The following is a 72,089-nucleotide window of genomic DNA, read 5'->3' as shown; positions in this document are numbered from 1 at the left end:
CCATGCTATCTAGCCATGTGTTCTTCCTCTACGTTGTTGGCATTGACTCCCTCTCAAGCGCATTGTTTCAGAGCCGCCCCCCCCCCTCCCCCCTTGTACTCCTATAAAGCCACCCTCCCTACGGCTGACAAGACACAGGGCTCGGCCTCACTCCCTCCCTCCATTTCATCCCTCTCATAGCTCTCCCCTTTCACTCGCCAGACGTCTACTCCCTCTACTCACACCCTCTCCTTCGCTTCCACGTACCCCCCCCTTACCACTCATTTATGCCAACCACACCCTCACCATCCCTCTCTTTCACTCCCTTGCTAGCTCTCTCTTTGTTATCACTAACCACACCCTCTCCTTCGCTTCCACGTACCCCCCCCCCTTACCACTCTCACCACCCCTCTCTTTCACTCCCTTGCTAGCTCTCTCTTTGTTATCACTAGCCAGACCCTCACCTCTCTCTCTCTCTCTCTCTCTCTCTCTCTCTCTCTCCCCCCTCACCCTCTCAACCTTGCTCCTTTGCCATCTTGTTGTCTCTCTCTCTCTCTTTCTTGATTTGACTAAAGTACAACTTCTTTCACAACCCCTCCCTCTTGTTAAGTGATCTATCTTCTCGTGATCATTTTCTTGTTGATTTATATCGTTAGCTTGTCATTCACAACCATGACATCTCAACCTCTGTCCCTCTTTGGTTTATCCCTAACTTGTAGTTCTTGCTAATCTTCATCTTCAAGGTTCACGATTTGGCTTCACTTGTTTATCTATTTTACCTTCTTTGTGTCGAGTAATCTCACTTCAAGGGACTCTGTTGCTTTCAATTTCTCATCAGATTCATTAGCACACAATGGATTAGACCACTAGTAGTGATGATACAACAGGAAGGTTACCTACTAAAAGCACCGAAGTGGCATCCTTAAGAAGGCCTTGAGATCTCTGTCCCTTGCGATGCCCAGCTATCCCTCATTATCTTCTCTGACACGAGCAAGCTCATCGAGTTTTCTAGTCCCAAATATGGCAAAGGACGCTCCTTGAATGATCGTAGTTAATGGTGAGAGAGCGTGCAGAATGAGAGGGAAGATTCAACATGAAACCATGAGGATGAAAATCCAATGCCTCTCATGATGAGTTTAAACACCTAATGGTAAGATGTTAGAAGTCAAGCGAGGAGGTAGTCTATGCATAGTCAAATTATTGGCTACTACCGATTGGATTAGGTTAGTCGTTTCCTCTATATATGGACTAGGCACCACAAGTAAGTCAATTAAAACCTCAAATACTTTTCAAAATTAGTTTAATGAATTGGAAGCATAATTTAAGTCAATTTTTATTTTTCAAAAGTAAGTCAAGCGAAACTTTGGAAAAGACCCTTGTTGGTCAAACCTCGATTTAACTAACAAAAAGATGCCAAGTGAAATCCTCACCCAGGTTAACCATCTTTGGTTATGGTGGCCAGAGTTGGGAATGGCTGTCTGTATTTGGTTTAACCCATAGAAAAAGTGAGATTTGTACCTTCTGTGGATTAAATTATCCATGAGCCTATGAGAACTCCCATAGTGTAGGATCTTGCTCGAGGATCACTACTTTCTTCACTGTTTTTCACATGTCGTGTGAGTGCCAACTTAAGATCTTAACTGTTAACCATTTATTAAAATTAGAATTGTTTACTACATATTATAGAGAAGTGACCATTCTTCTTATAGAAAGGAGACTGTCTTATATGGGATTCTTTATCTTGGTTTTATAAAGATGTTGATAAAACATGGTCTCAAAATGTGAATGATAATGATGAGGAATTTGTGAACTAGGGAACTTTCCCTAGGGTAACCATTCCGATGAGATTGGTTTAGGGAAACCATTCCGATATGATCTAGTTAGTATCAGTATGGGGCAACCGGGTACTCCTCACCCGGGGCACTGACTCTAGACATACTTGGAATAGAGATCGGGGCAAATAGAGATCGGGGCAACCGCGATTGTTGGGTAACCCACCACACGGGGCGAGGCAAGGGTTCTTTCTAGTAGTTACAAGCCTGAGCTAGAAAAGTCTTCCATAGCAAGAAGAAGGTGAAGGGGAAACTTCTCATTCTACTATGCGAGTGATTTTTGGCCCCACGACGGTTGTAATCTCTAGACTGTTTTGTGACTTGGAGAGCCGAGGGATTGGAGATGGATAAAACTTGAGATGCCAAGGGTTTGAAATTAAAATTGTTTTTATGATGAATTTCTTTCTTATGTAGGCTAACTTGATTGGAAAAAGAATGTATTTATTAAGGGATAAAGTAACATGTGCACAAGGATAAATAAATGAATCATGTTGTAACTTGCATCAGTGAAACAATGTGCCTAGTAATTTAGGTAAACCTCATAGATGAACAGTTCTAGTCACTGGGAAGCGGGTGGTTGGTTGGACCTGATGAGTCAGATATTTCCTTTTTACAAAGAGACTAGAAACCGAAAAGATATCTTGGACTCCCAACCTTGTGGAGATTGCTTATAAATAGGATTGTTGGAAAGAGAGGCACTAATGAGATAGCTCTCACAATGGGTTGGGATTGATCTTACCAAGTGAGGTTCCTTCTTATCCTTTGTGATAGGATGGGTGGTATCTTACAGGTGGTATCAGAGCTTGTAAGGACTCTTAAACTTATAGTTTTGAATTGAAGAGTATGGCCTTGTACTAGCGTTAGTGTGATGGCATTGGTATAGTCTAAAGGGACCTTTAACCATTTGGTATAGTCTAAAGGGACCTTTAACCATTGGTATACTCTAAAGGGACCTTTAACCATTTGGTAGATAGACCAATTGTCGAACAAAAGACCTAGGAAAAATACTTCTTAGACCATTACCAACCATTGTAAGTAACTAGAATGGAGTTTTTATTGTCACCGTCTACTTCGTAATGTAAGTACAAGTAGGGACCCAAATGTTAAAATATACATGCTCCAAGTAAATAAAAATAGAGTTTTGAAATACTTTATATTTTTTTGAGTCGTCATAGTGGATGAGACCTTAGAGTAATTGAACAATCCAACCCAAGACTACTTTTCACGTGATAGTGTTAGGGGTCTATAATAGTAACCTTAGCATGGATTGCTTAGAAGCGAATAATGCCAACCTCAATTATGAGACAGGAAAGTTTCAAGAAGTAGTACCTCAGGGAGAACTGGTAGACCCAAGATACAGTTAATTTATTTAAAATACATAGAGGTGTTTAGGGCATAGTATATTGGTGTTTTATCCCATTATCAACCATGTATGCATAAAACTCCTTAGATATATACTCCCCTCAGGGTTACATGTAGAAGCATTTTGAACCATAGAAGCAAAGTGTCTAAAGCACATAAAAACCTCTGATTTCTATTTCAATGGATATACCCAGGTATGTCTAGAACAATCATCAATGAATGTGAAAAAATAGAGGTAGCCCCCAATAGATGGTGTCCTCATATGACAACATACATCATTGTGTATAAGCTACAATTTTTGGATAGCTCTAACTAAACCATATTTGGTAAATGATGGTCGTTGCATTTTTCCAAGAATTCATTCCTCACAAACATGTTTGATAGGGGCTTCAAGATGTGGCAACTTAAACACAATGTCATGTTTATGCAAATGTAACAAACTGCCAAAGTTTAAGTGACCATAGCGTGCATGCCATAGAGGATGGCCATTTCACAAGCGAGAGGGAACGACCGAGAGCACGTTCCAAGGAGAGGGGCAACAATTTGTAATGAACATGAAGACACCTATAGTATTTTTCTCGTGAACATATCATCATTGGATCATCTAACCAAAACCATAATTTTTATAGGAAAAATAGGCCCAAACAAGAAACCTCAAACGATGAATCTTAACTTCTATTGAAGAAAAAAGCCCGACGACAACAAAAAACCTTAAACTAGGTAATCCCCAACAATGAATTTTAACATATTGGCCTACAAAAAATAGTATTAAGTAACATGGGATCAAATATAAGCATATTTTACGCAAATAGAGAAAGTGCGACCCCGACCAAAAACCCAAAAATAAAACTCCAACAATTAGTGCTATGCATATTCTCCTCCCAAGACCAAAATACAGGCGACCAAAAACATTTTCCATGCGTTTGTAGATAGCAACCCAAAAATATGTGAATGCATATTTGGACATCCCACAATGCCTCATGGCATTACTACATTTGCATGGTAGCGAACGACTAGACAATGCTTGAAACAGGTCCACTTTTGTCAAAGCCTGTTGGTACATAAACTCGTGCACAACCACATCAAGATTTAGTACTTGAAAAAAAATACAATGTTTGCATGGGTGGTATGTATCATGTTTTTCTTCTCTCTTTTGGAAATCCGGACAAGAGCAGCTTGGGTACTCAAACACATTCACCACATAATTCACTCCAATAGCATGCGACCCCTCTGTGCTCACATAAAACATCTGCAATTAAGTGCTAGCACTTATGTGACACAAGTTGTAGCATCATAGGTGGTACTCTACATCTCAAGATTCTAGACTTTGCTTCACAAAATCCTCGGCACTCGTGCCAATGTTGTCGATAATTTAAAGGGACGACTCTCCTAATGACCATTTCAACATAGTAGTGATTGTTGTCCTCCTTAATATTTGTTGCCAATCGTCTCGGAATAATGATGTTCTCATGACATGCACGCACATGACTTTCTAAATTTCACCTGGAAAAATTACACTACGAACCGGGTTACGTGAGCACGGGTTCTCATGACATGCACATTATAGACGACAATTTCTTCTCAAACAATGCAATCTGAAATTGAATAACCTTTTTGTACCTTCTCTTGGAATTCTTTAGTGAGCCTCTTGTGCCACGGATAACCTTACCAACTCGGTACTTAGGTCTGCATGAGCTTGCAACTATTTGTGAAAGGTCTGACCCTACTGTTGATGTTGGATTCTGTGGGATGGTGCTACTTGTCTCAAATAGAAACCCTACTCTCTCCAGATCGGCCAACTCCTCCACTATAAAGTTTGTACCTTCTTCAACTGGCCAAACATTTGGAGTGGGTCCATGTGGTGCAATCACCGACTTGGTGTCCATGTTTTAAAGGAATTTGAATGGTTATGGGTGCCCGAATGGATACACGACATGCCAAACACCAACCCCACATTTTTGCGAAATTTAAAAAAAACCTTTGTCTAATTTTTCACTAATTTACAAGAGTTTTTTTTGAAATTTTTAATTTACCCCGAACGCATTAGAATACGAACGGTCAAAAAAATTCGAAATCCCAATGGTTTTCCCGAAATACGGAAAGCCAACTGTTTCGGGAAAATGAAAAGACAAAAAAAAATCAGAATGTGAAAGGTCAAAAGTTTTCGAAATCCGAAAGGTCAAAAGATTTTCTTGAATTCGGAAAGCCAAAAGGTTTCTCGGGAATGCGCAAAGCCAAGAGATTCCAAGAAAATAAAATTTTAAAAAATTCCAAAGAATTTTTTACTCTAATCTCATCTTTTCTCATTTTTTTCAGGCTTTTCCAAGCTTTTTTGAAAGGATTTCAAAAGCTCTTTTTTTTGGAATTTTATTTTAAAAAACTCTCTTTTTATATAAATTAAAGCTTGATTAAGCTTTGGGTTTTTTAAACCTTCAATGTTTTTTTAAAAAACAAATAATGGGGGGGGGGCTTTTTTTTCGCCCGCCATCCTACAGCGTCCCCCCGCGGCGCTTTTCGAAAATAGGAGGAGAGGGAGGTGCCCTCTCGTGTCTCGCCTCTCCTCTCTTCCATTCACCTCTCATACTCCATTCTTCTCCACTCCCTCCTTCTCTTTTAACAGAGACAGGAGTTTGCTTAAGGTTTTAATTAATATTTCCTAATCATAATTATCATTTAATTATGATTAAAGATTAATAAAAAAGTGCCTTGTAAGAGGCTGTTCACACACGCCGAAGAAGAAATAGGAGAAAAATTCGGATTTGAGAGACGAAGAGGATCCCACGCACACTGGAGAGCATTCCATGCATCAATTGACTGCCCCACACTGCATTTCAACAGAATTTAGAGAGAAAATCGAAAGAATATCCATGGAAAACCCGTAAAAAATGCATTAAAAATACATTTTTAACCATAAAAATGCTTTAAAATTTTTTAAATAATTAAGAAAAAATTCCTAAAAATTGTAAAAAATCAAGTAATTCATTCTACCAAAAATATCCACAATCACGTATGTTGTATTTTGGTAAAAATTTCCGTTAATGCTTATTTAAATCATAAAAAATTAGAAAAAAATAGTAATAAACTCACGAAATTTTCCAACATCGATTCCTCCATTGAATAGAAGAAACACGCGTTCCAACTGCCATATCGATGATCCACGTGATAATTATCAACACAAATCAACAAAATAATATTTTTATTTACTAAATATTAAAATTTACTTCAAAAAATACCAAAATTTGCAATAAGAAAGAAAAAATAACAACAATTAACTAGAGATTGCTCTGATACCACTGTTAAAACCCTAAGATCTCTCTAAATAATTGTTATTCATAAACATATATAAATCAAGCATAAACTCATCCACCCGACCACCCCCCGAGTCCAAGGGATACACACCATACCTTTACCTTGATGTCCCTTACCATCAAGAGGTATAACTCCAATCCAGTAGCATGTAACTATAGTGTGAAATGGTAGGTGAGTAGATATAGTCCTCTATACACAAGAGAACATCATATCATAACCTAGCCTCGAGATAACTTAACCTTAGTCCTAAGATAACATAGCCTTAGTCCCAAGATAACATAGCCTTAGCCTTCCTTGAGTGTGCTCCATGCCTCTATTATATAGGAGGGCCCTCAAATGACTCTTGACTCTCCATTTCCCATGTGTGACCCTTGGATGCCTGACCCTAACCTTAACTCTTAAGGTTAGTCCTAACCCATGCTCCACTAGAGCTTGTTCCCATGCTCCCATGCTCACAAGCCTAATGTGGGTTAGCCTCCTAGTATATGCACACATAATGTGCATATAACATACTCCCCCTCTCTCAAAACATTGCACTCTTGCAATGAAAAGAAGGAGAACTGCACTAAACTATATCAACCAACTCCCAAGTCGAATCCTCTATTTTCCTATCTTTCCACCTAATTTTAACCTCAAGGATTAGTCAACTACAAAGTTTCCTTTCCCTGAATTTAATTTTAAGTACCTTATCAGGTTCATGTGGAACATATGATAATTCTTCAACTTCAACGAGTTCTTTTTGAGGAGTAACTGTGTTATCCTCACCTCCCAGTTTCCCTTTCAATCTATTGATACGGAAGACTGGATGAACTCTAACATGTGAAGGTAGTTTAAGTTCATACGCAACCGTGCCAATCCGATATATAAATCGAAATGGACCACAATATCTAGGAGATTAATTCGAGCATTTTTCTTTTGACAAAGTTTGAGAATCTTTAGGAACTTTTAAATAAACCAACGCTCTTGGTTTAAAAGACCAAGTTGAGCATCCTCTATCAGCATAGAACCGTGCCCTATCCTGAGCACTCCTGATAGAGTCCCGAGCTACAGTCAACATTTCTTGCATATCACACAAGAAATTCCTCAATGCATCAAGCTCGATGTCCTTAAGACCGACATCAATAGGTGCCTTGGGTTGATACCCATACATAAGCATGAACGGACTAAAACCAATAGCCGTATGCTTAAAATTGTTATAGGCGAATTCCATCATTGGAATATATTTTTTCCAATTTGATGCTTTTCCAGAGACATATGCACGAAGCATATCCTCTACAATCTGATTCATATGCTCTGTTTGTCCATCAGACTGCAGATGATCAGAGGAATTCATACTCAAAGTAGTTTCCTTGTTGTAAACCATTCGGAATAAAGTAGGAAAACATGGCATTATAACAACAGAAACCAGGTATCCACCATCGACGGCCCGATTTACCCCACATTTGCTCATGGAATTATTGGTATCTCGAGTTACCCATATCAACATAGAGAGCCATCAACGTCTCGATGAGTCACATATGTCCATTCGTAAACCATCAGGTTGATTGGATAAATTACCTAAAGTACGTAACTAGAGAAAGAAATGCCAACAAAGGAAAAATCCAAATTTCCTTAATCCAAACACAACAAGATAAACTCGTTGAACTTTAAAGAAAGAGATTTCAACAAGTGAAAATGCCGACAAGATTACACTCATCAATATATGCAGGCTATAGATAAAAGAAGTTTATCAAGAGAATGCCCACACAAGAACTTTAAATGAATTCAGAAAATGAGATTATCTTTGAATGTTGAGGTCAACATGCTAAGTGATGTAAGCAAAGCAACAATCTTGAGCCCAAATTATCCCATAATATAATATATGTGAGGGATCGCTAGCGTCCCATACCACCATGATACCACCCATATATACCTTACCAATTTGAAACTCCCTAGTATGCCGTCTAGGAGATATGAATAAAATCCTTTATAAAAGAAATAAAATGGCCTTATCCCTAACTTTCATATACTAAAACCTGTCTCTATATTCCTGAGACTACATCAAGGAATAACTCTTTTTGAGTACATCATTAGAAAAGAATTTGAATTATTGGCGCCTTTCTAATGATAACTACCCAATAAACACAATAAAGTTGGGATAGAAAAATAAAAATTCACCTAGATACATCAATAACTAGGTATCCAATCTAGAATATGTACAAGAGTACAAGGAATATACTCCAAAATTATGTGCAAAAAAACGAAGGCAAATGCTACCTGCTGCTGCAAAGCACATGATATTATCCAAAAGATCCTTATAAAACCATGGATAAAAGCATAGAAGCTCCTCAAATCCATGAAAACCATAGTTGATCATAAAAATCAATGCATGCCGTCTAATGGACATTAATCATGCCAAAAGAAGCATTAAAATTGGTGGCAAACTCATCAATCCGGAGTATATGAACATGGTGTCATTCAAACAAAACTCCAAAGTAAGCAAGTGAAACACATGTGTGTAGCACTCAATAAAAAACCCCTAGATACAAGTGATCTAGGCAGAACCTAATGAGTCCATATAAAACTTGGAAAACATCCAATAAAATCCACCAAAACAAACCGATCAACTGACCTATGATAGAATTTGTCTTAGGCCGAAGAAATTAAGCATAGACCACACTTAAATAAGTGCAAAATAATTATCATGGAAAAGTGTCAAAGGTGAAACACACTTTGAACGCAGATTATAGCCATCAAAAGTATGGAACATGTTCAAAAAGAATGGCTAAACAATGGTAAAAAATCATGAAAATATCGTTTAGAATTAATCTAAACAAAAATATCTACTAATAAGAGGTATAATCCTATTAATAATATGCGAATAACCCACATCTATCTAATGTCAGTACGAGAAAACATACTTCAACATTAAAAAGTCCTTGAAAATATTAAATTCTCAAGAAAAAGAATTATCATGATTTTTTTTTCATAATTTTTCCTAATTTTATAGGGCCTCAAAATACGATAATTTTGAATTCCACCAAACCTATCTTATGGCATTCCAAACCTATATTTTTCCAAAAAAAATAGCAATTAAATTTTCTAAAATATCATTGATATTTTAAAAATACCAATTTCTAGGATTTTAAAAAATAATTACTAGAATATTCTTAATTTTTCCTGAGAATCCCATCATTTATAAAATTTCTAATTCTTTCTGACAATTCTCAAATCCAATGAAAATTTATAATTTTAATGGATTTCCTAATTTTTTGAGTCAAAAAATATATATTTTAAAGGAAATTGAACGATCACGGGCGCCCGAATGGACACACCACATGCCAAACACCAACCCCACATTTTTCCCAAATTTAAAATAACCTTTGTCTAATTTACAGGAACTTTTTGAAATTTTTAATTTACCCCGAACGCATTCGAATACAAACGATAAAAAAATTTTGGAATCCTAATGGTTTTCCCCGAATACGGAAAGCCAACAGTTTCGGGAAAATGAAAAGACAAAAAAAAATCGAAATGTGAAAAGTCAAAAGTTTCCGGAATCCGAAAGGTCAAAAGATTTTCCGAAATTTGGAAAGCCAAAAGGTTTCCCGAGAATGCGGAAAGCCAAGAGATTCCAAGAAAATAAAATTTCAAAAAATTCCAAAGAATTTCTTTCTCAAATCCCATATTTCCTCATTTTTTCAGGCTTTTCTGGAAAGCTTTTTTGAAAGGATTTCAAAAGCCCTTTTTTGGAATTTTATAAAAAAAAGAGATAAATTAAAGCTTGATTAAGCTTTAGGTTTTTTAAACCTTCAATGTTTAAAAAAAACAAATAATGGGGGGGGGCTTTTTTTTTCGCCTGCCATCCTGCTGCGTCCCCCCCTCCCCCGCGGCGCTTTTCGAAAATAGGAGGGGAGAGAGGAGCCCTCTCCTCTCTCCTCTCTTCCATTTCCCTCATACTCCATTCTTCTCCACTCCCTCCCTCTCTGTTAACAGAGACAAAAGTTTGCTTAAGCTTTTAATTAATATTTCTTAATCATAATTATCATTTAATTATGATTAAATATTAATCAAAAAGTGCCTTGTAAGAGGGTGTTCACACACGTGAAAGAAGAAATAGAAGAAAAATTCGGATTTGAGAGACGAAGAGGATCTCACGCACACACAGGAGAGCATTCCATGCATCAATTGACTACCCCCCACACTGCATTTCAGCAGAAGTTTAACAAAAAATCGAAAGAATATCCGCAGAAAATGCATTAAAAATACATTTTTAACCATAAAAATGCTCTAAAATTTTTTAAATAATTAAGAAAAATTTATAAAAATTATAGAAAATCAAGGAATTAATTCTACCAAAAATATCCATCGTAAATTATGTGGTATTTTGGTAAAAATTTCCATTAATACTTATTTTAAACCATAAAAAATAAGAAAAAGATAGCAATAAACTCACAAAATTTCCTCGCAACGTCGATTCGTCCATTGAATAGAAGAAACAGGCATTCCAATTGCCATATCGACCATCCACGTGTTAATCATCAACACAAATCAACAAAATAATATTTTTATTTAGTAAATATTAAAATTTACTTCAAAAAATACCCAAAATTGCAATAAGAAAGAAAAAATAACAACAATTAACTAGAGATTGCTCGGATACCATTGTTAAAACCCTAAGATCTCTCTAGATAATTGTTATGCATAAACATGCATAAATCACGCATAAACTCATCCACTCCAAGGCCCAAGGGATACACACATGAATTATAATGAAGTACACCATACCTTTACCTTGATGTCCCATACCATCAAGAGGTATAACTCCGATCTAGTAGCATGTAGTTATAGTGTGAAATGGTAGGTGAGTAGATATAATCCTCTATACAAGAGAACATCATATCATAACCTAGCCTCAAGATAACATAGCCTTAGTCCCAAGATAACATAGCCTTAGTCTCCCTTGGGTGTGCCCCATGCCCCTATTATATAGGAGGGCCCTTAAGTGACTCATGACTCTCCATTTCCCATGTGTGACCCTTGGATGCCTGACCCTAACCTTAACCCTTAAGGTTAGTCCTAACGCATGCTCCACTAGAGCTTGTTCCCATGCTCCCATGCTCACAAGCCTAATGTGGGTTAGCCTCCTAGTATATGCACACATGATGTGCATATAACATAGGTCTACATAGGTGTGAATGATGGCTCAGCTAGCAAAGACAGAATGAGTGATAAGGCTCTGATACCATGTTAAAGTTTATGTGGATCAAAGACAAGTATTAACATGGTGGATTAAGCCTAAGAATGCATAGTATTGAGTGATTATCAATAAGTAGAGTAATCAACAAATGACTAGCATAATGATAAAATGCAAGAGATATATTTCCATTAGATCTTGCCTCTTATATAGGCACAAGTACAAGGTCGATTACATCATAGATGAGGTCGGGAATCCACCTCCAAAATCATCTCCACCTTCCCATCATTCTCTCCTTGATTCTCTCACTAAAGTAGGCTCGAATCACTCCTTGGTTAACTCTCGACTAATTGCTCTTGGCTTCTTACATTCTTTTACCATTGACTGGCATTCTTTTACCATTGACTGGCATTTCTACATGCTAGTATTTTATGGCTTTACTCGTCTAGACCTTACCACCCATTCCCATACTATGCTTCATATATTATCTCTCATCCCCATGTATTCATCAATTTTATCCAACAATGGCAGCCTTTTACTAGCCTAAGTAGTTACATATGAAGTCCAAGATTTCCCCTATTTTAAAATAAGCCTATTGTAAGGCTATGCACTCATGAAGTACAGTTACCATCATACAAAATGTTATGTCTTTTGAAATACAAGGACGTCTTTTTAGTGTAAAAATAAAGTGACGACATTATAAGTTGCCAAAATGCCCTAAAAAAATAGGATGGTTAAGGCCATGTTATAGCCGGAGTGGTTAACAGCATACTTGGTTTGCCATGTATGAAAGCTTGTCCCTTCAAATTTATCTATCTTGGTGGCCATTAGGGAAGGTCTTACCTCATAGAGATAGTGTCTAGTCCCCTTACAAGAAATAAATGATTAATGCAACGATTAATCCCAAATCGTTTAAGTAATGAGCCCTCGCAGAATTAAATATGCATGAGAGTAAATGTGGAACACGGGTTGATTCCGATAGTTGACTCCGATAATTGATTCAAACAGCTGATTTCGAGAGCTGACTTAAGCAATTGACTCTGATAGTTGACTCAGGCAACTGACTCCGATATAAAGATTCTAGGATGTTTTGACTTTGAAGGGCTTATTTGATATTAGAAAATGTAAGTGATGTGTTCCCAACAGCCCCTCCTTATCTTAGCTTTAAAGGTATGAAAATCTCTTGGTTTTTCGTGTCGTTAAAAACTTCGAACGAGATTTTTTCATTGGTTGATAACTTGCTTCAAGTTACACTTCTTGGTGGTTTAGAGTTGACGTAGAGGATAAGGAAGCCTTCAAAATAGGGTTTTCTGGGTTCCTCCATGTGATGTGAAAAACCCTTGAGGTGGTGGTTTATAGTTGATGTAGAGGGCTAAGGAAGCCTTTAGAATAGGTCTTGTGGGTTCCTCCATGTGACATGCAAATAGGCTTGAGTTTTTCACGACCGTGAAAAACTTAATGGTTTTTCAGAGTTGGGTTTTAGCAGTCTTCTTTTTGGTTATTTGCCTTTTTGGCAATTGTGTTGTGTTAGTGGTAGGGCATTTAGATCGGATTATACCTAGACTTCCCTATAGAGGTTGATGGTGGCAAGTGCAATTGAAGGGTCTCTAACTCTTACCTTGAATGCTGCATTTTTTTCCCCATCGAGTGTATTAGGATGTCAATTGACATTGTTAATGTGTTATTGTCCCATTCCTTCATCTCTAGAATGGGTGCTTGTGTATCTGCTACTTTTTCTTTTCCTTTGGAGCAGGCATCCACCTATTTTACTCCAGCCTTTGATTTAATATTCTCTTGTTACTATACAAGTTATGGCTTCTTTCTCTATATTCTCTAAGGTTCTTGTGTCTATTCTTGTGGTTCTTGATGGCACGCTTCTTTTCTTCCAAATTAGTTTTAGATGTACCTTCCTCCTTAGTTGGGTTTTTTCTATAGGGAGCCTTAAAACTACTATGTCCCATAGTTATCAAGGTTCTTGTGGATTCTTACAAGCACTCTTCTTTTCTTCTAGATTACTTTAGGTCTACCTTCCTCAATTGGTCTTTTGTTATAGAGAGCCTTAAAACTACTATTTTTCTCATTTGCTTATTGCTTCGGAACACACATCCTGCAATTAGCGAAGTCCATGACACTACATTTCGAACTGGGAGTTTATCAAGGGAGCCACATTTGACATACATATCAACCAAGGAGCTACCAACGAAAACGTCTGTTTCTAGAGCAACCGCTTTCTCTCAATCTTAGCATGTATCTAGCAACCTCTTTCCAGATCCTCCAGCCTAGCACAAGCTTATAGTAAGGCCATGAAAGTATATTGATTAGGATATAGAGAATCATCCTTCTGCATTTTCTAGTACAAGACGAGAGCATGCTGTGACTCCCCTCGTTTAACATATCTTGTGATGAGAGAATTCCACAAAGATGCATCCCAATACATGAGCTTATTGAAAACCTATTGGGCATAGCACATGCTTCCAATTTCCACTATCATGGAGACAAGGTAGTTCCCAAGTGATATATGGGTGTCTAGTCGGTTTTTGCACATGTAGGCATGCAAGTGGAGCCCCTAGGTTAGGTCTCTCTCCTTTTTGCACTTGTGCAAGATGGATGCAAGTGGAGCCCCTGGGTTAGGTCTCTCTCCTTTTTGCACTTGTGCAAGATGGATGCAAGCTCGTCAACAGAAAGGAAGGATGGCACACCTTCTTGCAAAGAAGAGAGTGCCTCCTCTAAGCTACGCATGTCCCAATTGATGTTGTTGTGCTTGATTTCTTCTTTGTGTACTTTGTGGGGCAAAGCTTTTCTACTTTCTAGAGTTTTAGATGTCTTGAACCCAACTTGGGTTATACAAGCCGACCATCCATAGGGACTCTGTGGTGAGACTAAGCTTGTTTTTCAGTATATATTTCATGCAAAGGGGCACTGGGGACTTGCTAGCATCAACGCAAGCTGAGCCCCAATCTAACGTAGAGAGCACTTGACGTATAGGTTTCTTGCTCTGCAAAATTGGCACAACCCACTTCCGTTCCTTCCATAAGTGCTCTTGGTCCTAAAATGCCTGCTACCTTTAGGCAAGAAGCCATCTCCGCTACATTACGTTTGCTCGACCTAGGCCAACCAAAATTTTGGTCCAACGCCTTTAGTTTTATTAATCGTGCTTTATTAAAATTATAGATTAGAATATAAAAACTATAACCACTAAATAAAAAAAATTAAACTTAGGTAGCCACGTGGTTGCTTTTGAGGTAATGACGTTTATTATCGCATTTACTGCCTGGATTTCTCGCTTCCTTTTCATCATTCCATAGATGGGTGCTTGCCGGGAGCTCTCAGATTCCATGGTTTCCGAACGACTGTGAGGTTTGTTTCCTTTACAATAGACTCATTGATCTGCATGCTTGGGAAGAACAGAAAGAAAAACGAAAAATGTCAGAGAGAAGGTTTTCCTACGGTTAAGGAATGCAGTATTGTGTTATACCATGTGATATAAGCATTCTATTTGATGCGACATGACGTTGGCAGACATGGGAAAGGGTTTTGTATGCCCTTCATTTCATCGAACCTTACCTTTGCATTTGATGTGATAGGCATGCTTTGAGACGTTATCTTATGTGGGATATCCATACTTTATCAGATTTGGGATTTTATTTGCCTCTTCATCAGATTTCACATTGGGATTTGAAATTTTGATCTGATAGGTATATTATCTTAAGTTGGACATGCATAATTTGTCATCAGATTCGGGATTTCTTTATACATCAGCATTCGATGCGACAGGCACACTTTGAGACATGATTTTAAGTTGGATATGCACGCATTGTTCACCAGATTTTATGGTGTTTTATATGCCATTTTACACGGGCATGCGATTTGATAGGCATCATATGAGATGCTATCTCAAGTTAGATATGCGTACTTTCTTCATCAGATTAGACCTCATCACATCCATCAGAGTTTGGCACACACCCAAGTTCCCTTGTGACGAAAGAGAGGGGGGTAATTTGTTTTGGCCTTTATTCACCTAATATTTCTCTATACAGGGAGATGTAAGCTTATGTACGGATGGGGAGAGGTTATTGTTCACTTAACCTTGTGTTGGCTTCGAGATGCCAGCTTGCGTTGCACACAGATGGGTAGATATATGTTACTTGTTTTTTTTTCCTGAACCTTGCTCTATACAAAGGGTTTGGGGCTGTGTGAGATGTACCTCGTGTTGGATCATGGATGCGCATGTTTGGAAGAATTGGATCTCATAGGGTGAAATTAGGTTACATGTCTTATCATCACGAAGCCTTGCTTTAAACAGGTGATATGCAGGCCATCAGATGGTAGTCAAGCAGGACATGCATGTTTTTCAAAAGTGGAGTCTTTGGTGTTGTGATGTACCCTCTTCATCATGTAGCCTTTTTTAATTCAATGCATTAGGGCATGCTAACTTAAGCTGGAATGTGTATTTCTGAGTTTTGAGTTCGTCTGTTGGAAATCAGTTTTTCTTTTACAGAAGCACTGGAAGATGAGACGTCTATTGCTCAATTCATGTGTGTGGCATGGATCAACTAAAAGTAGGTCATGGATTTTATGTGTTAGAGGAATAGCTTCAGAACCTGCAGTACAGAATGTTGAATTGTTCGAAAAGAAGTCCACATGTGGGAAGCGTTGGCAGCTACATGAGAACTTGGTGTTGATAGCTGGAAGAGAGAAGCAGGAACTGGAGCTTGAAAAGGTAGGGAAAGATAAAATTGAAAAGACTGGCAAACAGAAATGGGAACAGATAGAGACTTATTGTCATCAGAACGGAATTGATCGGAGTGCAGAACAATGTAGACTCAGATGGCACAGGCTCATGCTTGCTTTCTTAAAGATAAAGAATTGGGAAAGTCATAGACCTCCTGGTAAATCGAGTTTTTGGCTGATGAAAGCAGATGAGAGGAAGGCAGAAGGTTTCTGTTTCAGTCTGGATCGGGAGGCTTTCAATGCATTGGATGGGCTCCACAGCAAGAAGGGAACAACATGTGCCACCAGTCATATTTTGAGTAAAAAACCAGGTATTTGGCTTTGTTTGCCTTTAAGGTGTCAATTTGGTTTTCCTCTTTATGCTAATTTCCCCTACTCAAGTGTGTGTGTGTGTGTGTGTGAGAGAGAGAGAGAGAGAGAGAGAGAGAGAGAGAGAGAGCTAGGAAATAGGTGGTCTTGTCTGTGTGCGTGACACGTGTGTGATGAAGGAGTAGTGTATGCATGGTTGGGGTCTTGTGTACCCGTGCATGGGCATGCATGTCACATGTACCTAGCACTGGGTGCCATGTGGCATATTGATGCCCCCATTGTGAGCCCTAGTCTAGGGACATGTCAGCATGCAGTGTCATGCGTGAACTGGTACTGTTTTGTAACGCACTTGGAGTTGAGGTGTGTGTAGATGTTCTAGTAGCGTATTAGGCCAAGTGCCTGTAGGTCGAAGACCAAGGCAGACAAGGTCAACCAATATATTTTTTGCCTAGGAAGAGTTGACAATTCAAGGTAACTTTAAATGACACATCATACTAAGACCATCAACACGGCACAAGGTGTCATAGATGGGTTAACCCCCCATTCAAGTATTTTATTTACCAGGGGAGTATGAGTTTGCAAGCTTGAGAGTGATCCTTTGGATCACTAGATTGCCTACACAAAAAAATGGCATAAATTCATTGAACAAGCAATACTGGTCTCCTCACACCTTCTAAAGTCTTGATAGAGACTAGTTGCGGTTTTGTCCTTCTCTAAACAGTCCGAAATCAGCCCCCAAACCTTTCCATAGGTCTTGGACAGCTTTGGAGAAACTCGATGAGTCATAAGACATCCTAGGCAGCTTCAAATTAGGCTGTACAGCTGAGCGCGGGTGTAGGCAGCCAAATAAAGCTGGTATGACAGTAGGGCAGCAAGAATAGAGTGATTCCACAAACCCACAAGGGTGAACAAGTTGGCAGTATAGTTTCCAGCAGCAGCCAGGATTTAATGGTCGCACAGCTTGGAGGGGGGTTTTGGAATGCAAAACCATAAAGTTCTTAGCTTGCCCAACAAGGTAGGATCAAAACGTACGTACGGATCCATTCCGTACCGTACATCTGTACCGTACGATCTTCTGTACGTACGGATTGATCCGTACTCCCCCCCTCCTCCTCCCCCTGCGGCGTGCCTGCGTCTCGCGTCTGGACTCTGGAGGCCGTACGACCTCAACCTTCTGGTAAGGGCCAGCTGCCATGCTCTCTCTCCTCTACAGTCGCACTCTCTCTCTCTTCGCTACTGTGGCCGCCGTCTTCTCCTTGAGCCGCTCCCTGCTCACCGCCGCCTCAGTTCGCCTGCCCTCACCGCCCCTGTTCGCTTCGCGCCTCTGTGCGAAGCCGCCCTCTCTGTTCGCCACCACTGGCGCCTAGTACGGCTGGCAATATAACTCACCCACCCTTGCTCAGGCCCCCAAGGCAGCAACATAACTCTCTCTCTCTCTCTCTCTCTCAGAGCCTTAGCCCACCATCTATGGACGACTCACTTGTGACAATGTGACTTGTCTTAAGTAATAAGTATGATTAACTTATTAAGTATGATTGACGACTTGTGATTCTAATTTCTCACTTTTGAATTAGTAGGTTTGTGACCTTGTTGTGTCTCTATTTCGAAAGTTTTATATGTCAATGTGGACATGGACTGAAATTTTATGTAGGTGGCTGAAATTTCTGAGATTTTATGTATTTTTTACCAATGGTACGTATTTTTACGTACCTTAAAATTTTTTTCCGTACCAAACAACGTACAGTACGTACGGATCCGTACAGTACATAACGTTTGGTACCACCTTGTTGCCCAAGCAAAAACGATGAAGAATGGCTTCCTAGGGTTGGTCGTGGCCTTTTTGTTACATGCACTGTTTTAGTGGAAGCGTTAATGCTGATCAAGGCTTGCGTTTAAACTTAATGGTGTTGTAATGCAAAACCGTATACTTCTTAGCTTGCCCAAGCAAAGACGAGGAAGAATGGCCTCCTATGGTTGGTCGTGGCCTGTTTGTTACATGCACTGTTTCGTGGAAGCGTTAATGATGATAAGGCATGCGTTTTAACTTAATTGGAAAGAGATTTAGGTTGGTTATGAATTGGTCCCACTCAAAGCTCGTGACATTGTGCGTGGTGTGGGCTTGGGACAAGTCCTGCCATCAAACAATGGCATCGCCAGAGAGGTGGTAGTTAGCCAATAAAATGAGAGAATTGTTGAAGGCAGCAAGCGGAAGCAGAGGAGATGTAGGCATATGCTCACTTATGGTAGTGCTACGTGTGAAGAAGGCTTAACCAAGGGCACTTTTTCCCATGTGGTTTTTCCCCTTGGATATCAAGTGTGAAAGGACACTCTATCCATATAACGTTTGTACTTCTATATTATATGGATGTGACTCACATGCAAGTGTTGACTTGCATTTTGTGATCACCAGACATTTTGTGTCTAGCTCTCTCTCTCTCTCTCTCTCTCTCTCTCTCTTCTGTGTGAGCTTCTTCTCCCTGCATCTAATAATCTGCAGGAAGCATTGCTGTGTGTGAGTGTGAGTCACCCAACAATTGGTATTAGAGCTCAGCTGCAGCCCTCTGGAGGTTTAGTTTATGTCGCACAGCTTCCGTCGACCTCTAGTTTTCCGTCGTTGTAGGGTTCCGTTCGTCGGTTGTTTTGCTGGTGCAGTTCCGTCATTGTTTTGCCACCGCAGTTCCGTCCGTCGCCCCACTCTCCGGCTCTGTGTTCCTCCGCCCGCTGGCCAACCCTCCGCCCCTTTCCACCTCTTGGAGTGGCGGCGCTAGTGCGTGGGTCTCCGTCTCCGCCCAGCCGTCGGGTGGTGCTGTCACCACAGAAGGCTTATGTGGCACCCGCCCAAAAAATCGATTTTTTTGGGGGTCCACGATTGAGCCTCCTCAGCCCATCGCCGTTGCCTCTAGCTTAAGAGTTGCGACATCTCTCGCCACGTTCTGCCCTCTCGCAACTTCAGGGTTTCGCCACCTCCACACCAGCAATCCCTCCTTCTGCTGCAACAGTAACCCTGCAACTAGCAGTCCCTCCTTCTGGTCATCTCAAGCGGGTCATTTGCAGGTATTTTTATTCCAAAAAAAAATAAAAAAATATTTGTTGCAGACATTCTGGTGTAGGTTCAGAGAATTTTGGGGGTTTGGCAAAATTCCCCTTTGCATGGAAAATTGCAGGAAGCACCATATGTAGACTCTCCATTTGATGTAGAATTGCCAAAAATTGAACATGCTGCCTTGGTTGAAATTTGGGGTTTTTTTAAATTAAGTTCAAAATCAGCAAATTAAGACTCTTCTAGTTGTAGAAATTTGGGGCTTTTGTGAAAATTAGGCAATCGACTGCACATAGAAGTAATTGCAAATTGGGGCTTTTCAGTTTGGAGCATGTAATTGGGGATTACAACAGTGATTTGTCACATATGTATACACATTGTGTGTAATTGGACAATTTGGTGTAGGTCTATACTTGCTTCAGGTTGCAGGCAAAAATTTGCACATGACATTTGGTTGCCTGGCAGTGCACATTGGTGCTTGGTTTGCCTGCAGGTGTATTTTGTCGACATGGCTCAAAATGCTACAAATGTATTTGGTGTGCTCACCCAGGAGGACAAGTTGGATGGATCAAACTACTCCCTTTGGAGTTTCATGATCCGTAATTTGCTCGTAGCCAAAGGGCTTTGGGGCATCGTGTGTGGTGACACGACACACACCCACTTACCATACAGCCAGCAACGCCACAAAGGGGAACTTTCTCCCACACGAGCAGAAGAGATGGGACTCTAGGGATGCACAGGCCATGCCCATGACAGCCCTTTCAGTGAAAAGGTATATTATTCCACACATTCGGTCTTGCAAGACATCGAAGCTTGCATGGGACACATTGGAAGCAATGTATCAGGTACGCAACGAGGCAAGAGTTGCCTACTTGAAGAGGCAATTGGATCTTCTTTCTATGGATGAGGGTGACTCCATGTTAGATCATCTCACCAAAGTGAAAGATTTGCAGGAACAATTGCTCAACATTGATGAGGTTATCCTAGACAGACAGCTAGCTGGTCACCAACACTCTTCATTCTTTACCACCTTCCTACTTGGGCTCTCACACCTCTCTCAACCTCTCTATGAGAGGAGGTGGTGATCCCGTTACTTCTGAAGAGCTGGTGGGTTTACTCTTGCAGGAAGAGCAAACAAGAGCAAACCTATCTAGCAACCGTGCTGGAGACAAGGCATTACAGCTAAGGATAAGGGTAAAGCAAAGAGCTTTAAGCATGGGGGACAACAGTCTAGTAAGGTTGGTCATGGACAGTCCTCTTGTGGTGGTGAAAAGTCGGACAAAGGGGATGCAAACAAGCCTAAAAAGAAGGGAAAATGTCACTGCTGCCATAAGCGTGGCCACTACATTAATGAATGTAGAAAGCGGATTGCAAAAGAGAAAAAGAAAGATGCAGGCAATGCAGTAGCAGACTCTTCTGATGGCAAAGCACAGCAATCGGCTAATGTAACTCAAGAAGAGTACACTTTTTTGGTCACATGCACTAGTGACACACCAAGTGCTTCAGACAATGATATGTCTTGCATTGCATCTGACAGATAGGATGTATCATGGTATTTTGATAGTGGTGCTTCGAGCCACATCACTTCATGCAAAGATGTATTTCAGCACTTGGTTTATGCTTCAAATGGCCGCACTGTATCATGTGCAGATCATACCACATATCCAATAAAGGGAATTGGCAATGTCATACTTGTTGCAGCCAATGGTGCCAATATATATATGACAAATGTGTTGTATGTTCTAGGGATAAAGAAAAAATCTGCTCTCCGTCTCAGCCATAAACGACCAAGGTTTAAAGGTTGAATTTGAAGATGGGAAGTGTTTGGTAAAAGACCTATCAAAGGGTTATGAAATAGTCACTTCCGGAACACGATACAAAGGCTTGTATAAGCTGGACAGCTATGACAAGCGTACTTATGATGCAAATACAGTGGCTGCCCACACTCTTGCTATGCATGATGCAGAGCTATGGCATGCTCGTTTTGGGCATGTAAATTTTCGGAGTTTGATGCTTTTGCAGAAGCATCATATGGTTGGTAATATGCCGCCTCTTGAGTCTCCAACAAGACATGTATGTGGGGTGTATTTTGGGAAAGATGCATCGAAAATCATTCCTGAAGGATGGAGCTGTTAGAGCTGAAAGTAAATTACAGTTCATACACAGTGATGTATGTGGTCCAATGCGGACACCATCCATAGGGGGGCATCTTTATTTTGTCACATTCATTGATGACTACTCCAGGTTTGCTTGGGTTTACCCCTTGAAAGCGAAAGCAGACGTGTTTACATGCTTCCGACACTTTGTAGCAATGGCTGAAAATATGTGTGGATGTAAAGTCCAAACACTTCGCTCAGGTAGAGGTGGAGAATACATGTCAAATGCATTCAAGGATTATATGCTTCAAAAGGGCATCAAACACCAATGTACTGTGCCTTATACACCGCAGCAGAATGGTGTAGCTGAGAGGAAAAACATCTCTCTCATGGAGATGGCAAGATGCACGGTGAAAGCACAAAAATTGCCTCACAATTTTTGGATGGAAGCTATAATGTGTGCAACTCACGTGTTGAACAGGTGTCCAACAAAAGCTTTGAAAACCATAACACCATTTGAGGCTTGGTATAGCCAAAAGCCAAAAGTGGATTATATGCATACATTTGGGTGTTTGGCATATGCACATGTGTCAGAACAACTACGAACAAAGCTAGATGATAAAGCAACGAAATGCATTTTTGTGGGCTACAGCAATGAGAGCAAAGGATACCGTCTTTATAATCCAACAATACGCATGATTTTTGTCAGTAGCTGAAAATTCAGTACAGCCCATGTACAACATGTATAAAAGTCATGATACAAGCATACACGACATGTTTGATGGGCTATTACCCATTGCAATTAGGGGGGATTCAGATCAGCCAGCCCCTACACAAGAAAATCCTCATGTAGAACATGTGGAACAGCCAGCAATTCAGTCCCCTTCTATTATAGACATAGCTAAGTCGGTGCCAAGATGGTTGCTGAAAACTTTGCAAGATAGCAAACTTGCAACTCCATTGACAGGTAGAACAAGGGCTAGTTCCAGCCATGCATTGAATATGCATCATGGGGAGTCTGCATTAGCCATGGGTGGTCTCTTTGATTCAGAAGAGCCTTCTTCTTATGAGGAAGCACATGAGAATGAGCACTGGGTGCAAGCCATGCAGGATGAAATCACTTCTATCATGAAGAACAATACTTGGGATCTTGTGGACTTGCCAAAAGGCAAGAATGTCATTGGAACAAAGTGGGTGTACAAAGTCAAAAGGAAGTCTGATGGTACTATTGACAGGTACAAAGCAAGACTTGTGACTAAAGGCTACTCTCAGAAAAAGGAAATAGATTATGAGGAGACTTTTGCTCCTACTTCGAGAATGACTACAATAAGATCAGTGATTGCATTGGCTGCACATAAGGATGGAAAGTGCATCAATTGGACATCAAAACTGCATTCTTAAATGGGGATTTACAAGAGGAAGTATATGTAAATCAACCCATTGGTTTTGTAGTTCCTGGTGAGGAACATAAAGTATGCTGGTTACACAAAGCATTGTATGGGTTAGAAACCCCAATCGACTCTATCGTATGCCTTCTCAAAATCGAGAAGCATCACGACCAAGTCCTCACCAAGAAATCTAGCTCGGGCCGTCGCCTCCCAGAAGGTGAAAATGTTGTCAAGGATACTACGCTCCTTGACGAATCCTGTCTGGGTAGCATGAATCAACTCCCCCAGGAAGGGCTGGATCCTCAAACTCAAGGCCTTTGCCAAGACCTTGTAGACAGTATTGAGGATCGTAATAGGCCTCCAATGCCGGATATCATCGGATACTCCCTCCCCCTTGGGGATAAGAAAGATCAAGCCCTCTGTAAAGCTCTGTGGCATCACCCCCGACACACCAATGTGCGGCCTCTGGCAATGCATCCGTAACCTGGGTCCAGAACTCTGCTCTGGCACTAGCATGGTTGGGCGCATAGACATTGAGCACGCCAAAGAGCTCATCATGCGTCCTCAGAATGACATACTGTGCTCTACCAGGCACAATGATCCCGCGATCCACAATGGCCTGCTGCCATACATCCGCAATGACCATACATACTCCTCCCTGCCCACCCAAAGGGCCAAATCCTGCAGACCAAAAGGTGTCCCATCTACTAGGCATCACCGAACCATATCTCCGGATCCTGCTCTCACCCAAATGGTGCTCCTGCATCAACAGAATATCAATACTGTCCCCAACTAGGCATCTCTGAAGCTCCTGCCTCAAGCAACCACGATAACGTATATAATGTGTGCCGACAAGGCCCTGTACATTCCATGAGATGATCCTCATGGATGACGTGCTGAGGTGGATGCTGTCTCAGCCGTATGGCGGGCCTTCGCAAGCAGCTTGGATGGAGAATAGTCCCCATCCGAGCGGCTACGAATCTGTCCACCCGGTGTACTGCAAGAATCTCGGATCAGGCGCCAGTGGCTGTGTCCCATGGCGACTGCCTCCCGCTCAGACAGAGCACCCTCGTGTATACATACATATCTAGGGTCGCGTGCTAAGTCTGCCACAATGCGAACGACCAAATGTCGAATCCCTGAGGCATCCACACTCTCGGGATCAATGAAAAAATGAGCCAACTCCCATAGTCGGCCTATCACATCTGTCACCTCCAGATCGCTCACATGGTGAGAAAACTCAACTGCCTGAGTCTTCAAAGTGCTAAGAGCGAGCTCCAGGGTCCACTTCCGGTCGCAAGGGCCACAGAGAGGGAATGAGAAGGCCACCGCTGAATCAAGTGCCTCCTCCCCGCGGGCCGGAGGTATCACTAAATGAACTCGGATGGGTGCTGGCTCATGGGGGCCCTCTGCTCCAAAAAGCCGTGTGAAGGAGTAATCAAAAGCCTCCGAGCGCTGTCTAGTGTCGAGATGACTTAGCCGACTGCGGATAGAGGATATCCGTGAAGCCCGAATCGGCATGGTAAGTCTCCTCTGCGGTGCTCGAGCAAGGTCGGTGCTCAGAGCCCTCTGGACTGCAGGTGAATGCCAGGGGACTGCCAGGGCCTCCTGAGGAGCTGAGGCGGGGGGGGGGGGGGGGGGAGGGGGGTGGGGAAGGAGCCGCTGCCAAAACCGGAACGGGGACGGGAGGAGGCGAAGGAGCGAAGGAGGAGGCGAGGCCGGAGGGGGGGACGGGGGAGGGGGGGTGGGGGCGAAGGAGGGGGTGCTGGCATCTCCTGGTCCTCAGTCGGCGCTGGGGTCTCCTCCTGGAGGGGAGCAAAGCTGTTCCTCACGGGAACCCAGTGATGCTGAGTCTGTGGCTGCTGCTGCATCGGTCTCTGGGCGTGTTGCTGGGGCTGTCTCCCTCGGCGGCGCCCCTGTCCAGGCTGCCACTCCGAGGTCTCTGTGGGCTGAGCAGGTGTCCCGGAGGCTGCCTGTCGAGCCGCATCTGTGGGCGGGCCATCAGGGGCCTGCTGCTGCGGTGCAGGTCGGGGTCTCCTGCGAGGGCAGGCCTTGGCCAGGTGGCCGACCTGTTTGCAAATAAAGCACTGGTTCGGGAGCCCCGAGAACTCCACTCTCTGATCAATCCATCCCCCCCCTATCCTAGGTAGCTGAATGACCTTCGGAAGGGAGGAGATGTCAGGAACCAAGACTCTGACCAAAGGTAGCCCAGCTGCACTAGCCACCACTGAGGCTGCAGTGGGGCCAGTCTCGAGCACGGAGCCCACCAGTGCTCCTAGCCTCGAAAGGAGCGGAAGGTACTCGCGGCGGAGTCCAGGGAAGCAAACAGTAACATGGAAAAGGCGCTCTCCCTGCTCGGCCGCTGCGGGGTCAAAGCCATGCTGCCAAGGTCTGAAGAATGCCCGAGCGCCCCTGATGTCAAGGGGACTCATGGCAAGGACCTGGGCCACACTCTGGGAAGTCTCGAACTCGATCTGGTAGTGTCCACGGCCCAGAAGCTGAACATCCAGGATCTTGCCCACGTCTGCAAGAAGGCGGGCCTGAAGAAGATCCCGGATCTCCCCTCTGCTGGGGCGAGTGCCGACTATACGGCAGATGGTGGAATGTGCTTGGAGGCGTTCCACCTCTGCCGCGAGGTGAAACCGGCCTCTGATAGAAACCAGAGTGCGGTAGACTAGCAGTCACCCGTCCACTTGTAGTCTAGATGTGAAAACAAAACAGATTGGAGCTAGAGGGCCCAAATCTGAAAACAAAGCGACACCCGTTAGCCCCAAAGCTTGGCGCCCCTTGTGGTATTTCTTTATTCAATTTCAAAAGTATGAAAGGCTGAGTACAACAAAATCAGCCATGAGATTACACCTGTATGTCCAATCTGACAGCCCACAACCCCTCTTAGCACAGAGGATTCACGCACACAGATCTGTGTCTCAAAACAACACACTGTGCCTCCCTCTGATCAGCCAAGACCACTAGCAGGGTAGCCATGAGCATACATCTGGCATATCTCAAGCACATGATTCAACATCTCAGCTCATACATACATGTACTGTTCAACCTCTGTCTCCACCCTTTTCAATCTGCCATACCCCTCCTCTCACTCACAAGGGGCCAGATAGCTCTAATCTGCAAAAACAGACTTAAAGCAATAGAGAGAGATAGATGAACAAATGCGGAGCTTACCAAAATCAGCTCGTGGATCTGCACCTGAGGAAGTAGCGGTACCAATCTGTACTTGCAGGCACTTGTTTCCACAACCCGGCTTCACACATGTGAGTGTACTTGTCTGCACCTTCCTCTTTGCATCCACCTCAGTGCTGTACTTGACTGTACAGTTCTGAAAATTCTGCACTGTACCAAGGAGAGCGCCGCCTGCAACTGTACGGCTCTATCTGTACCAGAAAGCACGCCGCCTGCAGCTGTAATGATGCGCCTGCTCTCAGCTGTACCTGACTGAACCTGCTGTACAGCCACCTGTCAGCAGTCGTACAGGTGACTGTACCTGCTGTACGGCTTCTGTCAGAGTGCTTCAGTCCTGTCCGTACAGCTGTACCTGCAACAGAGCCTGCAGCAGCAGTTCTGCACCTGTGCGCAGCCTGTACCAGCAGATATACCCGCAGCAGCTCCTGTGCGCAGCCTGTACCAGAGCGTGTACCCGCAGCAGCCTGTCCGTACAGAGCTGTACGTTTGGTTTGCACAGAGAAAACAGCAACAGCACCCTTCAGCAGTCGACTCCTCCTCCTCTTGCTTTCCACGCATGAGAACTAGCACGTATGCTCCACGTTTCTCCAAAAGCTAGAGAGAGAGAGAGGAGAGAGAGGCATGCACTCCAAAAGTGGAGTTGCCCCCTCCCCATAATAATCCTAGGGCCCCAACTTTAATAAATATTAAAGTTCCCTAGGGGCCACTAAGGCCTAGGGGCAACTTTCAATAAAACATTAGAATTCTAATGTTCTAGTTCCCCCCTTCACACCTAGGGATGTCCACACATCATTAACTCTGTCCGGGCACCCCCCATGTGAATCATTCAATATTTTGACTCAGCAACCACCATGCCCACACTTGTGCTGTTCCATTTTCACAGGGCCATGACATACCCCCCTCTTGAAAAATGGCAAGTGTCCTCGATTGCATTCTGGTGATAGAGCAAAATATCCAAAGTGAAATATACAATATGGCAAGATCAGCGTCCCAATCTCTCTAAGCCATGCACATGTAACATCATTCACTGCAAACCAATGGCGTAGTAATAGTCCAAGTTGTATACCATTGTGAACCATACATATCCACAAAATCTCATGTGACTAGTACACATATATCATAGAAGTCCCATAAACAGATGTATTGTCAGCCTCAGTACCTTCGGGTGAGATAAAAACTGCACCAAGCGACCTCTAGATGTCATCTGAGCCTGTCTGTATCAAGGGAGGGGAGGTGCTACCCCCCTCTTGAGCATCAGGTAATGCTCCAGACCCATGCTCTGCTGAACCTGAATGAGCCACAACAAGAGTCGGCTCTAACTCAAAGGCATCGAGATAAAGCTGCAAAACCTGAGGTGAATCTGTTAAGTCACCTTCCTCCATCCACTTCGCATCCATCGGTGAATAGTTCTTGAACTTCACAAGATAGCGACGGGAAACTTTACCTCGTACCTTCCTTTCTTTATGTGCCAGTATCTGCTCTGGAATCAGAACCTCATGAAGTTCCTCAACGTCCGGCTGAGCCTCATCTGATACATCCTCAGGCACATCCCCACGGAAAGGTCTAAGAAGACTCACGTGAAAAGCATTGTGAATCCTCTAGTGATCTGGTAGCTTCAAGCGATAGGCTACCTCACCAATCTTTTCCAATACTTGAAAAGGCCCATAATAACGCATGCTCAATTTAGGGAATAAGCGCTCTTTACCCTTCATCTTCTTGAGTCTAGCCTTTTCAAAGCGCAAAAGAACCCAATCACCCAAATCACGTCTGTGACGGTCTGCGGCTTTCTTTTGCTTCTGCTGAGTTTTCTGGAGTGCCAACTTAACCCTCCGATAAGCTTCATCCAAACTCTCCACATACTGATCAGCCTCAAAGATCTCATCCTTTGTATGCAAAATGGGTGGTACCTTCTTCCCTCCTCCTACAATCTCAAAAGGCGCCTTGCCTGTCGAGGTATGGACAGTGTTGTTATATGCAAACTCCACCAAAGGAAGATACTTTTCCCATTGTTGCTTGTGCTCTGACACATAACACTTGAGAAGATCCAACACTGTAGAGTTAGCCTCTTCTGTCTGACCATCTGTCTGTGGATGAAATGACGATGAAAACTTGAGAGTTGTACGCATGTTGTCAAACAACCCTCTCCAGAACAAACTCGTCATCCGTGGATCACGGTCACTAATGATAGACGTAGGCAAGCCATGATACTTGAAGATGTTCGCCATGAACAACTTCACCATATGATCCACTTTGATCGTCTTACGCACGGGAATGAAATGAGCCTGCTTACTGAACCTGCATATGATAGTCCAGATGCCATCATTTCCCGTTTGTGTCCGTGGAAGATCAAATATAAAATCCATGGCAATGCTCTCCCAAGGTCTATCTGGAATAGGTAAAGGCTGTAATAACCCTGGTGTCTTTTGACGGTCAAACTTTACCTTCTGACATACGATGCATTGCCTCACAAAGGCATCAACATCTCTTCTCATGGTTGGCCAATAAAAGAAAGTCTCCACTGCTTTTACCGTGGCGTCAATACCTCTATGACCTGCATACGGTGGAGCATGACTTTCAATCATAACCTTGAGTCGCAATGGCCTGGTAACACACAGTCTGCCATGCATCAATAAAAACCCATCTCTGAGAGTATAGTGCTCATGCCGCTAACCCTCAGACATCTGATCATACAACCTTTCAAAGTCCTCATCATGGGCATACTGCTCTTTCATTTCATCAAGCTCATGATGATAAGCAAGTGAAACTGCAGAGACCTGTGGCTTGCGTGACAAAGCATCTGCCACTACATTCTTTTTGCCTTCCACATGCACAATCTGGAAGTGAAACATTGACAAAAAGTTTGCCCAACGCATATGCTTCTCTGAAAGCTTAGTTTGTGTGAGGAAATAACGCAAGGTCTGATGATCTGTCTGTACAGTGAAATCAGCCCCAAGCAAGTAGTGTTTCCATGTAGAAAGAGCGTGAATTACAGCCAACATCTCTTTCTTATAAACCTGTAAATGCTTCTCAGCATCTTGCAATATTCTACTCTCATAGGCTATCACATGTCCCTCTTGCATGAGAACTGCACCAATGCTACTTCCACATGCATCACACTGGACAACAAAAGCCTTTCGGAGGTCCGGTAACACCAATACTGGATCCGAAGTAAGCTTTTCTTTGAGCTTTTTGAATGCTGTAATTTCCCGATCAGCCCATCTAAACGGAGTTGTCTTCTTTGTCAAGGCATGAAGAGGCGAAGCAATTTCAGCAAAGTACCGTATGTATCGCCTGTAATAGGAACACAATCCTAGAAAACTGTGTACATCATGCACGGTCCTCAAAGCTAGCCAATTAAGAATCGCTTCCACCTTTGCTGGATCCATACGAACTCCATGCTTAGACACAATATGCCCCAAGAAATGTATCTCCTGCAAAAAGAACTCACTCTTCTTGCCATTAACAACCAGCCTATGGTTTCTGAGTTCTGCAAACACAATGGCCAAATGCCTTCTATGCTCTTCCTCAGTTTGTGAATGCACAATCATATCATCAAAGAATGTGCCCACAAACTCTCTATGAGGCTTGAAAATCCTGTCCATCATTCTGTTAAATGTGGCAGGCGCATTTGTCAAACCAAAGGGCATAACCAAGAACTCATACAACCCAAACGTGGTTCGGAATGCTGTCTTATGCACATCCTCGGGTCTAATGCGTATCTGATGATACCCGCTTTTCAAGTCAATACGACTAAAGACTGTGGAGCCCTGTAAGCGGTCCAAAATGTCATCGATCCTCGGTATGGGGAATCGATTCTTGATGGTATTCTTGTTCAGCGCCCTGTAATCAATACACATTCGCCAAGAACCATCCTTCTTCTGCACTAAGAGCACAGGTGAGCAAAAGGATGATGAGCTAGGCTGTATCAACCCTTTATTCAAAAGCTCCTGCACCTGACTCATAATTTCTTCCTGTTGGGCTGCACTAACACGGTACGGCGGTCTATTCAGTGGAGTACTACCAGGAATCAGATCAATGGCATGATCTTCTGGCCTCTCAGGAGGAAGTTCTCCTGGCAATGACTTGGAAAAACAGTATTGAAACCCACATAAGAAATCAGTCCTGTCCTTATCTAACATAGACAAATTAGACTTAGACTCATCATCTTGTGCATCCTTTACATAAATCAAGTACGCGGAAAGATGCTTTTTCATTACTGATGAAATCGCCGAAGCGGATACAATAGGAACAGATTCCCCTTTAAGTTTCACATCCAATACATGTTCTTTCCCTCTGAGTCAGAGTGATTTTCCTATTGTATGTATCCACCACCGCATGTACTCTGTGGCACCATGGCATCCCCAACAAAACATCACAGCCATCCAAAGGCATGATGAAGAACTCTTCACTGTCCACATAACCCTGCAAATGAAGCCGAAGCTTCCCAATGATAGGAGTAACGGGTTCTGCATACCCTGGACAAGCCATGTTAGCCTCATGTAATGGCCCCATCTCCTCTGCGCGAATCCCCAATCGGCCAGCAAATCTGGTGAAATGAAGTTGGCTCTAGCACCTGTGTCAAAGAAGATCAAGGCATTCTGATCTCTCACTTTGCCCCATGCCCTGCACAACTCTGTTGCTTCACCACCCGGCTGTTCCCCCACAATATCAGGAACTAATCCCGCAGAAGGCTTTGGTTTCTTTGACTTGGGCTCTCCTTTATTGTCAGAGTCCTTTTGGGACTTTCTCTTGGGACAATTAAATGACATATGTCCCTCTTCTGTGCAGTAAAAACATTTCCGAGCATCTCTCAAAGCCTGTCTTTCCTCAGAAGTCCTCTTGGGCATTGGCAACTTCTTATACTTCGTCTCTGAAGACGCTTTAGCATCACGAGAAGCATGCCCAGATTTTTTAGCTTTCTTGCTCATGTTCTTACTGCCTTTAAACCCAGATGAACCTCCAGTGAGTAACGCATTAGCTGTCATAGCATTTTCAATCATCTGTGACATGTTTGTTACTCTTGTCTTGATACAATAATCTCGCACCTCTTTGGGCAGCCCACAACAATACTTCTCTACCTGCTCAGACAATGGCACTGCACGGTAAGAAGTCACTGGGAGTAAAGCTTCCCAAAACTTCTTGTTATAATCTTCCAAATTTTCACATTTTGAAGCATCCAACTTGTGCCATGCGGTCATAACATCCACCTCAAATGTAGATGTGAGCCATACGGAAGAGAAAACCTGTTTGAATTGTACCCAAGTGGTGGGTGCTATGCCCTGCAAAAGAAGAGTAGACCACCACTGCAAAGCATTGCCCTTGAGAAAAGTGGTGGTAGACCACCACTGCAAAGCATTGCCCTTGAGAAAAGTGGCAGCTTTCCTCACCTTAGAGGACTCTGTGTAATTCCCACCAGAAAAAGCAGCATCAAACTGCTGTAAAAAGGTAAGTGCTTTAAGTTTATCTTTGGCCCCACTGAATGTATCAAACTTCATTGCAGCTCCCCCTTCCTTGTAATCCTTCGCCTTTCCCATAGGCGTTAGATTATCATATGGAAGTGGCTTCGCAAGATTGCTATTGGGTCAACATTTCCCATTCCCACACCTGGCATACCATATATCCCAGCCATGTTTCCAAACATTCCGTTATGCATACCTGGCTGCATACCACCAAACATATTGCCTTGCATTCCAAGTTGCATGCCTCCAAACATATTTCCTTGCATACCGGACTGCATACCACCATACATATTCCCCTGCATACCAGGCTAAAAATTAGCTCCAAAAGGCCCATGCATACCCATGCCTCCCTGAGGATAACCCCCAGTCATAGATTGGAACACCGAGCCACCACCAAAATAACCTGGATGCATATTCTGCTGAGGAATTGATGGCTGTCCAAAGAAGGAACTCTGTGAGTTTGCTCCATAAGCATGCTGCATGTTCGGAAACTGGCCAAGAGATGGTTCCTGTGGGATGGCACCACTATGACCCTGTGGAAGGTTCTTAGAACGAACCTTCTTCTTTTTCTCGGGCTCTGTGCGGGATCTCATAAATTCAGCAAATCTCTCACTCTGAGTGAGCTGCATAAATACATCCATAACACTAGCCAAACGATCTTTGAACCGAGCATCATCATCCTCTTTACCAAGCACATCTTCTGGCTGTGTTACATCCTCATAAGGCTCAGCAGCCTGTTCTCCTGCATGAATATCCTCAGATACATCTCTCTCAGGAGAAGTCTCTTGCTCTTCCTCTTCATGATAGAAGTACTCATCCTCTGTATCAAACATTTTTTGCTGAATTTTTCAGCGATGGCTTTCTTCGAGGCAACCACGAGCTCACCCCCTTCAGAAAGTTGATGATTGGTCTCGGCAACGGAACCTTGAAACCGGCTTCTGATAGAAACCAGAGTGCGGTAGACTAGCAGTCACCCGTCCACTTGTAGTCTAGATGTGAAAACAAAACAGATTGGAGCTAGAGTGCCCAAATTTGAAAACAAAGCGACACCTGTTGGCCCCAAAGCTTGGCGCCCCTTGCGGTATTTCTTTATTCAATTTCAAAAGTATGAAAGGCTGAGTACAACAAAATCAGCCATGAGATTACACCTGTATGTCCAATCTGACAGCCCACAACCCCTCTTAGCACAGAGGATTCACGCACACAGTTCTGTGTCTCAAAACAACACACTGTGCCTCCCTTTGATCAGCCAAGACCACTAGCAGGGCAGCCATGAGCATACATCTGGCATATCTCAAGCACATGATTCAACATCTCAGCTCATACATACATGTACTGTTCAACCTCTGTCTCCACCCTTTTCAATCTGCCATACCCCTCCTCTCACAAGGGGCCAGATAGCTCTAATCTGCAAAAACAGACTTAAAGCAATAGAGAGAGATAGATGAACAAATGCGGAGCTTACCAAAATCAGCTCGTGGATCTGCACCTGAGGAAGTAGCGGTACCAATCTGTACTTGCAGGCACTTGTTTCCACAACCCGGCTTCACACATGTGAGTGTACTTGTCTGTACCTTCCTCTTTGCATCCACCTCAGTGCTGTACTTGACTGTACAGTTCTGAAAATTCTGCACTGTACCAAGGAGAGCGCCGCCTGCAACTGTACGGCTCTATCTGTACCAGAAAGCACGCCGCCTGCAGCTGTAATGATGTGCCTGCTCTTAGCTGTACCTGACTGAACCTGCTGTACAGCCACCTGTCAGCAGTCGTACAGGTGACTGTACCTGCTGTACGGCTTCTGTCAGAGTGCTTCAGTCCTGTCCGTACAGCTGTCCGTACAGCTGTACCTGCAACAGAGCCTGCAGCAGCAGTTCTGCACCTGTGCGCAGCCTGTACCAGCAGATATACCCGTAGCAGCTCCTGTGCGCAGCCTGTACCAGAGCGTGTACCCGCAGCAGCCTGTCCGTACAGAGCTGTACGTTTGGTTTGCACAGAGAAAACAGCAACAGCACCCTTCAGCAGTCGACTCCTCCTCCTCTTGCTTTCCACGCATGAGAACTAGCACGTATGCTCCACGTTTCTCCAAAAGCTAGAGAGAGAGAGAGGAGAGAGAGGCATGCACTCCAAAAGTGGAGTTGCCCCCTCCCCATAATAATCCTAGGGCCCCAACTTTAATAAATATTAAAGTTCCCTAGGGGCCACTAAGGCCTAGGGGCAACTTTCAATAAAACATTAGAATTCTAATGTTCTAGTTCCCCCCTTCACACCTAGGGATGTCCACACATCATTAACTCTGTCCGGGCACCCCCCATGTGAATCATTCAATATTTTGACTCAGCAACCACCATGCCCACACTTGTGCTGTTCCATTTTCACAGGGCCATGACACGAGGCTCGCTTCCTCTTTTGGCGAAAGAGAAAGCCTGACGGGGGTATCCTCAGGGGCGGTCGAGGGGGCTGTAGAAGAGTCCCTCTGAGGTGGGGCGGGAGGAGCCTCCATTAGAGTCTGAAGCTATGGCGAAGGCGGAGCGAATGCGATACCTGCAAGAACCGAGCTGCACACGAAGGGCGGAAAGGGCAGCCGAAAGGATAAAAAAAAGAAAAACCCCCAGGTGGCGGAAAAACCAGCAAGAAGGGAAGGGGCGGGGGTTGGGATAACGCGGCAAAGAATAAAACCCCCCCGGGGGGGGGGTGGGCAGCATGAAAGGAGAGGCGGGGGGGGGAGAGAGGGCTGGCGGAGGGGGGGGGGACGGGGTGCTGACGAGGGGAGGGGCGCGCGATGGCGAGCTGAAGGGGGGCGGGCGCTTCAGTGCGAGAGGGCGAGAAGGCGAGATGAAGGGGGGGGCGCTATGGTGAGATGAAGGGGGGGCGCATTAGCGATGGTAGGTGGGGGGGGGGGGGGGGGGGGGGGGGGGGGGGGGCGCGAGGGAGGCAGCGCGAGCGCGAGCAGGGGTGAAGGCGGGAGCTTCAGCTAAGCTTAACAAACTTGTTCCTAGATTCATCTAGGTATATATATATATATCAAAGCATCCTGAGCAAAGACAGAGAGATTGCTGTTTGCAAAGCATCTTTGGAAGTCAAGGGAAAGAAAGAATGCATCAATCTTATCATACCATGCCTTGGGTGCCTGCCTAAGGCATGCCCAAAAAGGTAGCAATAACCTAATCTATGACCTACCCCATGTGAGGGTCAGATGCCTAACAATGAGCAATAGATTGCCTTTTATAGGCTCTTGGAGGAACTCAACAACTAGCCGACCTGCTATCGACCAGCTCCATGGATCCTCGTAAATATTAATGCTGCTAGTTGGAAGTACACGAGCTCCAACATCTTGCCGACAAGGTTTTGGTCCACCTCTAGCCCTCCACAAGCCTGTGACAGCATATACTGCTCCAATCTGGTGTTTTTATTGTTGGATTCACTTAGTTAGCAAGCTAATCACCAATAGATGTAGTGATAGCTTGTAGCAACACTAAGTAATAGATCAACAAATGATTAAGTTAATGAACACTCATTAAGTAGCAATGATAGAGACTTAACACATATCATGTAGCTACTTAACACATGGAAATGAGTACTCGATAGAAAGCCAAAATGGTGACAAGAGCCAAGGTTTCACAAAGTAACACTAAGATTGGATTTTAAACACTAAGTGCATACAAGAATGCTAGAGCTCTCATACTCAAGAGAAGGTGTAGAGACCATGTTTTTATAGGCTCAGTGAAGGGAGGTGCCTAGCTCACACCCACTTGCCCCTCTCATGCCACCTAGAGGAGGTGCCTTAAATGCTAGTCAATGGGTTACAAGCTAACCCATGGTTTACACCTTTGCCTATACCCTTAGCATAAATGTATTAAACCCATTGATACACACTAAGTGATGGATGTAGATCAACCTATTCTCAACATTTATCTGCTGCAAATCAGGGATTCGCCTTGGGATTAGCATGTCCATGTGCATGCACATGACATTGTGCAGTTTGTACACCTTACTCTCGTGTCCATGAACTTGAAAACCTAGAGGTTGTTCAACATAGGCCTCCTCATGTAGACTTGACATCCATTTGATAAACCAGCCAGCGAGGATGAGTGGGGAGAGCAAGAACTATGTGGATAGTGGTGTATTTGGTTGTAGAGGCAAAAGTTTCCTCATAGTGAATACCCTCCATCTGAGAATACTCCTTTGCAACCAATTTGGCTTTGTGTTTGTCTAGAGAATCGTCGGCATGAAACTTGGTCTTAAAGACCCACTTGACCCCAATGACTTGCGTATGCAAAGGCCAGTCCACAAGCTCCCATGTACCGTTCCTTTCAATGGAATCAATCTCGGCCTCCATGGCTGCCTGCCACTCAGGTAGAGCAAGAGCCTCTTTAGCTGTAGTAGGCACATATGACTGCACCACTTTACTACTCAAGGCGAGGTTATAGGAATGGCAAAGCTGTTGTAATCTCCATGCCTGTGTCAAAGGTGTTGCTGAGGAGTCAGCAAGTTGATGAAGATCAACATAGGAGAGATGAGAGTCACGAACAGTGGCTTCCAGCCATCGGGGAATCCTGGGAGCAATCCTCTGTCGCATAGAAGCAGGAATAGGAGAAGCTGAGGGCAGAGAAACTTGGGGTGAAGAAGGTGGGGGTGGAGAAGTTGAGGGGGGTGGGGGTGCTGGGAAAGGAGAGGACGAAGCAGGAGGATGAGGAACCTCTATGGTAAGCTCAAGGTGAGACCAGAAATCATTGGACGAGGGTTCAACAAAGTGAACATCGTAGGAAATCACTAAGGACATCTTCTCTCGATCCCATAATTTGAAGCTTTGGATTGAGAGATGTAACCAAGGAATTTACACTTCCCGGATTTGGGATCCTCGGAAAGAGGGAGGAAGATCGAAAGAATAAAGCATGGTACGGGCCATCTCCTAAAGTTTGAACAGTCTTGTTTTTGTGTTCAACCACACCATTTTGTTGTGGAGTGCGAGGTGTGGAGAATTGACGGCCAATACCAAAGTTGTGGAAGACTTTGGAGATGAATTCTCCTCCATTGTCCGAACGGACTTGTTGAACCTTCTCTGTGGTCGCATTCTCGACCAGAGCCACCCACTCTTGAAAGCGGGAGAAAGCTTGAGATTTCTCCGCCAAGAGATACACCCAAACTTTATTATCAATAATAAGCATGAAGTACGTGTGTCATGTGCATGCACATGGACATGCTAATCCCTGAAGGCCAGCAGATAAACAATAGACTTAGGGCATGAGCAGGGCACAGAAGGATCCCTAAGGCATCCTATGGGTACTAGAAGTGCTACAGGGCTGGTCGGCAGGGCACTAGAAGTGCTATAGGGCTGGCCAGCAGCAAGAGGATATTTATGTGTTTTCTGTTGGCCGATTAGCAGGTCGGCCAGTTTGGGAATTCTCAAGGGGGGGCAAGGGCTGCGAGGTTGGGCCGCCAAAGGCTCTGAAGGGTCAAAGGGACTCGCGGGAATTTGGATGCTTGGAGTGGGATTGTTACGAGGCAATGGTCTCCAAAATGGGGGGGCCGATGGCGGGTTCCTTAAGGGTACTTGTGGGTTTTGGGGAGAGAGAGAGAAAAGAAAGAAAGAAAGATATATTAAGCGTCTACTAAAGACCCAATGGGCCTATGAGACCAAAGTGGTACAATAATGTCCATGGCATATCTCATCATGGAATGGAAAATAAAACAGAATGAAAACATAAATATAGCTATCTCACTGGGGTGATACAAAACTGTCCATGGAAACTTGTCATGGAATACTTAAAACATGAAAACATGGGAGCAACATCAGCTCCGAGTAGATGGTATACCACTCTCCAAAATGTCAAGCATGGGATTGACGAGTGGCCAAGAGGTCTCCCTCAGCTATGAGAGAGAGAGAGAGAGAGAAAGAAAGAAAGAAAGAAAGATATATTAAGCGTCCTACTAAAGACCCAATGGGCTTATGAGACCAAAGTGGTACAATAATGTTCATTGCATATCTCATCATGGAATGGAAAATAAAACAGAATGAAAACATAAATATAGCTATCTCACTGGTGTGATACAAAACTGTCCATGGAAACTCGTCATGGAATACTAAAAACATAAAAACATGGGAGCAACATCAGCTCCTAGTAGATGGTATACCACTCTCCAAAATGTCAAGCATGGGATTGACGAGTATGGCCGAGAGGTCTCCCTCAGCTATGTCACGTGGAAAGGTAGCTCGATGGCGCTGGAGCATGTCCTGCATCTGGAGCTGATGAGGTGATCGTGGCCGATGGGGGGGTCCAGGGCATCGGGCACGCTGGAGTGCAAAGGCTCGGTCCGAGGTAACTCCTCTCGGGCGAGGTAGGACCAGAGCAGCTCGTGGAGGGTCCACAAGATCCACTATGTCGGTGTCCTCCACCTCCTGGGTCGGGAAGAAACTGGTGATGGTTGACTGCTGAGGGAGGGGGCGGGGTGGCTGGGGCCTGTGTCTCAAGAAGGTGTCCCTGTGTCTGCGGAGCTCAAGCAGGAAGAGGCTCAGGCAACGCTGGTCTTGGAAGTCAATGATCCTGGGGAGTGGACCGAATCCCTCATGAAATGAACAGTAAAACCTCCCGCGGATCTCATAGTATACTAGGCAGCGGCATATGTAATGCTCCTCCGTCTCAACCTCTGTGTGGCATAGTCGGCAGATCCTCTCCTCTCTGGGTGTCCGTACGAGCTTCCTGGCTCTGAAGATGCGCTTAGCTCTACCTGTCTCCACTCTAAGGTGGTGGGAAGAAACCCATATCTGGCCAATCGCAAACCGCATGGCATGGGACATGTGAACACTCAAGTAGCCTGGCTGTTGGATGAATCCATCCTTAGTGAGTGTGAGGACGTGGTCTCTATAAAAGTGCATTTTCGTGGGGAGCTCCGGGGGTGTGATCCATGTGCAATGTGTGTAGAGGCTAAGAAGATCTGACCGGATAACCCGGTTGGTATCCTCGTGAGACAGGCGGAAAAAAGGGGAGTCCAAACTGTAATGAAGGGGGGGTAGGCGGTCCATGCAGAGCCCATATACTGAGAACCAAGTGGAAACTAGTGCATACCATACTCCAGAGTGCCCCTCAAGTGCTAGCTGTCTGGAGGACTCCAGGGCAAGCCTCGGGTACCTGTGGGGATCCATGTGATGGTATGTGACTGTTTGGAAGAGTGCCTCCACTACCATCGGGGCTGCAGCAAACTTTGCCTAGATAATCTAGTGTGGGACTGATGGTTTGCTGCGTATCATACGGGAGAACATCATGACCTGGGCCTCTCAACTCGTTGCCAATCCTCATCGGATAAATCACTGGGGGACTGATGGTTTGCTGTGGATCATAGGAGAGAGAGAGAGAGAGAGAGAGAGAGAGAGAGAGAGAGAGACCACTAGAGAGAGAGACCACTGGGGGTGCACTCTTGAACTAACAGTGAGGACAAGCTCCAGCAAGGTGTCCCATCTGCTGGCAAATGAAGCATTGGCCTGGAGGCGTGAGTACTCAACTCTCTGCAGAATAGGAGATTCCCGGAGGCAAGGAAACGATATGGCATGAGGGAGAGCTTATGTAGATATGAAGAGATAGAATCCCGGCCTTTTGAGCTAGAACCGAAGCGGCGGTTTGGGGGGGGGGGGTTGAGGGGGGGATTCCATCACTCTCCCAATAACACCACCTATCACCGGGTGGAGAGGAAGACATTCCTTCCTGAGACCAAGAAAGCAAATTGTTACAGGAAAGCATGAGACGCTAGCCATAGGATCGGGCGTTGGGTCAAAGCCATGTTGCCACCTCGCAAAGAAGGCTTGGGCCATACGTAGTGCAACGATGCTCAGCTGCATGACATGCTGTAGGTGAATCAAACTCAACCTGGTAGTATCCATGCTCCAAAGGATGCATATCAGTGATGTTTCCAAGCTCGCCAATAAGGGTCGTCTACAAAAGGTCCTTGAGATGAGGCTCAATTGCATGACTCTATCCGATGTTGTAGGTGAAACAAACTCAGCTTGATAGTATCCATACCCCAAAGGATGAATATCAATGATCTTTCCAAGCTCGCCAATAAGGGTTGTCTGCAAAAGGTCCTTGAGCTGTCCACGTGCTGGGCAGCTACCCACAATCTTGTAGACCAAGGTGCTGGGCATGTGCTTGAGCTGTCCATGTGCTGGGCAGGGGGGGATTCCATCACTCTCCCAATAACACCACCTATCACCGGGTGGAGAGGAAGACATTTCTTCCCGAGACCAAGAAAGCAAATTGTTACAGGAAAGCATGAGACACCAGCCATAGGATCGGACGTTGGGTCGAAGCCATGTTGCCACCTCGCAAAGAAGGCTTGGGCCATATGTAGTGCAACGAGGCTCAGCTGCATGACATGCTGTAGGTGAATCAAACTCAACCTGGTAGTATCAATGCTCCAAAGGATGCATATCAGTGATGTTTCCAAGCTTGCCAATAAGGGTTGAGATGAGGCTCAATTGCATGACTCTATCTGATGCTGTAGGCGTAACAAACTCAGCCTGATAGTATCCATACCCCAAAGGATGAATATCAGTGATCTTTCCAAGCTCGCCAATAAGGGTTGTCTGCAAAAGGTCCTTGAGCTGTCCACGTGCTGGGCAGCTACCCACAATCTTGCAGACCAAGGTGGAGGTGTCCAAGGATGCGACTGTCGAAGGGAAGCGTTGGAGGTCCACTTCTGAGAAAGAAAGGCAAGGGACAACGGCCTCAGTTGGGGATGATGGAGCAGCTGCCATGGAGTCCTCATGGAGGTTCGAAGACCAGAAGCTACCGACACCTATCGAAGAGAAAAACTGCCCAAAAGCTGGAAACACTTGCCAAGGGAGAGGATGAATAGGATTTTCGGGGGGGGGGGGGGGGGGGGGGGGGGGGAGAAGCAACAGGTTGGAGAGGCAGGGGAAGCTCAAAAAGCGGAGGGACGTGTTGACTGAAAAGGGGCACGGGAGCAAGGGCAGCTCATGGTCAGGAGGAGGAGGAGGTGCAGGGGAAGGTGAGGCGGCAGATGACAAACAATGAAAGAGAACTGAAGTTCGCAAATACAAGATGCAGAGGAACGGAAGGAAGATCATATACACCAAAAGGTGGTTCAGCACGAGGCACACCGTGTAAGCCCAGTACACCACATTGAGCGGGGAACAGGCCCCGCCCCCTTTCAGGAATTTATTCAGGAACAATTCACGGGCACGCTGGCTAGGGTCAATACAATCAATGAATACAAAACAAACAGATATGCCGATGTAGGATATCCAAGTTGATGTCGATGTCAAGCCACGAGATCTCTAATGCCGAGCACACCACGGGGATGACCCACAAGTATCTCTCACAGGCTAGTACCAAATCTAATATCCAAATCCAAATCTAATGAATCCAAGTCCAAGTCCAAGTCCAGATCCAAGTCCAAATCCAAGTCCAAGTCCAGATCCAAGTCCAAATCCAAGTCCAAGTTCCATGTCCATGTCCAAGCTTTATGCCCAAGCTATATGTCCAAGCTCCATGTTTATGTCTAAGCTTCATGCCCAAGCTATATGTCCAAGTTCTATGTCCAAGTTCATATCCAAGTTCAAGTAGTTCAAGTTCCCATGAGTAATCTCCACAACTCCTACAACCTTGGCGATGAAGAAAACCATGGAAAAGCTCTTTCTGGCAAGAAAACTGATATAAAACCTGTTTTAATGGTTTTTGGGCCTTCAAAAAGCAGTTTTTAGGGTTTTTGGAGCAGTTTAGGGTTTCTGAAATTTCTGTCCGTATAGCTCCGTGCACGTGTTTGTATCGCCCATGCATATGCCCATACAAGTCTAGGGCTGACCATACATCTGAAAAGCAAGTTGGAGAAGGTGTTGATGGTGAAGAAGAAGCTCTCCATGATCGTAATGATGCCCACACACACTGCACGATCTCCTTCGATCTTCAATGATCTTGTTCATGGTACTACAAGAGAAGTCTAATCCACTTGTAAGAGACCCTGCTTTTTGCGAAAAAGCCTTCATGCTTTTGCTTTGCCTTTTTATGCTTTGCTTTTCTCTTTTTGCCTTTGCTTTTGCTCTTTTTACTTTTATTAGTAAAATATTACTCAACTTTTGGTTCTTTGCTTTTTTGGCTTTAAGGCCTTAGAGTTGCTTTTTGAGAAAGCACCTTTTAGCTTTTTGGTCCGGCTCAGTCTCCTCTTTCCAATGGTGCCCTTGGCTCGTGGTCAACCTTGGTTGACTTTTTTGCTTTTTCTTGCTTTTTGACCAAGAATGGTGCTTTTTCTTAATCAAACCGTATGGACCTTGTCCCCATGTCTTCTTCCACCTTTCTAGTGTCCAGGCATGGGTTTCATCTTGTGAAATAGACCTAGGAGGACCAAAAAGTTACATTCCCTCCCTCTTACATCGCAGTTGTCCTCAACTGTGGATCGCAAGTGTTCCAAGCATATCCATATGTTCCATGTATATCCTTGTGTTCCAAGTACAGAAAGTACTTCCATATGTTTGAACCTTGCGATGGTGACTCCTTTGGCTCGAAGACAGGTTTTAATAGCTTCAACTCCTTCGGCCTCGGTGGCTTGATCCTTGATGAAATCTTCAAACATTTGAGCCCTTCTTTGGTCCCGTTCCCTCTTGGTTCTCCGCGCAAGGAATTCTTCATCTCTGAGAAATTGTCTGAACTGTTGAAAGTCATGGTACTCTTCTGATGACATGGCTCTGGTCTCATGAGTAATGGATCAACGACCTTGGTTTTTATCCTGAACTCCTCGATCGGCCCAATACTTGTTCCCTTCATTAGACCCTTGGTTTCCCTCTTCTCTCAACATGGCTTTGTCACCCCAAGAAAGTTTCTTCAAGAGAAATCCTTCTCTGATACCTTGTAAGCCCAGCGGGGCGTGCAATGACAGACTCAACCATGTGTCCAAGAGATAAAGATAGAGAGAGAGAGGAGATAGAGAAGGGAATAGGGAGCTTGCACAGTACACCACATTTAGCAGAGAACAAGCCCCACCCCTTTTCAGGAATTTATTCAGGAACAATCCATGGGCATGCTGGCCAGGATCAATACAATCAATGAATACAAAACAAACAGATATGCCGATGTAGGATATCCAAGTCGATGTCGATGTCGATGTCGAGGCACGAGATCTTTGATGTCGAGCACGCCACGGGGATGACCCACAAGTATTTGTCACCGGGCTAGTACCAAATCTAATATCCAAATCCAAATCCAATGAATCCAAGTCCAGATCCAAGTCCAAATCCAAGTCCAAGTTCCATAACCAATTTCCATGTTCATGTCTAAGCTTCATGCCCAAGCTATATGTCCAAGTTCCATGTTTATATCTAAGCTTCATGCCCAAACTATATGTCCAAGTTCTCCATGTCCAAGTTCATATCTAAGTTCAAGTAGTTCAAGTTCCCATGAGTAATCTCCACAATTCCTATAACCGTGTCGATGAAGAAAACCATGGAAAAGCTCTTTCTGGCAAGAAAACTGATATAAAACTTGTTTTAATAGTTTTTTTGCAATAAAAACCTCCAAAAAACAGTTTTTAGGGTTTTTGAAGCAGTTTTAGGGTTTCTGAAATTTCTGTCCGTACACGCGTCCATATCGCCCATGCATATGCCCATACAAGTCTAGGGCTAACCATACATCTGAAAAGCAAGTTGGAGAAGGTGTTGATGGCGAAGAAGAAGCTCTCCGTGATCATAATGATGCCCACACACACTCCACGATCTCCTTCAATCTTCAATGATCTTGTTCATGGTACTACAAGAGAAGTCCAATCCACTTGTAAGAGACCCTGCTTTTTGCGAAAAAGCCTTCATGCTTTTGCTTTGCCTTTTTATGCTTTGCTTTTCTCTTTTTGCCTTTGCTTTTGCTCTTTTTACTTTTATTAATAAAATATTACTCAACTTTTGGTGCTTTGCTTTTCTGGCTTTAAGGCCTTAGAGCTGCTTTTTGAGAAAGCGCCTTTTAGTTTTTTGGTCCGGCTTAGTCTCCTCTTTCCAATGGTGCCCTTGGTTCGCGGTCAATCCTGTTTGACTTTTTGCTTTTTCTTGCTTTTTGACCAAGAATGGGGCTTTTTCTTAATCAAACCTTATGGGCCCTGTCCCCATGTCTTCTTTCACCTTTCTGGTGTTCAGGCATGGGTTTCATCATGTGAAATAGACCTAAGCGGACCAAAAAGCTACACACCGTAGGTGCAACCAAGATCCCAGAATATGCGGAAAATGAGATAATACAATTGAGGGCAGAGCTTATGCTTATTTAGCACCTAGAGGGCCCAGTCGACCAGCATAAAGTAGGTTGACTAGAGCAGAAAATGGAACATGCCAGAAAAAGGTGCCAAAAATGTGGAAAAAATCAAGAAAAACATGGGTAAATTTCCGAGACTGGGGGAGGTCCTCCAAAGGTGCAAAAACATTGGGGAAGCCCCCAGAATAGTGGAGATTACTCCTCCAACACCTCCTCTTCAGCTCCACTAAAGAGGACCAATACCGGCGCGTGGAAGTAAGTGATCCAAAGTTGGTTTGTAAAGCGCCTTGGTGAAGATGTTTGCCACATTGTCTCTGGTAGGACAATACTCCAGTGTTAAGGGGTACCGAGTGCCAAGTAGTCATGAACCATATGATAATGAACAGCAATGTGCTTGGACTTCGAGTGGAAGACTGCGCTCCGTGCAAGAGCCATGGCACTTTGATTGTCGGAGTAGACAACGGTGGAAATTAGAGGAGGAGGGACATGAAGATGATCAAGCACCTGATGAAGCCATAGAAGCTCTTTGACTGTTTCAAAGTAAGTACGATACTCTGCTTTTGTTGAAGAACCGGCAACTGTCGATTGCTTCTTTGTTTGCCAAGAAATGAGTCCGGTACCAAGTAAGTAACAATAACCCATAGTAGACCTCCGGGTATCTGGATCACCTTCCCAGTCAAAATACGAATATCCAACCAAATCAGGGCTAGAGCATGTCAGAATATGCAGCGGAGATGAAGACAAAATCTGAGAACACAAGAGCAAGTGCACTGCAAAAAAAATACAGCGATAGAGAAGGATAGAGAGAGGCGTATAACTCTACTATATACACAAGAAAACCCGAAATACCCAATACAAGATGTGGGGGGCCATGGGGCCATTTTATATGGCCCCATCAGCAAGTCGGCCAGCCCAAAAAACAACCGACATGAGCAAAGAGCTCACGACTTGCACTTGTCTTCAGTCGGCCAGCGCACAGATGAAGACGGGGACCAGCAGGACTAGTCGGCCAGCATCCAGGACACCCAGACCAGCAGTCGGCCAGTGTCTGGATCAGCTAGGAGCCAAAGATTTGCCTCCCACACCTGGTAAAAAAATAGGGAAAAATATGGAGAGTGGGGAAAAATGAGAAAACACCTAAATCGGGCTGGCACACCCACAACAGAGGCCCGGGTGTAAATATACAGACAGGAGATGACTGCTAATACCCCCTCTCAGCTCCTGGATGTGGAACCAAGCCCAGGGAGCTGGAGTGCTGCCGGAGCATAGCCTGAGGTAGAGATTTTGTGGAGAGGTTCACCGCACTGTCCTCTGTCGAATAGAACTCTAGCTAGATGTCATAAGCAACAATCTTTTCACGAATAAAATGCCTCTGGATGACCATGGGTTCCTCCAGTGGAAACCCAATCCTGCCAAGTAACCTCTGCAACCTCACCACCTTGCAAGCAGCACCACAAGCAGCCCGGTACTCTACCTCTGTCGACGACAAGGCAAAAGATGGCTGCCTCTTACTGCTCCATAAAATTGCTCCTAAGCCAAGGGAAAAACTGTAGCCTGATGTCAAGGTCCTCGTGTCTGGCTCTCCTCCCCAATCTGAGTCACTCCATCCGTGGAGTCTGACTCCATCCATCAATCCCCCTCCTGTGTAAAAGAGTCCAAGATCCTTCGCATGCTGCAGAGACCACAAGATACGCAATCCTGCCTAACAAAGAGTCCTTTGCAAACATGAGCTTAACAGCCTCGTCAGAAAGCTCCCGTCCAATCTGGTATCCAGCAACCAGATCAATGAACCATTTTGCTTCCCAGTCAAGGAGGCATCATACTGCTCACAAGGATCAACACCTGTTACGGTGGGATGCCAAGTCCTGGAAACCTGCTGAAGACCACTCAAGGCCTTTGGAAACCTGTAACCAACCCCCTCTGAATCCGAAACTACAAAGCCTGGAGAATGTGCAACATCCACCTCCTGCTGCAAGTAATCAACTGTCACTTGCCTGGCTTTCCAATAGGTCCCCGTGGAAAGAACTTCCTCAACTACAGGATTTTGTTTGTCCCGAATGCTACGAGACATCAGAGCATAGGTTACCTGTAAAGTTTCCTCTGATTGACGAACACAAGAACTACCAACATTTGTACTGGAAAGTTCTTGTCAACTGCTGCCATCAACTGGCAAGCCATCCACCATCTGGTCCGGGAAAGCCTGCACCTACAGCGTATCCACACTTAAGTGGCCATTACCAGAGTGCCACTCATCACAAAACTTAGGACCTAGGAGAGAGAGCTGAAAGTTTGTAAACTCCATTCTCCACTCCGCCTTCGCAAACTACCTGGCCTGTTGCCTTGTCCCGGAGAGCAACAAAATGCTCATCAAACTCCACCCGTACTCTAGTCTTGCAAACCTGATGCACTGACAACATATGAAAACCAAGTGACGGAACATACAACACCTGGGAGGAATGCTTCCCCCCTCTGCCATCGGGAACTATCTCCAACCTGCCCTCACTGTGAACTTGGATAGTGGATGTATCCCCAGTAAGAATGTGACCAGAATACCTGCAGAGATCTTGTAAAGCCGAACGGGAAGGAGTCATGTGCCTGGAAGCACCACTGTCGAGAATCCACTCCCGAGTATCCGTAGGAGAGAGTCCTCCAACCTCCTCCCTGCACGAAGAAAATGAAACATCGGTGTCCATAACCTCTAGGTGCACAAAAGATGGAGTCTTCACGGTTGCTGTTGAGGATTCTGCACCCTTCTCGGTGCTCCGCTTGGGACACTGCCTCCAATAGTGGCCTTTCTCGCCACAATCATTATAGGTCCTCTCTGCCTTCAGTTTCTCGCGGTCTGCATTGGACTTCTTCTCAGAAGACTTCTCCGGTGAAGCCTTCCCTTTGCGCTTGTTGTTACGGCCTTTCGACCGTTGGCAAGTTAAGGCCTCCGAACCTCTGCCCTGTGGAGGGTTTGAGAATCTTTCCTCTTGGTCCAAGACCATGGGCACAAGCTCCTCCCATGTGATGGTGCTGAGCCTGCCACTAGTAATCAACGAAGAGTAAAATGCTGAGTACTGAGAGGGCAAATGGGACAGCAACGTGATGGCCATATCCTCCGATGATATCTCTTTCCCGGCCTGAAGAACTTCCTGCTAAAGATCCTGCAGCTTGTTAATGTGCTCTCGCATCGTCAATGACTTTGCAGGATGCATCACCCGCATCTGCACTTCCAAGGAAATCCTCTTCATGGGTGATACCCTGTTATAGAGAGAGGCCAAATGCTGCCATATACCTCTGGCCACTGTCATATGCTTGATATGATTGATTACTTGCGGTGTGCAGTTGAGGAAGATGAAAGAACGGACCGTGGCATTGACACGATCCCACATCTGTGCCTGTGCCTCGCGTTCCTTCCGAATCGAGGGTAACTCCCCTTCCTTTAACTCCGGCCGTGGAACCCCAACAACAATGAAATCAGCAAGGTCGTAAGACTCCAAAACAGATTCCATCATTACCTTCCATATGCCGTAGTTGTTCCCGTCCAACTGACGGTCCACTGGGAACGTGGGGAGTGTTGGGATCTTCACATGCCTCAGCCATCTCAAGTAAATCTGCCATTGCGGGGGTGTAACTGAAAAGGGTGGGTGGGTGGGAAAAAAGAACTTAAACCTACAAGTGGCTGTCCAGTAAATCAGCCCACCTTCCTCTTGCTTCTCCTCTTCCCGAACGGTCCAGTCCACCAATCAACAACAAAACAGCCCCCCTCTTGCTCACACAGTTCCCAAGATTTATCAAGAGCCTAGAGCTCCAATACCATGTCAGAATATGTAGCGGAGATGAAGACAAAATCTGAAAGCACGAGAGCAAGTGCACTGCAGAAAAAATACAGCAATAGAGAAGGAGAGAGAGGCATAAAACTCTACTATATACACAAGAAAACCCAGAATACCCAATACAAGATGTGGAAGGCCATGGGGCCATTTTATATGGCCCCATCAGCAAGTCGGCCAGCCCAAAAAACAGCCGACATGAGCAAAGAGCTCACAACCTGCACTTGTCTTCAGTCGGCCAGCACACAGATGAAGACAGGGACCAGCAGGAGTAGTTGGCCAGCATCCAGGACACCCAGACCAGCAGTCGGCCAGTGTCTGGATCAGCTAGGAGCCACAGAACAACCTCCCACACCTGGTAAAAATAGGAAAAAATATGGAGAGGGAAAAATTAGAAAACACCTAAATCGGGCGGGCACACCCACAACAGAGGCCGTGGTGTAAATATACAAATAGGAGATGACTGCTAACAGAGCCATATGAAATCCCATGTGTCAAGGTGTCCTTTATATATATCTAAGAACACGAACAGCAGCCTGCCAATGAGAAGTATGTGGAAACCGACTTAGGGTACCGACGCTGTAAGCAAGATCAAGCCTAGTAATGGTGAGATGAATAAGCGAGCCGACAATCTCTCTGTATTGAGTAGGATCATGATAGGGTGGAGAGTCATTGTTTTTACTCAACTTCTAATTTGGGTCCATAGGGCAAGATAAAGAGCGGCAGTCCTTCATAACAAACCTCTCCAAAATCTGAGAAGCGTACTTTTGTTGAGAGAGAAATATCCCCTGTAGGCACTGCCAGACCTCCATGCCAAGAAAGTAGTGAAGTAGACCAAGATTAGTCATCTCAAAGGTATGACTCAGAAGATCCATAATCATAGCAGTGCGGTCGGGGTCCGATCCAATGAGAATAAGATCATCAACATACAAAATGATAATCACAATGTGATCCTCCTCTATCAAAACATAAAGGTTACTGTCTGCAAGAGTTCTCTCAAAGGAATGAGAGAGAAAGAAAGCATCAATCTTTTGGTACCATCGTGGATGAAGCCAGGGGTTGTGAGGGCAAAAGGATGGAAGGACCAAATATACGAGAGATTAGAGCAAAACCACACAGCATGAAATATGTGAGTGAATATATATAAAAGGGTGAGTGCAGATATGTACAAGAGCCCTCATATGAGAGGTGACTCTGAGCAAAAAGAAGACTAGTGTTGAAGCAAAGAAGACGTCGGAGCTGAAGCACAGTCGATGACGAAGGCTCGCATTGATGTGAGGCAAAGCACTCCGAGTTGATAGTGGCAGCGGAAAAAGGTAATGTCGATGACGATGACGGTGGTGCAGTCTCAGATGACACGTGTGCTGCGTACCTAAAGCAGAGAGGGCTGCCGTCCCGAGTGGTGCAAGCTCTGGTGACATGGGTGCTGCGTACCTAAAGCAGAGGGGGTTGCCGTCCCAATGTCGCAGAGAGGGCTGCTGTCCCAAGGGCTGTGCCAAAACGCACAAGATATGCTGAAGGTAAGCACGGATGTGAGCCCTGATGTATGCGCTGATGTAAGGCTGAGATAAACGCTGATATAAGCCCTGACGTAAGCCTGATGTAAGCGCATATGTGGGCTGATGTAAAGCGCTGATGTATGCTGCAGCAAAACGCAGATGACTGCTGAAGCAAAGCGCAGATGTCTGCTGAACCAAAATGCAGATGTAAGCTGATGTATGCTCTGATGTAGGCGCTGACATATGCAGAAGTAAAACGCAGATATGGTGCAAAAGAAAGCTTGATGTAAGCGCCAAGAACAGCCTGATGTAAGGCTGATGTGAGCCCTGCCGAAGGCGGCCTGGACCAGCAGAGGAAAACGCTGATGTGAGCCCTGCTGCAGGTGGCTAGATGGTACCTGATATGGTGATGAAGTGGTACATGAATGATGAGGTATAGGCAATGCTATATATAGTGAAGGGGGGGTGCTGGTCGGTCACCATAAAGGTGTAGGCCAGCAGCCAAGACAAAATACCCTAAAAATATAAAATATAAAATATCCAGAAAGTCCCTTTTTAGGGTTGGAAAAAGTGTTGTTTCTTCACAGGGGGCTGTTCAACTTATATTTCCTCTTGAAGGTCCCCCGTTGAGAAAGGCGGACTTGACATCAATCTGAAAGATGGGCCAAGAGAAGCGAACAACAATGGCAAGAACAGTGCGAATGGTGGTATACCTGGCAGTAGGAGCAAAATTCTTTGAGAAGTCCTCGCCTTCCTTTTGGGCATAGCCCTTAGCCCTTCCACAGTAGTGGCATTTCCTCTTCGTAGATTTGCCTTTTTCTTTTCCTTTATCTTTATCCTTGGAGCCTGAAGCAGACTCCTCCTTGGATTTGCCGCCGTTTTTATTACCTCCTTTGGGTTGCCACTTGGGCTTCCCTTTGGCTGAAAAAGATGACTCAGCAGGAGAAGAGTCAGAGATATTCATGAGATCTAGTCTGTCGTGAAGCATGCCAATCATCGCATCCACTGGGGGAAGAACAGGGCGAAAGGCAATGGTATCTTAAAGGATTGATAAGATGGAGGAAGTTTGCCCAGTAACTCAATGACAAAGTCATCATCAGAAATTTGGACTCCCAAGATGGGTGGTTGTTGACGGATCTTCTTGAGTTCTTACACTTTGGCCATGACATCATCTGTCTCGGTAATCTTTAGCTGCTTGAGTTGGGTTTTTAAATGAAGTTTGCGGTTGTAAGTGTTACTTTGAAAACTGGCTGCAAGTGCATCCCATAATTCTTTAGAGGTTTGGGCAACTTCATCCATACCAGAAAATTCCAAGAGAGATGGTTGGTTCAAGTTGTAAGAGATGACTGGGCGAGCCCGAAGATCCATGCTGGTCCAGGAATTCATAGTCTGTGGTGAGTTAGTTGCGGGGTCGGGCTTTGGAGTAGAAGCATTGATGAACCGCCAAAGATGAAGACCCACTAGAAGGTTAAAGATGGCATCCTTCCGCTGGGGATAATTGGAGCCATTAAATTTGGAGTCTCTCTCCAACTGGGTAATGGTGAAAGTATCTGAAGCCATCCTCTGCGTGAAAACTCCTCTAAAGCGTAAGAAAATGCAGCCTGTAGATCAGAGAAGGCAAGAAAGAGAGAGAGGGTTCATAAGCAAGAGGGAGGGAAAGGATGGGAAAAAGAATGGTAGAAGAGGCTGCTAATTCAGAAAAAGTATGCCTATAGATGAGAACACAGCCAAAAAACATTAACAGCAAAAATATGCTTGTAGATGAGAACACAGTCAAAAAACCACCACCACTAGCCAAAGCATAAGCTGAGGCAAAAAGTAGAGGGGTGAAGACGGGAGTCTCTCCCGGTGCACGATGATGGGTGGGTGTGGCAACTAGAACCTAACGTTCAGAGGAGGTGGGCCGTGGCTCTCCAGAAGAAAACGCAGCCCACCTCCTCTGAGAAGAAATAGATATAGGTGCTGTCTAGCAAATCCTCAGTCCTGAACCCGCTCTGATACCATGACAAAGTGACAAACAATGAAAGAGAATTGAAGTTCGCAAATACAGGATGTGCAAGAACTGAAGGAAGATCATATACACCAAAAGGTGGTTACAAAGCTGGAGTAGGCAGCACAAGGCACACCGTAGGTGCAGCCAAGATCCTAGAATATGCGAAAAATGAGAATATACAACTGAGGGCAGAGCCCATGCTTATATAGCTCCTAGAGAGCCCAGTCGGCCAGCATCAAGCAGGCCGTCTGGAGCATAAATTGGAACATGCCAGAGAAAGGTGCCAAAAATGTGGAAAAAATCCATAAAAATATGGGAAAATTTCCCAGGCTGAGGGAGGTCCTTCAGAGGTGCATAACAAACAACCTCTCATTATTTCTGCTAGAGGATGCATAGTTGTTTTGCTGTACTTTTCTATTTCGCATGTCACTCTGCTTATGCTCTCCTGTCCGATGTTGAAAGGGGTCAGGGCAGCGCGAAGAAAGGAGAGGGTGGAGGGGGAGAGCTCAAGTGGGAGGCGCGCACTAGACAAGAGAGGAGACAGTTGACGGCGAGAGAAGGGGGGCTGCGCACAGGAAGATGGGGCGGGGGTAGCGCGTAGAGGCAAGGAGGTGGATGGCGACGGCGATGGAGCGCAGGTGCGCACATGGGGGGAGCTCCAGCCGCTCGTTAACTCACAATTCACGTTCGCCTCTTATGCAGTTTGGTTCTCTTTCCGAAGGTTTTTGTCCAGCTGTTGTGCTCTTGGTTCTGTTGATGGGTCTCTTCTTGTTGAATCTTCTCAAGCACGGCATCAAATTGTAGCCGCATCTGGAGCATGGCTAGCTCATGGGCTTGCTGTTGGCGGTCCTTTTCAAAGTAAGGGCTTGCTTGGGAGTCGGGATATCGGTTGGATTTGGAGAACGTTGGGATTCGGAGGTAGGTGGGAAACCACTGATCTTAATTTGGCGATAGCTGCACCTGCCACAGCATACTGAATGATTCTTTTCAGCATGTCTCGCATCAAACTGATGGTAGTTGGTGCTTAAGTGGGCATGAGACCCACAATGGTCATATCTGTAGATGCCGAGGGCTCTTTGTGTGTCTCTTGCTCTCTCATCTCATCTTGCGTCGCCGTAGTGGGTGTGTTAAGGGTTCTTCTTGAATGCAAACAAACCATTCACTAGGTGTGTCGGCTGCTCATTTCCTAGAGCACCAATAAACCATCCACACAAGAAAAATTTTCCTTGCTGAATTGAACTATTACATGGGGAATCTTGGAGATGGAATCGTTAACTTGTTAGAGTAGAGTTCAGCATTCATAAACCAGAATTTCTGAGCAAGAGAGAGACGGGAAGAGAGATGCACTAAGTACACCAGATTGGGTCTCAATTAACCCTATGAATGGCCCCCACTAGATCTGAGTTTGGACCTGTGTACCCATTGTATATATCAATATTTTGCAATATAAAGTAGTTTACGTCTATCACTTTGTCTATTGTGTTATTGCAGTCTAAATCTGCATCAACCAGCGTTAATCTATAGTAGCTTCCACATGTTGGGGTAAAGGCGTTATGCCCACCCTTATAGTGTGTACAAGCCCATAAGTTATAGTACATAGTACACTTAGTACTTTTAATGTACTAAGTGCACTATGTGTACTAGTGCAATATACATGTGTGATAGGGGAGTCACACACTCATGCTTTTGATGAGTTGACTTATCCCCACAACTCTCTCTCTCTCTCTCTCTCCCTTGCTTCTCTATGTATGTCTCCCATGAATGAACTCTAACCTAACCCTAATTCAGTTTTCTCCCCATCAACTGGTATCAGAGCAGGTTATTTTTTCTAGGGTTTTGTCGCTGCAGAGAACAGGCGTGTGCTGCTGAATTCTGATCTGAGGGTTGCCTTCTTCTTTTTTTTTGGTCGCCTTTCTCTGCCCAGCCAACCAGCGTGGGCTGCCCAACAACCACGAGGTCTGGCCAAGCTTGGCGCTAGAGGGAGGGCCATCGCTGGTGAGAAGCGTCATCAGTACAGGCACGCAGGCGAAGGCTAGTAGCAACCATCAGCGTGAGCAGCGAGTGGATACACAGTCGTTGGCTGGCTACTTGAATCGACTTCAGGCGTATAGTGGCGATTTGATCGGCTGGTCCACAAAGCGAGCGAAGGCAGCAGCCGTAGGCTGGGCGTCAACATAATTAGGCGAAACGTAAGCGAATACGTGAGGCGGGCGTTGAGCGAAGGTCGCTGGGCATTAGCCATCAACGGCTACTAGGCCCCGGCGCCCGTCAACTCGCGTAGCCAACAACCGCTGGTCACCTAGCGAAACCACGCGAAGCGAAGGCTACTAGGCCCCGGCGCCCATCAACTGGTCCATGAAGCTGCTCGCTTTGGCATCAATTTCTGACGCCATTGCTTCTGTCCGTGCGATTCTGTAACCCCTCAGGAGAATCTTCCCATGGTGCGCTGAAGCTACGAAGCAAGGTTCTCCATGGTGCGCTGTAGCTACGAAGCAGAGAAGAAAGACCTCCTTTGGTTTTTTGGAATCTCTTGAGGCTCTGCAGAAAAGGGAAAACCAGGAGTTTTGTCACCCAGCCGTCCCTACCTGCACAGCTGCAGGAGCATCAACATCAGCATCAAGCATCAGCACCAAATTCGCCTGCAAATTGAAGAAAAATAAAAAATTATAAGGTATTTTCCTCAAATTTTTTTTTGGGACTTGCAATTGAGCAGGTGCAATCATTAATTGAGCAGATACAGGCGCTGAATTGCTCAATTTTGAGCAAAATTGGCAAAATTGGGTGACATTGGTCACAATCAGGATAAATTTGCAGGAAATTGGATGTCGAAATTTGGGGCTTTTGATGTAATTGTGCAATTAAGCACTCATACATGCTGTATGATGTGAAAAATCGCACATTTGGGCAAAATTGCAGCAAATTGCAGTGCAAATCAAGGGGCTTTTGTGCCGATTTGGTTGATTTGCATGCAGGCGATCGCATTTGATGCTGTGGATAATGTGTTGATGCCTTACAAGCACTCAATGTGCCTGTAAATCAAGGGGCTTTCATGTATTTGATGTATATGTGGCCAGGGGGAAGCATCGTGAACACTCTGGATGCCTTCATGTGCGTCAATGTACCATGCATGATCAGAAATTGATCTCAAATCAAGGGGCTTTTCAAGTTTGTATGCTTGTTGAGCTTGGCAAAGCAGCAAGCAAGACATTTATGCCTTGAATCCTCAGAAATCAGCTTGCAGTCAAGGGGCTTTTGCCCAATTTCTGTTCGGGACTGTTTTATGCAGTGTTCGGGACTGTTAAAGTCTGATTTTCACTCATTTGGATAGCCAGGAGAGCATTTATTGCTACTGTACCTGCTGGTACAGATTTGGCACAGCTTTGTGCAAGTTTTGGCATGGCTGTACACTGTTTTGAGTGACCAAAAGGTTCAATTTCAGTTGCTGTACTTGCCGGTACAGGTTTGGTACATCACAGGTGAGCACTTAGTACTGCTGTACAGTACTTTGGAAGGGCAAAAGAGCACATTTAAGGTGCTGTCCAAAATCTGCAGCAACCAGATTTTGGTGTTTTCATCACATAAAGTGGGAGAAAAGTTGCATTCTTGCTTCCGCAGTGGGAGATAAACTTTGGGAGAAAAACTGTGAGCACTTTGTGTGCTTTTGGGTGCAGTGTTTGCACATTTGCAGGGAGTCAGGCATTGACAGGTTGCATTTTGCTATGGCAACCACAGGTGAGAGCTCTTCATTGCTTCACATCAAGAAGCTTGAAGGCTCGCATAATTATGATATTTGGCAAACCCGGTGCTACAATGTGTTGCTCCAGAAAAAGCAGCACAAGCCTATCAAAGAAAGGGGTGTAATGCCCGCTTCTCTTACAGCTGAAGAGTGGGAAGATATGGATGAGCTGGCAAGATCTACTATCATGTTGTCTGTGTCAGACTCATTACTTTTCAGCATTCGTGAAGAGAAGACAGCTTGGGGAATGTGGCAGAGATTGCAGGACTTGTATGCCCAACAAAGTGCCTCAAGCAAAGTGTATTGGTTGAAGAAACTCATAGGCCTTCAGATGAAGGAAGGGGCTTCTATGACAGCCCATCTAAATGAGTTTAATGGTATTGTCAGCCAGGTTATCAATCAAAAGTTGGCAATGGACGATGAGTTCAAAGCCACTTTTTTGTTATGCACTTTGCCAGAGAGTTGGGACACATTCAGGACAGCCACTAGCAATTCGCATGCTATGCTGTCATATGCAGATGTTGAGGGTGCTCTTCTTCAAGAAGAGATGAACAGGAAGAACAACTCTGTTGGAAAGTCCAATGCAATGAATGCACGTGGGAGATCCCAGCAAAGGGGGAAAAGCCAAGAAAGGGGAAGGAGCAAGTCTTGCTCCAAAAAGGATTTGGAATGCCATTATTGTGGCAAGAAGGGACACATCAAAAAGCAATGCTACAAATGGAAAAATGATCAAAAGGAAAAGGGAAAAGGCAAAGACAAAGAGAAGGATGAAGCCAAAGATGTAAAGCCAAAGGGCAAAAGTGGAGTCAAGATCGAAGAAATCAATGTGTCACATGCAGGTGGCAGTGAGGATGAGGTCCTCTTTACGTCTTCACTTGATGCCCATTCACTTCTTACAGGTGGTCATGGTATGCACTCATGGATCATTGATTCAGGTGCCTCCTTTCATGTCACAGGTTGCAGAGACTTGTTTGTCAGGTACACTGCTGGCAATGAAGGAGTGGTTTATTTGGGTGATAACCATGCATGCAAAATTCTTGGCAGAGGTGATGTGAGGCTTGTATTTTCAGATGGCTCACAGCTTATGCTCCATGATGTCAGGCATGTGCCTGAGATCAAGAAGAATCTGCTTTCTACTGGACAGCTTGATGATGCTGATTATGTTACCACATTTGGTAGTGGAAAGTGGAAAATTAGTAAGGGCTCATTGGTTGTTGCCAGAGGCTCTAAGGTGGACACTCTTTACTTTATGCATGCAGGTGTTTGTCACCATGCTAATGTAAATGCAACCGAGCTGCCGGAAATTTCTATGTGGCATAGCCGGTTGGGACACATGAGTGTCAAGGGAATGGAGCAATTGTCTCGTTTGGGTTACTTGCCTTCTCTAAAGTTTTCAAGTTTTCAGTTTTGTGAGCATTGTATATATGGTAGGCAACTACAGTGCCCCCACAAGAAAGCTCTTGGACAGAAAGATGCTCAGTTAGAGCTTGTGCATACAGATGTATGTGAGATGCCTCAGCTTTCTTTGGGAGGGGCAAAATATTTTGTGTCTTTTATTGATGATGCCACACGCAAGGTGTGGGTCTATCCTCTTCGTTTGAAGAGTGATACATTCTCAGTGTTTCAGAAGTTTGTTGCTCTTGTTGAGAATCAAACTGGCAAAACACTGAAAGCTTTGCGTTCCGACAATGGTGGAGAGTACATGTCCAAACAGTTTCAGGACTTTTGTGATGCTAAAGGCATTGTTGGGTTTTATGCTGTGTATGCACCCACAGGAGTGCTAGTGATCATCAGTAGGTTACTGGGGCACTTTTTACTTCAGTTAGTGGAGGTTTTTTCCCCCAGTTTAGTTCATTTTCACTTATATGCAGTTTATAAGTGTTTTGGTCCACCCGGCACATTTATGGCCGGTCATGTGAACACTTATCCTTCAGGGGTCACTATCATGTGGCTTGTACTTCACATTTTTTCTATCATTGAGATATCTACAGCAGTCGTGGTCACTCCCTGCTGGTTTTCTATGCTTGTTTTCTTTCTGTAAACCCTAACCCTAACCCTGTTTAGGTCTTCAATTGGTATCAGAGCAATTGAAGTTTGGCCCTTGCCCATTGCTGTACACTGCCTGCGCTCAGCTCTACCTGTACATCAGCGCCGCCTTCAGTCACACGTGCGCCTGCTGCCCGTACACCCATAGTGCGCCGCCTTCAGCTTCAGCTGTGCGCCTTATACCCGTACATCCAGTCGCCTTCAATCAGGTACTACACCAAGTCGCCTGCAGTTACGTACGTGCACCAGCCCCTACTGTATGCGTACGTGTACCAGCTTCGAACAGTAAGCGCCGCCACCAAGTCGCCGACTGCTGGTATTGGCCTGCACGTCGACACCTGTGCGCCACCTATTGTGCAAGTCGACACTACAATCGCCGCCTGCTGGTATTCGTGGTATTCGTCTGCAAGTCAACACCTGCAGCCAGTCGAGCGCATCCCTGTCATTAGTGCTGTTGTACCTGCTACGTACGCTTGTACCTGCATACAGCTCGAGTGCAGCTGACGTGTACCTGCTGCTCCGTACAGTCTTCTGTACACACCTGCGCAGACAGCCGTACAACTGTCAGTACAAGCGACCAGCAGCATCTGGTGTTCAGTACTTGTTCTGTACCAGTCAAAAGTACCTGCTCTTTGGTGAACTGTACCTGCATGAGTACAACAATCAACTCATATCTCAGAAGTGGTAAGCATTACATATTTTGAATACTGGGCATTCTTATTTTTCTCTGTGAAAAATACACAGGCACAACAAGCAGTTTTTCTATCAAGAAAAATACAGGCACAAAAGGCAGATTTTCTAGCAAGAAAATATACAGATTTTAGCACAGTTTGGGTGCAGCAAATTTGGGCATTTTTGGGGCATTTTGGCATTGTGTACGCCATTTGCTGCTCTACTCAGTCATTGGTGCATTAAGCTGCACATTCAGAGGATTGAGAGTGCAGGCAGATTTGGGTAAACTGTATTCAGTGGAGTACAGTTGTTATCAGGGTTTTTGCTTTTGGGTTTTTTGGTAAACAGGTACAACATTGTGCGTAAAGCATAATGGCAAATCAACAGCAAAGTGATGTATTCACATATTTGTCTAAGGAAGACAAATTGGATGGCACGAACTACTCCTTGTGGAGTTTTATGCTGAAAAATGTGCTTGTGGCAAAAGGTCTTTGGGATTTTGTTAGTGGTGATGAACCACGTCCAGGTCCATTGGCTCCGGAGACTCCTTCTCAAGGGGGTGCTCGTGGACGAGGACAACAGGTACAGGCTCCAGGACAGCCATTGCCTGTTCAGAGAACAAATGCTCAAAAGACATGGGATGCCAGGGATGCACAAGCATTGTCACTCATTGCATTGTCAGTTCAGAGGTCCATTATACCTCATATTCGGTCAGCTGGCTCTTCACAGAATGCATGGGTGACTTTGGAGCAGATGTATGCTGCTCGTAATGAGGCTAGGATCTCATTTTTGAAAAGAGAGCTGGAAAATCAGAAAATGAATGAAGGAGATGATATGTCGAGCCACTTAAACAAGCTGCAGGATTTGAGAGAGCAACTCATCAATGTGGATGAGATTATTCCTGAGACACAGCTTGTGTCCACCATTTTGCACTCTTTGCCAAGATCTTACTTGGCTTTCCATACCTCTTTGAACCTCAGCATGAGGAATGCTGTTGAACCCCTCAAGTATCAGGAACTTGTTGCTCTCTTACTACAAGAGGAGCAAATGAGGAAGAATATGAATATGAACACAAATGCTGAACAAGCATTTACTACAGGTCAAAAGGGGAAAGGGAAATCTCAGCCAAAGAGTGCAAATCAAAATTCAGGTGATGGTGGTTCTTCACAGGATACCAAGAAAAGTAATGGACAGCCCAAGAAGAAGGGCAAATGTCATTACTGTAAGAAGCCAGGTCACTACATCACGGAATGTAGAAAGAGGATTGCCAAAGAGAAGGCAAAAGAAGCTGGGATGTCTGTTAATGATGCTCCTAAAGCTCCTCCCGAGACTGCTTCTTTTGTTGAGGACAGGGATTACTGTTTCTATACATGCAGCTATGATGCCTCTTGGTCTTCACAGGCACTCAGTATGACAGAGCATGCATGTACTTGGTATTTTGATAGTGGTGCCTCAAAGCATATCACATCTCGCAGGGATTTGTTTAGTCATGTTGGCCCTGCCCCTGTTGGCAAAACTGTTCAGTGTGCCAACAATGCTTCATATCCAGTGTGTGGCATTGGGGAGATTCAGCTTACAGCCATTGATGGCTCCATTCTCCGCCTTACAGATGCCTTATATGTACCAGGGATAAAGAAGAATTTGTTGTCCATTTCTTCTTTAGCACATTGTGGAATGCAAGTCCACTTTGATGATGATAAATGCATGGTCAGAGACAAAGCAAATGCCTTGACCTTGATGCTTACTGGTACATTATGTCATGGACTTTATGAGTTGGATGCATTTCAGCCAGTGGATCAGTCTGCTTATCATGCATTCACTCTTACTCCAGCTATGGTTGATGCGGAGTTATGGCATGCTCGCATGGGGCATGTAAATTTTGGTAGTCTTATGCTTATGCAGCGACATAATATGTTTACAGATCTACCTCTCATGGAGAAGCCTCCAGATCACATTTGTGAAGGATGTATTTTAGGAAAAATGCACAGGTTTTCCTTCCCACGTGATCAGGCTCTAAGAGCAACTGCAAAGTTGCAACTTATACACAGTGATCTTTGTGGTCCCATGCAGACGAAGTCATTAGGTGGTTGCTTTTATTTTGCAACATTTATTGATGACTTCTCTCGTATATGCTGGGTCTATCCTTTGACACAGAAATCACAGGTATATGATGCATTTTTGGCCTTTATAGCACTTGCTGAGACAGAGTCTGGATGCAAGGTGAAGACTCTCCGTTCTGACCGAGGGGGGGAATATATGTCACATGTGCTGAATTCTTTTCTTGGGAGTAGAGGTATAAAACATCAGTATACTACTCCTTACACTCCACAGCAAAATGGGGTTGCAGAAAGGAAAAATCGGTCACTCATGGAGATGGCCAGATGTATGCTAAAGGCAAAAAGACTACCACATATCTTTTGGGTGGAAGCAGTAATGTGTGCTTGTCATATTTTGAATCGATGTCCCACAAAGGCATTGGTTTCTATTACTCCTTTTGAGGCTTGGCATGGCCGCAAGCCTTCTGTATCGCATTTTCGTATCTTTGGGTGCCTTGCATATGCACACATACCCAAAGAGTTGAGGAGGAAGCTTGATGATAAAGCCACAAAATGCATTTTTGTTGGGTATAGCCGTGAGAGCAAGGGCTACAGGTTATATGACCCACTATCCAGGAAGATATTTATCAGCCGGGATGTGATTTTTGATGAAAAATCAGAATTATCCATGGCTGGTTATGAGGCAAATCAGGCTGAAAATGATGTATTTGAAGGTCTTCTACCCATGGAGTTTCATTCCACAGTTGGTGATCCAACACATGAGGGTAATGGACAGCCAGCAAATGATGTAGGTGGTGCAGAAATTCAGCAGCCAAATGAGCCAGAAGCTGAACCAAATATGGGACAGCAGGCACCACAGGTCAGACATATACCTAGATGGTATTTGAGGACACTACAGGACAGCCATTTAGAGGGTCCTCTTGCTGGTCGTACTCGTAGGGAGACAAGGACCAATGAGCATGCACACATCATAGATTTGAATCTGGTTATGGCAGCCAGTTTACAGGATGATGATGAGCCTGATTCGTTTGTGGATGCACGAGATAATGTGCATTGGAACAAAGCCATGCAGGATGAGATTGATTCTATTAAAAAGAATCAAACATGGGATTTGGTTGATCTGCCCAAAGGCAAGAAAGCCATTGGTACTAAATGGGTCTACAAGTTGAAAAGACACGCAGATGGATCCATTGACAGGTACAAAGCCTGTCTAGTTGCAAAGGGCTATGCACAGAAGAAGGGCATTGATTATGAGGAGACATTTGCTCCTACATCCCGTATGTCGACACTTAGGTGTGTCATTGCATTGGCTGCACATCGTGGTTGGGTTGTTCACCAGTTGGACATAAAGACTGCATTCCTACATGGGGACCTCGAGGAGGAAGTTTATGTATTTCAGCCCATGGGATTTGCAGAACATGGTCATGAGGGGAAAGTATGCAGGCTGAAAAAGGCCTTGTATGGTTTGAAACAAGCTCCACGAGCTTGGTATGCAAAAATTGATGCTTTTCTACTCACTCAGGGATTTGTGAACAGTCCATCAGAGACCACTTTGTATGTGAAGAAAGAAGAGACAGATCTGCTGGTCATCAGTCTTTATGTGGATGATCTCTTGCTCATGGGATCAAATGATGACAAAATTGCAGCATTTAAAGAGATACTGCAACAGACATTTGACATGTCTGACTTGGGCCTTGTACATTACTATTTGGGCATACAGTTTGTGCAGGATAACAGAGGCATTGGGTTGTTGCAATCACGTTATGTTGCTAAACTTCTGGAGAAGTTTAAATTTCAGGATTGCAAACCTATTAGTACTCCTATGGAGCCTGGGATGAAACTGTCACTACAAGATGACAGTGTTTCCTTTGATGCCACTACATATGCTCAGGCTGTTGGGTGCCTCATATACTTGTGTAATACAAGGCCAGATATTCAGTATGCAGTCTCTCAGTTGAGCAGATTCATGCACAGCCCACGGTTGTCACATTGGCAAGCTGTGAAGCGTGTATTCCGTTATTTGCAGGGTACCTTGTCTCTTGGGTTGCTTTATCCTGAGGGGGGTGACATGCAGTTACATGCTTACAGTGATTCAGATTGGGCTGGTGATTTTGATACCAGACATTCCACTAGTGGGAATTGTTTCTTTCTTGGCGCTTCATGCATTTCTTGGCTAAGCAAGAAACAGACCACAGTGGCCACTTCATCTTGTGAGGCAGAGTACAGAGCAGCCTACACTACTACTGTTGAGTGTGTTTGGCTGCGTCGTCTTATGACTGATATGGATATTTCAGTGGAGGAGCCTACACCTATCTATACTGATAGTCAGAGTGCCATTGCTGTGGCCAGGAATCCTGTGTTTCATGCTCGCACGAAACACATTGAGATTCACTATCATTTTGTTCGGGAGAGACTCCAGGCAGGAGATATCAGTCTGATCTACTGTCCTACAGATCAGAATGTGGCAGACATCTTCACCAAAGCATTACCACGTCCGAAATTTGAAGCATTCCGCAATGCTTTGAATTTGTTTCCTTTTGGTGGATGATGTACAGTGATCACATATCACTCCAGGGGGGTTTGTTGGGTTTTATGCTGTGTATGCACCCACAGGAGTGCTAGTGATCATCAGTAGGTTACTGGGGCACTTTTTACTTCAGTTAGTGGAGGTTTTTTTCCCCAGTTTAGTTCATTTTCACTTATATGCAGTTTATAAGTGTTTTGGTCCACCCGGCACATTTATGGCCGGTCATGTGAACACTTATCCTTTAGGGGTCACTATCATGTGGCTTGTACTTCACATTTTTTCTATCATTGAGATATCTACAGCAGTCGTGTTCACTCCCTGCTGGTTTTCTATGCTTGTTTTCTTTCTGTAAACCCTAACCCTAACCCTGTTTAGGTCTTCAGGCATCAAGAGGGAGCTCTCTACTCCTTATGATCCTCCACAAAACGGGACAGCAGAGAGGATGAACAGGACCATACAGGAGAAGGTCCGTTCTATGTTGTCACATGCTGCATTACCTCATGGTTTTTGGGGTGAAGCTGTTATGACAGCCGTTCACCTTATAAACAGGTCACCTAACACGAGGCTTGGTGGAAAAGTGCCAGAAGAAGTATGGACAGGGAAGCCTCCGTCATACAAGCACTTGAGAGTGTTTGGTTGCGTTGCGTACGTGCACATACGCAGGGAAATGCGCACCAAACTTGATCCTAAGTCTCACAAATGCATATTCCTAGGATATGGTGACAGAGGTGAAATGGGGTATAGACTTTGGGATCCCATGAATAGAAAGATCATACGCAGCAATGATGTCATTTTTGATGAAACATGCATGTATAAGGAGCCTGCAAGGCAACAGGAGCCTGGCAGAGTCATCTTTGATGATGATGGACATCATGGACAACAACAAAGGGCTGTAAATCAGCCATTACAGCAGGAAAACCAGCCCTTAAATGGTGCTGAAAATGGTCCAAATGGACAGCCAGATATGGCAGAAGATATTCCTATGGATATACCACAGTTAGAGGATATACCGGGCATGATTTTTCAGCCTTATGGCATGGAACAGGAGCCACCAATGGGTGATATGCAGGCTGGACAGCAACCTGCAAATGATGGTCATTGGGTACGGAGGTCCACTAGACCCTCCAGAGCCCCTGACAGGTTTGTTCCAGGGGTTGACTACTTGATGCTCACTGACTGTGGGGAGCCCTCATGTTACAAGGAGGCTTTACAGAGGGCAGACAAAGCTCTATGGGAGCGTGCCATGAAGTCAGAGATGGATTCTCTGCATAAAAATGAAACATGGAAGTTGGTGCCTTTGCCTGCAGGCAAGAAGGTTTTGCCATGCAAGTGGGTATACAGGCTCAAAGTTGCACCAGATGCAAAGCCAAGATACAAAGCCAGGTTAGTGGCTAAGGGCTTCAAGCAGGAATATGGTGTGGACTTTGATGAGATCTTCTCTCCAGTGGTCAAAATGACCACACTTAGAGCTGTATTGGCTTTGGTTGCTCATGATGATCTGGACTTGATTCAGATGGATGTGAAGACTGCTTTTCTTCACGGTGATCTCCATGAGGAGATATATATGCAGCAGCCAGAGGGTTATGCAATGAGTGGAAAGGAGAAGCTTGTATGCAAGCTGAAAAAGAGTCTTTATGGGCTCAAACAGGCACCAAGAGAATGGTATCATAAATTTGATACATTCATGAAATCTCAGAAATTCAGGAGAAGTGACATAGATCACTGCTTGTACACCAAAAAAGCTTTGGATGGCAGTCTATTGATTCTCATTTTGTATGTTGATGATATGTTGATTGCCGGGAAATCTCGTAAAGAGATGGATGCTTTGAAAAAGAGGCTGGATGAAACCTTTGATATGAAGGATTTGGGTGATGCAAATCACATCTTGGGTATGCGGATACTTCGGGACAGAAATCAGCATGTGTTGTATTTGTCTCAGAAGGAATACATTGGCAAAGTCTTGCAGAGGTTCAATATGGACGGGGGGAAGAAAGCTAGTACTCCTTTGCCTCCATATGTGAAACTCAGTGCTATGGACAGCCCACAGTCAGATAGAGACAGGGCTGATATGGCCAAGATTCCGTATGCTTCAGCTTGTGGCAGTCTCATGTATGCCATGGTTGCTACTAGGCCGGACATTGCATTTGCAGTGGGAGTGGTTTCTAGATACATGGCCAACCCTGGCAAGAAGCATTGGGAAGCAGTGAAAGGTGTCATGAGATACCTGAAGGGCACACAGGATTTGTGCATTTGCTTTGGCAAACAGGATGCATTAGTGTATGGTTACACGGATTCGGATTATGCCGGTCATCCAGATAACCGGAAGTCTACTACCGGTTATGTGTTTACATTCACAGGAGGTGCTGTGTCATGGATATCCAGGATGCAGAAGTGCACTGCCTTATCTACTACAGAGGCCGAGTATATTGCAGCCACAGAGGCTTGCAAGGAGGCATTATGGCTATCTCGGTTAGTGGTTGATTTGGGTTATACAGGGGATATTCCATTGTTGCATTGTGACAGTCAGAGTGCCATTCAATTGGCAAAGAACCCTGTCTTTCATGCAAAGACGAAGCATGTGGATGTGAAGTATCACTTCATCAGAGAGGTGATAGAGAACAAGCAAATTCAGCTTGTTAAGATTCATACGGATGACAACCCGGCTGATCTGTTGACAAAGAGTTTGCCTCCGGAGCGATTTGCTCATTGCAGACACTTGATGGGCATTGGATGAGGCCATTTTCAGCCTTGATATGGCCTTGTATATTATCATGTACATGCTGATTTTTCTTTTCCTTCATTTAAGGGCACTTTGCCTTTAAGTGGGAGGTTGTTGGGGTAAAGGCGTTATGCCCACCCTTATAGTGTGTACAAGCCCATAAGTTATAGTACATAGTACACTTAGTACTTTTAATGTACTAAGTGCACTATGTGTACTAGTGCAATATACATGTGTGATAGGGGAGTCACACACTCATGCTTTTGATGAGTTGACTTATCCCCACAACTCTCTCTCTCTCTCTCTCCCTTGCTTCTCTGTGTATGTCTCCCATGAATGAACTCTAACCTAACCCTAATTCAGTTTTCTCCCCATCACCACATTCATGTTACGTGTGCAGACAAGCTTGGCCAAGGCTCTTTAGACCAATTTGAACATGTTAAATGACTCTTGTGACACTTTTGTAGGGCTTGCAAAAGGCTGGCTGACTTATCAAGGATTTTCCTAGAAATAGACCCATGGTCCTCCCTCATTTCTTATCTCATCGCCCAGTTTGGGGGTTCGATAGGCATCTATAGGAGCATTCAAGAGCATCGAAGACCAAAGCAACAATACTCCACTTCATAGGAGACCAAGGCAAGAGGGATTTCAATGATACATAGGAGCTAGGTTGTCCCGAGGAGGATAGAGTGGGAGCAGCAAGACTAGAAAATGGGACAATCTGGATGCCACAGGCCAAATTCAACAAGGAAGGGAGGAGACATCAAAAGGTCAAGGTCAAAGATTTGTTGTACATATCTCAACTTTATAATATAAGCAAATACACCAAAAGGTGAGGGCTCTTCAACGGGTTTTGGGACGCAAGTCTGCGCATCTCTTTCCTCTCCTCTCAAGTTAATGCACCTCAGTAATTGCTCAGCTAGCTCAGTAATTAAGGGAGAAGGGCTTGTGATTGTGATAGTGTGCTTGTATGTGTGGTTGGGATGGGTGGTCCTGTGTGTGGTGGTCATGAGAAAGAAGGTTGTGTTGTGTTGTGTGTGTGTGTGTGTGCGCGCGCGCGCATGTGCATCGTAGAGCGCTTTTTAACCACTGTGTTATCATGATTTGTATACTGGAAGATAGTTCTAAGTTCGAGAGCACAGAAAGCCCATCTTATGAAGTGAACCTTAGGCAGCACACTGTGGATGAAGCTGAAAAGGAAGGATGTGCTCAAGGTGGGAACTCTATAAGCTTTGATAATTCATTTTTTGCCCTGTACTATGGTGCAAAAATGGCTGTTGTTTAGACTAAAAGGGTTTCATAGCCTCTAAAACTTTTGTTCATCAGGGGAAAAGTCTGTAACTTTTTGCTGCCTGTCACCCCAGAACCTTCCACTTGTATGGGTATTGGTCAAGATGGTATCACTTTCAGCCATGAATCAAGCAATGTCTTGATGAAACCCACTCAGCAGACAGAAGATATATGGTATGATGACAGACCACTGGTGATCAACGCCGCCATCATCGAGTGTCTAAATTATCTACGAGAGAGTGAGCACAAAAGCTATCAGCATGAATGTCTGAGTGCCAGTTTTAATCCTGATCATAAGGAGGAAGTTGCTGGTGTGACAGAGGGCATGGATGCTTCTCTTGAGCTTGCTAAAACACAGGTTGACGTAGGGAAAAAGAGTGGCATGGACACACTTGATAAAAATGGTGAAAATCTACAAGAGCCCAGTGGTCCTGAAACCAGCAGTACAATTCTCCATTTGGAGGTTGCTTTGAAAGGTGGCAATGCAAATCCTTTAAGTTATACAGGAGGTGAAGAGAGCGAAGACAGGAAAGCTGGGGCGACAACAGTACTTTTGGAGGATTCCATCCCATCCACATTGAATGCTGATGGGGATTACCACGTAAAAGGCCATACAAGCATTTTCCATGAACCTCTCACTGCAGCTTCTCTATTAAGCTATAAAGAGGAACGTGCTGGAATGTCAAACAGTGTCTTTGACCATGGTAACAGGCACCCTCTCAAAGGGCTAATGGAGGACAAGAAAACCTGTGATGAGATTGGTAAGAGTCGGGCAACAACTGATACAACAAAAGGTTTGAAAGTTGATTTTGTTGGGAGCCTTGATGCTCCCATGAGACCTCGTGAAGTTAATGAAGATAGTCCAGGCATGAGAAAGATGGTGCAGCTTGACAGCGAGCTCCCTTGTAAAGGCTATGTAAAGGGTGAGGAAACATATGCTGAGAATGCTGAGACCTTTGATAAGTTGGATGAGGGGTCAATCAACAGTTCGGACATGTGTAGTGGCAAAGTTGAGAATGATGGAAAACTGCATCAAGGGTTCATTGGTCATTCTGATGTAATGCCAAGTGCAGAGGTTGCTAAAATAATGGCACTGAGGCCCTAGTGGGCTTGAAAAAAGTGAGGAGAATTAAGCTAGGAAAATAGGTCTTCTGCTGCAGCTGATGTCTTCTCATCTATGAGCAATCTATTCAGCAAGCTGTTGGGCTTTAAGGTGTTTTTCTTCTTTTTTTCTTGGGAATCTTTCTGCTGAACAGAATGCCCTGAGCTGCTCTGCAACTGCAAGTGAGCTCTAATAGCTTGAGTGGTACCCTGGGTGGACAAAGGTGCTTCTTTTGCGCCTGCCCCTAGCATGGAACAGACTGCTTGCTCAATAGAAAATATAGCTCATGTTATGAGCACAAGGCATGCAACTGAGGGCACAAGAAGTATTTGCTTTGCTTCTTTGCAGGTGAGCCCTGTAATGGTGATTAGCTTTGAGCTGGGATGTACAAAAGAGGTTTTGTGAATTAGGCACCTGTTACATATAATCTGTAATATCATTTCAGTATAGTATGCTGAGCATGCAGCCAGCTCCCCCCTTCTCTCTCTCTCTCTCTCTCTCTCTCTCTCTCTCTCTCTACATGGACTTAACATTAACGAAATGTAGCGCCCCCCCAGTATCATCTAAGGTATGCAAGTCTAGTCTAGAAGGGAGTGTTCTGCTTTTACAAATTTGTACAAGGGCTTTGAGTGGTTGCACAGGAGAGGGTGACCACAAGGCAAAGCTTGCATGTATATTCGGGCGGGGGCAGCAACTAGCAGCTAAGGTCAATTTTACAAAAAAAATCACCCTAATATTTAAGATAGCAATGAGTTGCGTTATTATGACTTTTGGGGCTTCACAGCAAAGCCTTGGAGAAGTCAAAGGGCCCAAATTTTATGTGGATTTTAAGGCTCATGTATTTCTTTCACTATTTCCTTGTGCAAGGAGCAATGTGTACCTCACACAAGGTAGAGCGATGTGTCCCTCATTCAAAGCTTGCTATGGTAAATTTTGGATGTTATACATTAAAAAGAGTATGTGGTTATGGATTCTACAACCCTCACTGTGGTGAAGTTAGAAGTTTAAAGAGAGTGCAAATGCAGTTATAGGTTGGAGCTTGGGGTAGCATATGCACCATAGGGGGAGTCAAGAAGAAAACCTCAAGGTAGTTAATTTGGGTGTGCATCTATGTTGTTCAAGCCGAGAGCTTACCTTAGTCTTGCCAAAGCATGTGTCGTTAGGTTTTGCCTTAGAGCAGCAACCTACAACTTTCCATTGTGGGTGTGCTAGCTTATCTGTCGCGTCCTCACTCGGTTGTCACACTAGAGTGCTCTTTGGCAAAGGGGTGAAGGAAGAGCTCTCAATGCCTAGATGGAGTCGCAAGCTGCAACTTCCCATTGTGGATGTGGTTTATTGATGGTTTCTTGGTGATTTGCATGATTTTGAAGCTCACAAGGCTTAGACTTAAGGCAGATTTCATTCCATTAAATCAAGAAATAGCTTAGAAAGTATGATTAGGAGTGAAATCCAATCCAAAAACATAAGCTTTAAGCTTCATTAGGTGTAGATTAGAGTGATTAATCTTTGTTCATGCATTTCATATTTTTTAATGCATTGTTAGAATTGGTAGCTTAAAAGCATGCAAAATCAACTAACACTCTAAAATCAAGCCAAATCATCTCTCAAGTTAGGAGATTTGAGCCCATAGTCCTGCGAAAAAAGACATAAATTAACACAGGTAAGATTGAAAACATGAGCCATGAGCCTAGAGACAAGAATCAACACACGCGAGATTGGAGACATGACCTGTGAGCTTGGAGACATAAGTCGGGAGTCTAGAGGTATGAGTTAACATATGTGAGCTAATAGATATGATTCTAGAGGTAGGTAAACCTAATATTGTACCAGGACATACTAAGTACTCACATCCTATAAAGATTTTCTTGTCATATCTATATCATTAACAATTTCCAAAGAAATTTATTGTCTTTTGTAATTATTAGGGCATTAATTATCAATATTACTCAATATTGTACACCAACCCTATTCAAGAGCCTATTTCATAAAACATGTGCCTAGTTAGGCCTATTTTATAAAAATCAAATATGTGCCCAAGTAGGCCTATTTCATTAAAAAACAAATTTGTGAGCCTATAGACATGAGTCTATAGGTGTGAGCCTAAATATGTAAGTCTAGAGACATATTCTTATAGACATGAGCCACACCAAGTGTGACATGAGTATAGTTCACTAGACCTACATGAGCCTATTTCATATTATAAAAGACGTGATCCTACACACATGATTATAGAGGTTCAATAGGCTACATATATGAGCCTACATATGCGAATTTGTAGAGACATGAGCCTAGCACACAAAAAAAGGTTAAAAAAACCAAAAGACAAAAAATAAAAAAACTTATCTTTTGTAGCTTGAGCAGAACACCTGTGATTCGTTTCATACTTGCTTCAAGAAGCACTAGAGACTGTTTCACCTAGGTGGAGCCCTTTGATGTAAACTTGATCCAAGCTAATTATTGAAAACGACAATAAAATTGATTATAGTGTATCAAACGACAGTTCCTCAAACCCACCCAGCCTTCAATCTGAGCAAATGACGAGCACTCAATAGAGTGCTCCCTTATTGAGAAGATAAGACTCCTTCAAGTGGGAAGCTTTGGGAAGAGATGATCCAATTAAACACAAACGTGATCGGAGGAACAATAGAACCCTTAGAAATGGGAGCCACCACAGTTCTTTGAGCCCTAGATTCATCAACTAGCTCTATAAAAATAATGCCATAAGCTTTGTGAGAAAAATGCATTAAACTGCTCTATCTTTAGGCAAAGCTCTAGTAAAGGAGTCAGAGTAGGACCAGGAACGTCATGGTTTTCTCCTTTATGAAGTGCTCAAACCATGTTGGATGTCACAATGTTTTAAACATTTGGTGTTGTAATAACCGTCGTTTACAACAAGACATGTCTCTTTTTGCGATACCATTAGAGACAAGCATTCCACAAAACACCCAATAGCAAGCACACATTGTGCAAGAAGAAGTCCTACTTTCTCAAGGAGCCCATTATAGAAGCTTCTTCACCATGAAACAAAGTTTGACTTCCTCTCCATTTGGATGAGGAATAGGGAATATGGGGAAGGGTAGAGAGCCAATGACTAGGACTATCTCAATCCAAGAGTAAGGAGCTAATAACTAGGACTACCTCAAACCCAAGGGATCCATAAGAGCACTTTCATAACATGTTCTCAGTTACAGTAAGCCTGCAACCTCTAAGCTAGGCTGATGTAAGACAAGTGCCATTAGAAATCATATAGCCCAATCCCACGGGGCAAGATATTCAAAACCTTGAAAAGAGGGATTTGTGTAACTACTCCCTTATGTTCCACCACCACATAAATATGCAAAGAAGATATGCTTAGGATGGTGTTTAAAATAGGAAGGAGGGTCGTAAACGAATATAGCACCTAGAGGCTTAAAATTGGGTAAAACCAAGCCAATCCACATCTCAAGAATGATGAAAAAATTTGATGGAACTGGAGATGCCATTCAATACCTAGAGAAGTTTGATCAAGTTTGTGAGGCAATGGGAATGATTATCCCACCAAGACCTATTTATTTGAACTTTGCCTTGAAGGCAAAGGAGGGTAGTGATTTAGGTCTCTAAACCCACTTGAAAAGGCCAACTATGAGGTCTTGAGACACATTTTCATTGTGAGATTCTCACCAAGTGGAGCCATACATCATCACTAAAACACACGGACATTCAATGAAGCCGGAGACATGGGATCGACGACGGCAAAGTCCCAATGCGATTTTCGGAGTGATGAGGGCCGTCGAATCTAAGGTTCTAAAAACGTGCCTGGTTTACTATTTTAGTAAACCAAGGCAAAAAGGCCGCTAGGGTGATCGATGGTGGATGACTAGTGTAAGCAATTTGATATATCTCCACTGTCCACGTGGCCTCGTCTCCACGCTAGGGATCGACGGTGGGCGACTAGCGCAAACTCGTGATATATCTCCACTATCCACGTGGCGTGTGCCTTCTACACGTGCGGACTAGGATCGATGTTAAAAGCCGGCCCTTGTTTACTATTTTAGTAAACCAGGGCAGGCCACGTGGTATTTGGCACGGGTGATGCATTTTGTCAACTCGCGTATGGGGGCCAAGGGTGTCCAAGGGTTTATTGCCACAAAACACGGGAACTTGGGCATTTGAGAGAGGGCACATGATTCATCTATGTGAAAAGATCCCTTGTGGGTTGTAGCCGAGGGCTTGGCTTGGGCATGCGATGGTGCGCCAATTGGCTTTCGAATGGGCAAGCCAACTGAGTGGTGAAAGTAGAGAGAAAGCCATGGCCTTGAAGCACATCTTTAATCAGAAAATCCAACACTTGCCCCATCTCCATGGATTAAACAAGGATTCTCTGCCATGACCACAAACTCAATCAATCTACAGGAAACAATCTGAAAATGAGTGGGCAATGAAGTGTACAAGTGCTCATGTTGGCCCACAATCTTGCCCCACCATCATCACAAATATCCCTATGACAAACCCGTTTTCTCCATCTTCACTAGC

At 44.4% G+C, this 72,089-nt stretch overlaps 1 protein-coding gene across 2 annotated transcripts; it reads left to right on the top strand.

The window, feature by feature from the left end:
- Window positions 1-14,907: 14,907 nt before the first annotated feature.
- Window positions 14,908-68,057, top strand: LOC147612980 (uncharacterized). 2 transcript variants are annotated; one of them, XM_086782258.1, is made up of 4 exons: window positions 14,908-15,015; window positions 16,143-16,700; window positions 66,304-66,399; window positions 66,550-68,057. In XM_086782258.1, exons 2-4 carry the CDS (start codon window positions 16,169-16,171, stop codon window positions 67,578-67,580), a joined length of 1,659 nt encoding a protein of 552 aa, XP_086638384.1. In that variant the 5' UTR covers window positions 14,908-15,015; window positions 16,143-16,168; the 3' UTR covers window positions 67,581-68,057. The 2 variants fall into 2 exon arrangements, with proteins under 2 accessions (XP_086638384.1, XP_086638385.1); XM_086782259.1 differs by lacking the exon at window positions 66,304-66,399.
- Window positions 68,058-72,089: the final 4,032 nt, after the last annotated feature.

This window comes from Cibotium barometz, chromosome 44 (assembly GCF_041138505.1).
Source record: "Cibotium barometz isolate CiBa-2024 chromosome 44, ASM4113850v1, whole genome shotgun sequence".
Lineage (NCBI taxonomy): Eukaryota > Viridiplantae > Streptophyta > Polypodiopsida > Cyatheales > Cibotiaceae > Cibotium > Cibotium barometz.
The sequence above is the reverse complement of the archived record's forward strand: the minus strand, read 5'-3'. Positions and strand labels throughout refer to the sequence as shown.

Bases quoted from the DNA above. Each gene is read 5' to 3' on its own strand.
- LOC147612980 (XM_086782258.1), top strand. From the start codon at position 16,169: ATGAGACGTCTATTGCTCAATTCATGTGTGTGGCATGGATCAACTAAA. The intron at 16,701-66,303 runs GTATTTGGCTTT...GTATACTGGAAG, and splicing joins TATTTTGAGTAAAAAACCAG to ATAGTTCTAAGTTCGAGAGC. The intron at 66,400-66,549 runs GTGGGAACTCTA...CTGTCACCCCAG, and splicing joins AAAGGAAGGATGTGCTCAAG to AACCTTCCACTTGTATGGGT.